Below are 72,089 nucleotides of genomic sequence, written 5' to 3' on the forward strand. Positions count from 1 at the left end.
CTGACATGCCTACCACCCCTTAGTCCGGTCATCCCCAGGTTGACCCGCAAAAGGGTCAAGCCGGGTCTGCCGGAGTGTTCCACAAGGGGGGAGCTATGTGACAGACCCTTCGGTCAGGACTGAAAGTGTTAACTTTATTTTCTAACCACAAGTGGCTGGCTCCAGCTACAATCTAATTAATGCTTAGCATTCTATTGTTTGATCACCTCCAGAGAGAAAGTGATAAGAAGAGTCAAGAGTGTTTTGTGGTTGAAGTGTTTAAGTAAAATAATCCTATTGTATCATGTAAAGGGCGCTTCTCCCTTTTATCTAATGTACAACATTCTTTCAACCCCCATCTGGGGGGGGGGGTCAAAAACCTGTATAAATCTGTATGCTGCCTTCAAATAAAGTTGTCATTCTGTTTTAAACCTGAAACTGGCTGGGTTGTGAATTGCTGATTGTCTATGCAGGACATTGTTCATCTGGGGTTAACCCTTGGTACACAGTTGGTACCGTAACAGTGTGTGTCCATTGTCTGCTCCTTTTTAGGACATTTTGACCTTACTACTAATTATTCACATCTTTCTTCAGACTTTGAAACTAATGAGTCCTTTCTGTAAGTCACCAATCCACCATTTAACCTTTAAATTATTGTTTAGTCAGTTCAGGGCCCTTCCTTTCAGCCACTGCATGCTGTTGTCATTATTTAGTTGGCATCTTCGTTGACAAAAAGATAATCAGAACTCCATATTTTGTTTTGTAAATCTCCTTTTCTTTCATGTAATTAGCAAGAGTCCATGAGCTAGTGACGTATGGGATATACATTCCTACCAGGAGGGGCAAAGTTTCCCAAACCTCAAAATGCCTACAAATACACCCCTCACCACACCCACAAATTAGTTTTACAAACTTTGCCTCCTATGGAGGTGGTGAAGTAAGTTTGTGCTAGATTCTACGTTGATATGCGCTCCGCATCAGGTTGGAGCCCGGTTTTCCTCTCAGCGTGCAGTGAATGTCAGAGGGATGTGAAGAGAGTATTGCCTATTTGAATTCAATGATCTTCTTCTACGGGGTCTATTTCATAGGTTCTCTGTTATCGGTCGTAGAGATTCATCTCTTACCTCCCTTTTCAGATCGACGATATACTCTTATATATATACCATTACCTCTGCTGATTTTCGTTTCAGTACTGGTTTGGCTTTCTACAACATGTAGATGAGTGTCCTGGGGTAAGTAAGTCTTATTTTCTGTGACACTCTAAGCTATGGTTGGGCACTTTTTTTATAAAGTTCTAAATATATGTATTCAAACATTTATTTGCCTTGACTCAGGATGTTCAACATTCCTTATTTTCAGACAGTCAGTTTCATATTTGGGATAATGCATTTGAATAAAACAAATTTTTTCTTACCTTAAAATTTGACTTTCCCTGTGGGCTGTTAGGCTCGCGGGGGCTGAAAATGCTTCATTTTATTGCGTCATTCTTGGCGCGGACTTTTTTGGCGTAAATTTTTTTTTCTGTTTCCGGCGTCATACGTGTCGCTGGAAGTTGCGTCATTTTTTACGTTCTTTTGCGCCAAAAATGTCAGCGTTCCGGATGTGGCGTCATTTTTGGCGCCAAAAGCATTTAGGCGCCAAATAATGTGGGCGTCTTATTTGGTGCTAAAAAAATATGGGCGTCACTTTTGTCTCCACATTATTTAAGTCTCATTTTTTATTGCTTCTGGTTGCTAGAAGCTTGTTCACTGGCATTTTTTCCCATTCCTGAAACTGTAATTTAAGGAATTTGATCAATTTTGCTTTATATGTTGTTTTTTCTATTACATATTGCAAGATGTCCCATGTTGAAGCTGAGTCAGAAGATACTTCTGGAAAATCGCTGCCTGGTGCTGGAGCTACCAAAGCTAAGTGTATCTGCTGTAAACTTTTGGTAGCTGTTCCTCCAGCTGTTGTTTGTATTGAATGTCATGACAAACTTGTTAATGCAGATAATATTTCCTTTAGTAAAGTTACATTACCTGTTGCTGTTCCATCAACATCTAATACTCAGAGTGTTCCTGATAACATAAGAGATTTTGTTTCTAAATCCATTAAGAAGGCTATGTCTGTTATTCCTCCTTCTAGTAAATGTAAAAAGTCTTTTAAAACTTCTCATTTTTCAGATGAATTTTTAAATGAACATCATCATTCTGATTCTGATAATGGCTCTTCTGGTTCAGAGGATTCTGTCTCAGAGGTTGATGCTGATAAATCTTCATATTTATTTAAAATGGAATTTATTCGTTCTTTACTTAAAGAATTCCTAATTGCATTAGAAATTGAGGATTCTGGTCCTCTTGATACTAAATCTAAACGTTTAGATAAGGTTTTTAAATCTCCTGTAGTTATTCCAGAAGTTTTTCCTGTTCCTGGTGCTATTTCTGAAGTAATTTCCAGGGAATGGAATAATTTGGGTAATTCATTTACTCCTTCTAAACGTTTTAAGCAATTATATCCTGTGCCATCTGACAGATTAGAATTTTGGGACAAAATCCCTAAGGTTGATGGGGCTGTCTCTACTCTTGCTAAGCGTACTACCATTCCTACGGCAGATGGTACTTCCTTTAAGGATCCTTTAGATAGGAAAATTGAATCCTTTCTAAGAAAAGCTTACTTGTGTTCAGGTAATCTTCTTAGACCTGCTATATCTTTGGCGGATGTTGCTGCAGCTTCAACTTTTTGGTTGGAAGCTTTAGCGCAACAAGTAACAGATCATAATTCTCATAGCATTATTATTCTTCTTCAACATGCTAATAATTATATTTGTGATGCCATCTTTGATATCATTAGAGTTGATGTCAGGTATATGGCTCTAGAAGAGCTTTATGGCTTAAAACTTGGAATGCTGATATGTCTTCTAAGTCTACTCTGCTTTCCCTTTCTTTCCAGGGTAATAAATTATTTGGTTCTCAGTTGGATTCTATTATCTCAACTGTTACTGGAGGGAAAGGAACTTTTTTACCACAGGATAAAAAATCTAAAGGTAAATTTAGGTCTAATAATCGTTTTCGTTCCTTTCGTCACAACAAGGAACAAAAGCCTGATCCTTCATCCTCAGGAGCGGTATCAGTTTGGAAACCATCTCCAGTCTGGAATAAATCCAAGCCTTTTAGAAAATCAAAGCCAGCTCCTAAGTCCACATGAAGGTGCGGCCCTCATTCCAGCTCAGCTGGTAGGGGGCAGATTACGTTTTTTCAAAGGAATTTGGATCAATTCCGTTCACAATCTTTGGATTCAGAATATTGTTTCAGAAGGGTACAGAATTGGCTTCAAGATAAGGCCTCCTGCAAAGAGATTTTTTCTTTCCCGTGTCCCAGTAAATCCAGCGAAGGCTCAAGCATTTCTGAAATGTGTTTCAGATCTAGAGTTGGCTGGAGTAATTATGCCAGTTCCAGTTCTGGAACAGGGGATGGGGTTTTATTCAAATCTCTTCATTGTACCAAAGAAGGAGAATTCCTTCAGACCAGTTCTGGATCTAAAAATATTGAATCGTTATGTAAGGATACCAACATTCAAAATGGTAACTGTAAGGACTATCCTGCCTTTTGTTCAGCAAGGGCATTATATGTCTACAATAGATTTACAGGATGCATATCTGCATATTCCGATTCATCCAGATCACTATCAGTTTCTGAGATTCTCGTTCCTAGACAAGCATTACCAGTTTGTGGCTCTGCCATTTGGCCTAGCAACAGCTCCAAGAATTTTTACAAAGTTTCTCGGAGCCCTTCTGTCTGTAATCAGAGAACAGGGTATTGTGGTATTTCCTTATTTGGACGATATCTTGGTACTTGCTCAGTCTTCACATTTAGCAGAATCTCATACGAATCGACTTGTGTTGTTTCTTCAAGATCATGGTTGGAGGATCAATTTACTAAAAAGTTCATTGATTCCTCAGACAAGGGTAATTTTTTTGGGTTTCCAGATAGATTCAGTGTCCATGACTCTATCTTTGACAGACAAGAGACGTCTAAAATTGATATCAGCTTGTCGAAACCTTCAGTCACAATCATTCCCTTCGGTAGCCTTATGCATGGAAATTCTAGGTCTTATGACTGCTGCATCGGACGCGATCCCCTTTGCTCGTTTTCACATGCGACCTCTTCAGCTCTGTATGCTGAACCAGTGGTGCAGGGATTACACAAAGATATCTCAATTAATATCTTTAAAACCGATTGTACGACACTCTCTGACGTGGTGGACAGATCACCATCGTTTAGTTCAGGGGGCTTCTTTTGTTCTTCCGACCTGGACTGTAATCTCAACAGATGCAAGTCTTACAGGTTGGGGAGCTGTGTGGGGGTCTCTGACGGCACAAGGGATTTGGGAATCTCAGGAGGTGAGATTACCGATCAATATTTTGGAACTGCAATTTGCAATTTACAGAGCTCTTCAGTCTTGGCCTCTTCTAAAGAGAGAATCGTTCATTTGTTTTCAGACAGACAATGTCACATCTGTGGCATACATCAATCATCAAGGAGGGACTCACAGCCCTCTGGCTATGAAAGAAGTATCTCAAATTCTGGTTTGGGCGGAATCCAGCTCCTGTCTAATTTCTGCGGTTCATATCCCAGGTATAGACAATTGGGAAGCGGATTATCTCAGTCGCCAAACGTTGCATCCGGGCGAATGGTCTCTTCACCCAGAGGTATTTCTTCAGATTGTCCAAATGTGGGGACTTCCAGAAATAGATCTGATGGCCTCTCATCTAAACAAGAAACTTCCCAGGTATCTGTCCAGATCCAGGGATCCTCAGGCGGAAGCAGTGGATGCATTGTCACTTCCTTGGAAGTATCATCCTGCTTATATCTTTCCGCCTCTAGTTCTTCTTCCAAGAGTGATCTCCAAGATTCTGAAGGAATGCTCGTTTGTTCTGCTGGTAGCTCCAGCATGGCCTCACAGGTTTTGGTATGCGGATCTTGTCCGGATGGCCTCTTGCCAACTGTGGACTCTTCCGTTAAGACCAGACCTTCTGTCGCAAGGTCCTTTTTTCCATCAGGATCTCAAATCCTTAAATTTAAAGGTATGGAGATTGAACGCTTGATTCTTAGTCAAAGAGGTTTCTCTGACTCTGTGATTAATACTATGTTACAGACTCGTAAATCTGTATCTAGGGAGATATATTATAGAGTCTGGAAGACTTATATTTCTTGGTGTCTTTCTCATCATTTTTCCTGGCATTCTTTTAGAATTCCGAGAATTTTACAGTTTCTTCAGGATGATTTGGATAAAGGTTTGTCTGCAAGTTCCTTGAAAGGACAAATCTCTGCTCTTTCTGTTCTATTTCACAGAAAGATTGCTAATCTTCCTGATATTCATTGTTTTGTACAAGCTTTGGTTTGTATAAAACCTGTTATTAAGTCAATTTCTCCTTCTTGGAGTTTGAATTTGGTTCTGGGGGCTCTTCAAGCTCCTCCGTTTGAACCTATGCATTCATTGGACATTAAATTACTTTCTTGGAAAGTTTTGTTCCTTTTGGCCATCTCTTCTGCCAGAAGAGTTTCTGAATTATCTGCTCTTTCTTGTGAGTCTCCTTTTCTGATTTTTCACCAGGATAAGGCAGTGTTGCAAACTTCTTTTGAATTTTTACTTAAGGTTGTGAATTCCAACAACATTAGTAGAGAAATTGTGGTTCCTTCATTATGTCCTAATCCTAAGAATTCTAAGGAGAAATCATTGCATTCTTTGGATGTAGTTAGAGCTTTGAAATATTATGTTGAAGCCACTAAGAATTTCCGAAAGACTTCTAGTCTATTTGTTATCTTTTCCGGTTCTAGGAAAGGTCAGAAGGCCTCTGCCATTTCTTTGGCATTTTGGTTGAAATCTTTAATTCATCATGCTTATGTCGAGTCGGGTAAAACTCCGCCTCAAAGGATTACAGCTCATTCTACTAGGTCAGTTTCTACTTCCTGGGCGTTTAGGAATGAAGCTTCGGTTGATCAGATTTGCAAAGCAGCAACTTGGTCTTCTTTGCATACTTTTACTAAATTCTACCATTTTGATGTGTTTTCTTCTTCTGAAGCTGTTTTTGGTAGAAAAGTACTTCAGGCAGCTGTTTCAGTTTGAATCTTCTGCTTATGTTTTCAGTTTTTTTAATTATAAAATTTAAACTTTATTTTGGGTGTGGATTATTTTTTCAGCGGAATTGGCTGTCTTTATTTTATCCCTCCCTCTCTAGTGACTCTTGTGTGGAAAGATCCACATCTTGGGTAGTCATTATCCCATATGTCACTAGCTCATGGACTCTTGCTAATTACATGAAAGAAAACATAATTTATGTTAGAACTTACCTGATAAATTCAGTTCTTTCATATTAGCAAGAGTCCATGAGGCCCACCCTTTTTTGTGGTGGTTATGATTTTTTTGTATAAAGCACAATTATTCGAATTCCTTATTTTTATGCTTTCGCACTTTTTTCTTATCACCCCACTTCTTGGCTATTCGTTAAACTGATTTGTGGGTGTGGTGAGGGGTGTATTTGTAGGCATTTTGAGGTTTGGGAAACTTTGCCCCTCCTGGTAGGAATGTATATCCCATACGTCACTAGCTCATGGACTCTTGCTAATATGAAAGAAATGAATTTATCAGGTAAGTTCTTACATAAATTATGTTTTTTGACAAAACTGTAGTCTACTTCATCACTTGTCAGGTCAATGTAAACAAGTGCTGAGTGTCTGTTTGGGTGTCTGTGTCTGCGTGTGTTTGTGTGTTTCTTTGCGTGTCTGTTAGAGTGTCTATATGTGAATCCTTATGTGTGAGTGTGTGTTTCAGTGTATGAGTGTGTCTGTGTGTTTCTCTTGTAAGGTGTATCCAGTCCACGGATCATCCATTACTTGTGGGATATTCTCATTCCCAACAGGAAGTTGCAAGAGGACACCCACAGCAGAGCTGTTATATAGCTCCTCCCCTAACTGCCATATCCAGTCATTCTCTTGCAACTCTCAACACGCATGGAGGTAGTAATAGAGAGTGGTGAAATATAGTTAGTCAATCAAAAGTTAGTTATTTTAAATGGTACCGGAGTTGTACTATTTTATCTCAGGAAGTAAATAGAAGAAGAATCTGCCTGAGTTTTCTATGATCTTAGCAGGTTGTAACTAAGATCCATTGCTGTTCTCACATATGTCTGAGGAGAGAGGTAACTTCAGCGGGAGAATGGCGTGCAGGTTACTCTGCTATGAGGTATGTGCAGTTACAATTTTTTCTAGAAATGGAAAATGCTAGAAAATGCTGCTGATACCGGATTAATGTAAATTAAGCCTGAATACAGTGATTTAATAGGGACTGGTATCATGCTTACTCTCAGGGGTTAATACCCTTATAAAATTGCAATATAAAATGTTTGCTGGCATGTTTAATTGTTTTTATATATGCTTTGGTGATAAAACTTTATTGGGGCCTAGTTTTTTCCACATGGCTGGCTTAAATTTTGCCTAGAAACAGTTTCCTGAGGCTTTCCACTGTTGTAGTATAAAAGTTACAGTTGGTACAGTTAAAATTACAAACTGTGACATCCAGCTTCCCTCAGGAGTCCCCTGTATGCTATAGGACATCTCTAAAGGGCTCAAAGGCTTTCACAAAGTCGTTTATTGGGGAAGGTAGGGCCACAGCAGGCTGTGGCAGTTTGTTGTGTCTGTTAAAAAATGTCTATATCGTTTTTTTTATCCGTTTTTTTTAATTAAGGGGTTAATCATCCATTTGCAAGTGGGTGCAATGCTCTGTTAACTTATTACATACACTGTAAAAATTTCATTTGATTTACTGCCTTTTTTCACTGTTTTTCAAATTTTGACAAAATTTGTTTCTCTTAAAGGCACAGTACCGTTTCTTATATTTGCTTGTTAACTTGATTTAAAGTGTTTTCCAAGCTTGCTAGTCTCATTGCTAGTCTGTACAAACATGTCTGACATAGAGGAAACTCCTTGTTCATTATATTTAAAAGCCATGGTGGAACCCCCTCTTAGAATGTCTACCAAATGTACTGATTTCACTTTAAGCAATAAAGATCATATTCTGTCTTTAAAAAATTTATCACCAGAGGAATCTGACGAGGGGGAAGTTATGCCGACTAACTCTCCCCACGTGTCAGATCCTTTGACTCCCGCTCAAGGGACTCACGCTCAAATGGCGCCAAGTACATCTAGGGCGCCCATAGCGATTACTTTACAAGACATGGCGGCAGTCATGGATAATACACTGTCAGCGGTATTAGCCAGACTACCTGAATTTAGAGGTAAGCGAGATAGCTCTGGGGTTAGACGAAATGCAGAGCATACTGACGCTTTAAGAACCATGTCTGATACTGCCTCACAATATGCAGAAGCTGAGGAAGGAGAACTTCTTTCTGTGGGTGATGTTTCTGACTCAGGAAAGATGATGCAACCTGATTCTGATATTTCTACATTTAAATTTAAGCTTGAACACCTCTGCGTGTTTCTCAGGGAGGTTTTAGCTGCTCTGAATGACTGTGATGCAATTGCAGTGCCAGAGAAATTGTGTAGACTGGATAAATACTATGCAGTGCCGGTGTGTACTGATGTTTTTCCAATACCTAAAAGGTTTACAGAAATTATTACTAAGGAATGGGATAGACCAGGTGTGACGTTCTCTTCCCCTCCTATTTTTAGAAAAATGTTTCCAATAGACGCCACCACACGGGACTTATGACAGACAGTTCCTAAGGTGGAGGGAGCAGTTTCTACTTTAGCAAAGCGAACTACTATCCCTGTCGAGGACAGTTGTGCTTTTTTAGATCCAATGGATAAAAAATTAGAAGGTTACCTTAAGAAAATGTTTATTCAATAAGGTTTTATCCTACATCCCCTTGCATGCATTGCTCCTGTCACTGCTGCTGCGGCGTTCTGGTTTGAGTCTCTGGAAGAGGCTTTACAGGTAGCGACTCCATTGGATGACATACTTGGCAAGCTTAGAGCACTTAAGCTAGCCAATTCCTTTGTTTTCTGATGCCATTGTTCATTTGACTAAACTAACGGCTAAGAATTCTGGTTTTGCTATACAGGCGCGCAGGGCGCTATGGCTTAAATCATGGTCAGCTGACGTGACTTCAAAATCTAAGCTGCTTAACATTCCCTTCAAGGGGCAGACCCTATTCGGGAATAAAGAAGTGAAACAAAGTACAGAGGCGCCAATGGTGCAGATCAATGGTGGTATAAGGCACAATAACACCCCAATATGCACAGGATACTCACATGTAGTGAAGGCAATCAATCTTGCCCATAGAGACAGGCTGGATTTCACAGCAGTCCAGCTAGCTGTTCCAAGGTGTGGTAACAGATGGGTGGGTATTAGAGTATTGGTACTCTATAGTAGCATAGCAGCAAGAAGTGGTAGTTAAAACACTTAGAGTGGATATGGTAAAAAGTAAATTTATTTAAAAAATATAAAAAATATATATATAACAATACCACTCATCTCAGTGTTAAAACATATATCTTAAACATAAAGATTACATGCGACGCGTTTCTCAGATATACTGTTTCCTCAGGCATTGGAAGGAGACACTCCTTCCAATAAATATTCTGGAAGAGCGATATTCAATGCTCTTCAGGCTTGGCCTCAGTTAGCAACTCTGAGGTACATCAGATTTCAGTCGGACAACATCACGACTGTTGCTTACATCAACCATCAAGGGGGAACAAGAAGTTCCCTAGCGATGTTAGAAGTCTCAAAGATAATTCGCTGGGCAGAGACTCACTCTTGCCACCTATCAGCTATCCATATCCCAGGTGTAGAGAACTGGGAGGCGGATTTTTTAAGTCGTCAGACTTTTCATCCGGGAGTGTGGGAACTCCATCCGGAGGTGTTTGCACAATTGATTCATCGTTGGGGCAAACCAGAACTGGATCTCATGGCGTCTCGCAAGAACGCCAAGCTTCCTTGTTACGGATCCAGGTCCAGGGATCCCAAGGCGACGCTAATAGATGCTCTAGCAGCACCCTGGTCTTTCAACCTGGCTTATGTGTTTCCACCGTTTCCTCTGCTCCCTCGACTGATTGCCAAGGCCAAGCAGGAGAGAGCATCAGTGATTTTGATAGCGCCTGCGTGGCCACGCAGGACCTGGTATGCAGATCTGGTGGACATGTCATCCTTTCCACCTTGGACTCTGCCTCTGAGACAGGACCTTCTACTTTAGGATCCTTTCAACCATCCAAATCTAATTTCTCTGAGGCTGACTGCCTGTAGATTGAATGCTTGATTTTATCAAAGCGTGGCTTCTCCGAGTCAGTCATTGATACCTTAATACAGACACGAAAGCCTGTCACCAGGAAAATTTACCATAAAATATGGCGTACATATCTTTATTGGTGTGAATCCAAGGGTTAGGATTCCCAGGATATTATCTTTTCTCCAAGATGGTTTGGAAAAAGGATTGTCAGCTAGTTCCTTAAAAGGACAGATTTCTGCTCTGTCTATTCTTTTGCACAAGCGTCTGGCAGATGTTCCATACATTCAGGCATTTTGTCAGGCTTTGGTTAGAATCAAGCCTGTGTTTAAACCTGTTGCTCCCCCATGGAGCTTAAATTTGGTTCTTAAGGTTCTTCAAGAAGTTCCGTTTGAACCTCTTCATTCCATAGATATCAAACTTTTATCTTGGAAAGTTCTGTTTTTGGTAGCTATTTCCTCGGCTCGTAGAGTCTCCGAGTTATTTGCTTTACAATGTGATTCTCCTTATCTGATCTTCCATATGGATAAGGTAGTCCTGCGTACCAAACCTGGGTTTTTACCTAAGGTGGTATCTAACAAGAATATCAATCAAGAGATTGTTGTTCCATCCTTGTGTCCTAATCCTTCTTCAAAGAAGGAACGTCTATTACACAATCTGGACATGGTTCGTGCTTTAAAGTTTTACTTACAAGCTACTAAAGATTTTTGTCAAACATCTGCTTTGTTTGTTATCTACTCTGGACAGAAGAGAGGTCAAAAGGCTTTGGCAACCTCTCTTTCTTTTTGGCTAAGAAGCATAATCCGCTTAGCCTATGAGACTGCTGGCCAGCAGCCTCCTGAAAGGATTACAGCTCATTCTACTAGAGCTGTGGCTTCCACTTGGGCCTTTAAAAATGAGGCTTCTGTTGAACAGATTTGTAAGGCGGCGAATTGGTCTTCGCTTCATACTTTTTAAAAATTCTACAAATTTGATAAATTTGCTTCTTCGGAGGCTATTTTTGGGAGAAAGGTTTTACAGGCAGTGGTACCTTCCGTTTAAGTACCTGCCTTGTCCCTCCCTTCATCCGTGTACTTTAGCTTTGGTATTGGTATCCCACAAGTAATGGATGATCCGTGGACTGGATACACCTTACAAGAGAAAACACAATTTATGCTTACCTGATAAATTTATTTCTCTTGTGGTGTATCCAGTCCACGGCCCGCCCTGTCATTTTAAGGCAGGTAATTTTTTCATTTAAACTACAGTCACCACTGCACCCTATGGTTTCTCCTTTCTCAGCGTGTTTTCGGTCGAATGACTGGATATGGCAGTTAGGGGAGGAGCTATATAACAGCTCTGCTGTGGGTGTCCTCTTGCAACTTCCTGTTGGGAATGAGAATATCCCACAAGTAATGGATGATCCGTGGACTGGATACACCACAAGAGAAATAAATTTATCAGGTAAGCATAAATTGGGTTTTCTATGTTTGTGTGTTACTACCTTTACAACCTTTCCAAGTTTGACTACACTTAAGAATAAAGTGCATATTCGTTTTAGTCACTTAGTCAAAAATTGCACATGTCAAAGTGTGTGTGTATGGGGGGGCCCTGGTCAATGGTTAAGTCAGGGCCCCAAAATTTCTAGTGTCGGCCCTGCCTCAGGGTCTCTACATTATCACCTGTATCCTCATAAATATCTTCCCTTATTGTAGGTTTGTTAGGTTTAATATACATGCAGATTCATCCACCCCTTTTATTACTTCTGTCCCTCCTAAATAAAGTATAACCCTCTAAGTTAACTGCCCAGTCTTGTGAATCATCCCACTGAGTTTCAGTACTGTTCCAATCAGCCAATAGAATGCAAGCTTAATCCTATTGGCTGATTGTATCAGCCAATAGGATTTGTTCTACCTTAATTCCGATTGGTTGATAGAATTCTATCAGCCATTCGGAATTGAAGGGACGCCATCTTGGATGACGTCATTTAAAGGAACCTTCATTCCAGAAGAGCCGTCAGATGAAGAGGATGCTCTGCGTCGGTTGTCTTGAAGATGGACCCGCTTGGCGCCGGATGGTTGAAGATAGAACATGCCGTCTGGATGAAGACTTCTGCCCGTCTGGAGGACCACTTCGCCCAGCTTGGATGAAGACTTCTCCCGGCTTCGTTGAGGACTTCGGCCCCCGGTTGGATGAAGACTTCTCCCGGTTAGGTGATCTTCAAGGGGTTAGTGTTAGGTTTTTTTTAAGGGGGTATTGGGTGGGTTTTAGAGTAGGGTTGGTTGTGTGGGTGGTGGGTTTTAATGTTGTGGGGGGGATTTTTTTTTTTTTTTTACAGGCAAAAGATCTGATTACTTTGGGGCAATGCCCCGCAAAAGGCCCTATTAAGGGCTATTTGTAATTTAGTGTAGGGTAGGGCTTTTTTATTTTGGGGGGGGCTTTTTTAGTTTGTTAGGGGGATTAGATTAGGTGTAATTAGTTTAAAAATCTTGTAATTTGTTTATTATTTTCTGTAATTTAGTGCTTGTTTGTTTTTGTACTTTAGCTAATTTTATTTATTTCTATTTAATTTAATATTTAAGTCATTTAATTATAGTGTAGTGTTAGGTGTTATTGTAACTTATGTTAGGTTTTATTTTACAGGTACTTTTGTATGTATTTTAGCTAGGTAGTTATTAAATAGTTAATAACTATTTAATAACTATTCTACCTAGTTAAAATAAATACAAACTTGCCTGTAAAATAAAAATAAACCCTAAGATAGCTACAATGTAACTATTAGTTATATTTTAGCTATCTTAGGGTTTATTTTATAGGTATTTAGTTTTAAATAGGAATAATTTAGTTAATTATAGTAATTTTTTTTAGATTTATTTAAATGATATTTAAGTTAGGGGGGGTTATGGTTATACTTAGATTTAGTGGTTAATAACTTTAGTATAGTGGCGGCGACGTTGAGGGTGGCAGATTAGGGGTTAATAAATGTAGGTAGGTGTCGGTGATGTTAGGGACGTCAGATTAGGGGTTAATATTATTAACTAATGTTTGCGAGGCCGGAGTGCGGCGTTTTAGGGGTTAATATATTTATTATAGTGGCGGCGATGTCCGATTCGACAGATTAGGGGCTAATTTTTTTTAAGTGTTTGCGATGCGGGAGGGCCTCGGTTTAGGGGTTAATAGGTAGTTTATGGGTGTTAGTGTACTTTTTACACACACAGGAAAATAGGAGGGGAAAGAAAAGGAATGTTAAAAGTTAAAAGTTAAAAGCAAGGGACAGTCTACACCAGAGTTTTTATTGTTTTAAAAGATAGATAATCCCTTTATTACCCCTTCCCCAGTTTTGCATAACAAACACAGTTATATTAATATACTTTTAACCTCTGTGATTATCTTGTATCTAAGCCTCTGCAAACTGCCCCTTTATTTCAGTTCGTTTGACAGACTTACAGTTTAGCCAATCAGTGCCTGCTCCCAGATAACTTCACGTGCACGAGCACAGTGTTATCTATATGAAACACATGAACTAATACCCTCTAGTGGTGAAAAACTGTTAAAATGCATTCTGAAAAGAGGTGGCCTTCAAGGTCTAAGAAATTAGCATATGAACCTCCTAGGTTAAGCTTTCAACAAAGAATACAAAGGGAACAAAGCAAAATTGGTGATAAAAGTAAATTGGAAAATGTCCCTTTAAATAAAAACAGTTACGTTTTAAACTGCACGCTATTACACAGCAAACAATTTAAAAACTCCCTTGTTTCATTCTTAACTTAAACAGAAAAACTTACTTTAAAAGAGAAAATAAATGCAACAGACCCTCACAGAGCCTCTTTACAGTAGTTAAACACTTATGTATATACATGCAATAATGCAATAATAAAAAGCTGTAACACATTAGAACATTTTGTTGTTCACTTTTCTGTCCCTTTCATAGCATACAAGCCTCCAATAAGCCCTATTCTTACACACAGTATACATATGTGTTATATATAAGTAGCTAAGAAAGGCAGCAGTTAGAACTCACTGCAGTGAGTCTTATTCTGCTTACCCATGTGCTTCAGAAAATCCCCATTCTGTTTGAGATTTGTTATTGACACAATTCTGTGTGACCTTTTAAGATAAGACACCAATTATGTTGCTAAAGCAGCAAACATTAAAGATGGACAGATGCTCAATAAATAGATTAGTGAATCTCCTGATTAAGCAACTTCACATTACAGAGCCGGCTGCAACACAGAATTAAAGGCCACTTTGTTTTGTCAGATCATACAGTCATTTCGTCTTATGAGAATGTTGTTTCATGGTGTCAAATACCAGTTCTCCCTTTAGATTCAGGCTGTCTAGCGGCTGTCTAATTTATAGGCAGAACAGCTATGTGTTCACTTATTAATATTTGTATCTGAGCAATGAATGTACTGTATTTATCAGGCTTTTCATTGGAAAAACACCATAACAGCTACACTATTTCCCCCCTTTTTAAAAAACAACACAGAATAACTTTATCATTTCAACCTATGTCATCCATGTAACGTATCCCCCTGCAGCCACTGATTCTAGAAATTATTGTGATGACTCAAAGACTGTATGTGTATTTGTGTGAGCTCACGTTTGTGTGATGTATACTGTATGTATAGCAATATAAATCTTTGTTTAAATACATACATAAAATTTGTTCAGAGGCCTTTCAAGTGGGGAAAAGTGGGTCAAGTATGTTCAATAACTTTTTTTGTGTATGTCAGGTTTACACTCTCGCGCAAACTTTTACTTTCAACTTGTAACATGAGCGCAACCCGGCGTATGCAAACAGCCTCCGGCTAGTGGAGTTAACGTGTGAGCGGGAGCTCCACTTGTAATCTAGCCATCTATTAGAATTATAGGGTGGGTGTTTTTTTTTCTTTTGCATGATGTACCGAGTCCACGGATTCATCCTAACTTGTGGGATATTGTCCTTTCTGACAGGAAGTAGCAAAGAGAGCACCACAGCAGAACTGTCTATATAGCTCCCCCTTAACTCCACTCCCCAGTCATTCTTTTTGCTGTCTCTAAGCAGGAAGAGTAAAGAGAAGAGGTGTTAAACTGTTAGTTTTATTTTATCTTCAATCAAGTGTTTGTTATTTTTAAATGGTACCGGTGTTGTACTATTTACTCTCAGGCAGGACATAGATGAAGATTTCTGCCTGGAGGATGATGATCTTAGCATTTGTAACTAAGGTCCACTGCTGTTCCCACAGAAGCTGAGGAGTACAGGAAAACTTCAGTGTGAGGAACAGTTTCTTGCTATACAGCAATGAGGTATGTTCAGTCATATTTTCTGCAGAGACTGTGTTAACTCAGAAAGGATGACAGTGTCCCCATTAGGGGAATGGTAAGCAGTAATCCTAGTGTTATCAGAGGTTTTTACTAGCTTGCATAAAGGGTTAATTTTTTGTGGGCACTCAGTTTGTTATGTGAATTTGGGACAAACGTTTTTGTGTCTGGGAGTAACGTTTTCTGTTTTATGGGACATTTGCTTGAGGGTTCTTTGGGGTTGTTTATAACCCACATGGCTTTCAGGCAGGCTTTGTTAGTTTTGTGTAGGCCCCAGTAACATCGAGTGAGGTGGACAGGGCCTACATTTACAAGCAGCAAGCAACTTCTCCTGAGGTCATGAGAGTCTTCTGAGGGACTAATTGAAGCTTTAAACCCCATATTATCACTTCCTAAGGGCAGGTAGGGCCACAGCATAGCTGTGGCAAGGTGCTTTAGGGGGTTTTAACCTGTTTTAGACATATTTCAATCCGTTTTTTTCATTTGGGGGTTTATTGCTTATTAACTTGTGGTGCAATCCTTCTAAAGCTTAGTAGGTACACTGTTAAAATTTCAGAAAAATTGAAGCAATTTTAACCTGTTTTGCAGTTTGTGTATGCCTTTTTTTTCTCTTAAAGGCACAGTACCGTTTTTGCAAATTGTGTTTTTTTCATTAAATAAAGTGTTTTCCAAGCTTGCTTGCTTTATTACTAGTCTGTTAAACATGTCTGACACTGAGGAAACTCATTGTTCAATTTGTTTAGAAGCCATTGTGGAACCCCCTCTTAGAATGTATCCCACTTGTACTGAAATGTCTATAAATTGCAAACAGCATATTTTGACTTATAAAAGTTTAGCATTAGATGATTCTCAGACAGAAGGAAATCAGGTTTTGCCATTTAGTTCTCCCCAAGTGTCACAACCAGTAACACCCGCACAAGCGACGCCAAGTACTTCTAGTGCGTCTAATTCTTTCACCTTGCAAGATATGGCTTCAGTTATGACTACTACCCTCACAGAGGTTTTATCTAAGCTGCCTGGGTTGCAAGGGAAGCGCAGTAGCTCTGGGTTAAGAACAAATGCTGAGCCTTCTGACGCTTTAGTAGCCGTATCCGATATTCCCTCACAATGTTCTGAAGTAGGGATGAGGGATTTGCTGTCTGAGGGAGAGATTTCTGATTCAGGAAAGATGTTCTCTCAGACAGATTCAGATATGACGGCATTTAAATTTAAGCTAGAGCACCTCCGCTTATTGCTCAGGGAGGTTTTAGCTACTCTGGATGATTGTGACCCTATTGTAGTTCCAGAGAAATTGTGTAAAATGGACAAATATTTAGAGGTTTCTGTTTACACTGATGTGTTTCCGGTCCCTAAGAGGATTTCGGACATTGTTACTAAGGAGTCGGATAAACCAGGTATTCCGTTCTCTCCCCCTCCTGTTTTTAAGAAAATGTTTCCCATTTCTGACACCATAAAGGACTCATGGCAGACAGTCCCTAAGGTGGAGGGAGCTATTTCTACCCTGGCTAAGCGTACAACTATACCTATTGAAGACAGTTGTGCTTTCATTGATCCTATGGATAAAAAATTAGAGGATCTCCTAAAGAAATTTTTTGTTCATCAAGGTTTTCTTCTTCAACCTATAGCATGCATTGTTCCTGTAACCACTGCAGCTGCCTTTTGGTTTGAGGCTCTAGAAGAGGCTCTTCAGATAGAGACTCCACTAGATGATATTTTGGACAGAATTAAGGCTCTTAAGTTGGCTAATTCTTTTATTACAGATGCTGCTTTTCATCTTGCTAAATTAGCGGCTAAGAATTCAGGTTTTGCCATTTTAGTGCATAGAGCGTTATGGCTTAAGTCCTGGTCAGCTGATGTGTCATCTAAATCTAAGCTTTTGTCCATACCTTTCAAAGGTAAGACCCTATTCGGGCCTGCATTGAAAGAGATCATTTCAGACATTACTGGAGGGAAGGGTCATACCCTCCCTCAGGATAAGTCAAATAAGACAAGGACCAAACAAAATAATTTTCGTTCCTGTCGAAACTTCAAGAGTGGTCCCTCTACCTCTTCCCCTGCTGCAAAGCAAGAGGGGAACTTTGCTCAATCCAAGCCAACCTGGAGACCTAATCAGGCTTGGAACAAGGGTAAACAGGCCAAAAAGCCTGCTGCTGCCAGCATGAAGGGGTAGCCTCCGATCCGGGACCGGAGCTAGTAGGGGGCAGACTCTCTCTCTTTGCTCAGGCCTGGGCAAGAGATGTTCAGGATTCTTGGGCAGTAGAAATTGTAACCCAGGGATACCTTCTAGATTTCAAGGATTCCCCTCCAAGGGGGAGGTTCCATCTTTCTCAATTGTCTGTAAACCCGACAAAAAGAGAGGCGTTCTTACGCTGTGTAGAAGACCTTTTTACCATGGGAGTGATCTGCCCAGTTCCAAAAGCAGAACAGAGGCAGGGGTTCTACTCCAATCTGTTTATAGTTCCCAAAAAGGAGGGGACCTTCAGACCAATTCTGGATATCAAGATCCTAAACCAATTCCTAAGAGTTCCATCTTTCACGATGGGGACCATTCGGACTATCTTACCATTGATCCAGGAGGGTCAATATATGACCACCGTGGACTTAAAGGATGCGTATCTGCACATTCTTATCCACAAAGATCATCACCAGTTCCTCAGGTTCGCCTTTCTGGACAAGCATTATCAGTTTGTGGCTCTTCCTTTCGGGTTGGCCACGGCGCCGCAAATCTTCACAAAGGTGCTAGGGTCCCTTCTGGCAGTTCTAAGGCCACGGGGCATAGAAGTGGCGCCTTATCTAGATGACATTCTAATTCAAGCATCGTCCTTCCATCTAGCCAAGTCTCACACGGACTTAGTGTTGGCCTTTCTAAGGTCTCACGGGTGGAAAGTGAACGTAAAAAAGAGTTCTCTTTCCCCCCTCACAAGAGTTTCATTTCTAGGGACTCGTGGACATGAAAATATTTCTGACGGAGGTCAGGAAATCAAAGATTTTGTCCACCTGCCAAGCTCTTCATTCAATTCCTCGGCCATCAGTGGCTCAGTGTATGGAGGTAATTGGACTAATGGTAGCGGCAATGGACATAGTTTGCTCGCTTGCATCTCAGACCACTGCAACTATGCATGCTCAATCAGTGGAATGGGGATTATGTGGATTTATCTCCTCAGATAAATCTGGATCAAGAGACCAGAGACTCTCTTCTTTGGTGGTTGTCACAGGATCATCTGTCCCAGGGAATGTTTCCCCGCAGGCCAGAATGGGTTATAGTGACGACAAACGCCAGTCTTCTGGGCTGGGGTGCAGTCTGGAATTCCCTGAAAGCTCAGGGTTTGTGGACTCGGGAGGAGGCTCTCCTACCGATAAATATTCTGGAATAAGAGCGATATTCAATGCTCTCCAGGCATGGCCTCAGCTGGCTTCGGCCAGATTCATCAGGTTTCAGTCGGACAACATCATGACTGGGGCTTATATCAATCATCAGGGCGGAACAAAGAGTTCCTTAGCGATGATAGAGATCTCAAGGATAATCCAATGGGCAGAGGCTCACTCTTGCCATTTGTCAGCGATCTATATCCCAGGTTTAGAGAACTGGGAGGCAGATTTTCTAAGTCATCAGACTTTTCATCCGGGGGAGTGGAAACTCCATCCGGAGGTGTTTGCTCAGCTGGTTCGGCTATGGGGCACACCAGAGTTGGATCTGATGGCATCTCATCAGAATGCCAAACTTCCTCGTTACGGCTACAGGTCAAGGGATCGATCCTCAGGCTGTACTGATAGATGCTCTAGCAGTACCCTGTTCGTTCAACCTGGCTTATGTGTTTCCACCTTTCCCTCTCCTTCCACGTCTGATTGCCAGAATCAAACAGGAGAGAGCATCTGTGATTTTGATAGTGCCTGCGTGGCCACGCAGGACTTGGTATGCAGACCTGGTGGACATGTCATCCCTTCCACCATGGTCTCTGCCATTGAGACAGGACCTTCTGATTCAAGGTCCATTCAAGCATCCAAATCTAATTTCTCTGCAACTGACTGCTTGGAGATTGAACGCTTGATTCTATCAAAGCGGGGTTTCTCTGAGTCAGTCATAAATACCTTGATTCAGGCTTGAAAGCCTGTTACCAGGAAAATTTATCATAAGATATGGCGTAAATATCTTTTTTGGTGCGAATCCAAAGGCTTCTCCTGGAGTAAAATCAGGATTCCTAGGATTTTGTCTTTTCTCCAAGAGGGATTGGAGAAAGGATTATAAGCTAGTTCCCTAAAGGGACAGATATCTGCTCTGTCTATTTTGTTGCACAAGCGTCTGGCAGATGTTCCAGACGTTCGGGCTTTTTGTCAGGCTTTAGTTAGAATTAAGCCTGTGTTTAACCTATTGCTACGCCATGGAGTCTAAATTTAGTTCTTAGAGTTCTTCAGGGGGTTCCGTTTGAACCCTTGCATTCCATAGATATTAAGCTTTTATCTTGGAAAGTTTTGTTCCTAGTTGCTATCTCTTCAGCTTGAAGAGTTTCTGAACTATCTGCATTACAATGTGATTCTCCTTATCTTGTGTTCCATGCTGATAAGGTGGTTTTGCGTACCAAGCCTGGGTTCCTACCTAAGGTTGTTACTAACAGGAATATCAATCAAGAAATTGTTGTTCCTTCTCTGTGTCCTAATCCTTCTTGTAAGATGGAACGTCTGTTGCACAACTTGGACGTGGTTCATGCTTTGAAATTTTATTTGCAGGCAACCAAAGATTTTCGTCAAACATCTTCTATGTTTGTTGTCTATTCTGGAAAGCGTAGGGGTCAAAAGGCCACGGCGACTTCTCTTTCCTTTTGGCCGAAAAGCATCATCCGTTTGGCTTATGAGACTGCTGGACAGCAGCCTCCTGAAAGGATTACAGCTCATTCTACTAGAGCGGTAGCTTCCACGTGGGCTTTTAAAAATGATGCTTCTGTTGATTTGTAAGGCTGCGACTTGGTCGTCGCTTCATACCTTTTAAAATTTTTATAAATTTGATACTTTTGCTTCTTCGGAGGCTATTTTTGGGAGAAAGGTTTTGCAAGCAGTGGTGTCTTCCGTTTAGGTTCCTGTCTTGTCCCTCCCTTCATCCGTGTCCTAAAGCTTTGGTATTGGTATCCCACAAGTTAGGATGAATCCGTGGACTCGGTACATCATGCAAAAGAAAACAAAATTTATCCTTACCTGATAAATTTCTTTCTTTTGCGATGTACTGAGTCCACGGCCCGCCCTGTCTATTCAAGACAGCTAGTATTTTTTTATGTAAACTTCAGTCACCTCTGCACCTTATAGTTTCTCCTTTTCTTCCTTGGCCTTCCGTCGAATGACTGGGGGGTGGAGTTAAGGGGGGAGCTATATAGACAGCTCTGCTGTGGTGCTCTCTTTGCTACTTCCTGTCAGGAAGGACAATATCCCACAAGTTAGGATGAATCCGTGGACTCGGTACATCGCAAAAGAAATAAATTTATCAGGTAAGCATAAATTTAGTTTTTTTAAGAAAAGTAATGATAATTGATACATAAATAATGGAGTGCATTATGTACAATTTGTGAAAAAGGTATATAACCCACTAAATATTACCTATGTATACTGCATTTAGTCTCATTTTAGATTTTTTTTTTAGAAGTTTTGTTTATATTTTTAAGGGCTTTTTATGGTATAAAATATAAAATATTAACAGCGCCAGTTCAGTAGTAAAAAAATAAATGGAAGCAGTAGCCTAAATATTTACCCCAAATTAATGTCCAAACATAATTTTTATAACACAGTACAGATATATAAAGAGTATGGCCTTAAAGGGACATGATACTTAAAGGTTGAAGCACTTGAAAGTAAGGCAGCATATCTGTAAACAGTTGGCTAGAAAATAGCACATGAACGTAGGAAATTAGCACACTATATTTAATGAACTATATGCAACACTCTCACTATAAAAGCCCAGAAACAAACATGAAATATGGTAAAACCCTGAATATATACACATTCAATGACTACCTTCTGTTAGTGGTTCCCAGTCTCAAAATAATTTTCTCTAATATTTGCTGCTAAAGTCCCATCACAGTCACAAGTATTAACTCCATGAACTGGTTAATGACAAATAAATACTGTCCCTCCACTAACCGGCATCAAAGAGCAACAGATAATGGGGCAGAGCCAGCAGCCGCAGAGAGAGGAGGCGTCTTCACACTGCTCTTGCCAGAAAAAACCTTTCTAAGCACTTTAAAACACCATTAAGGGCTAAAAAACATTCAATCGCTCACCCACAGATCTACTAACAACAGGTGGGGTGAGGATTGTGCCTGCGGAGTCCGACTCGCAGGTCGACTTTCATCTGGAGCCGCTAACCACCGCCAGCTAAAGCCGAGGCCTATAGCCGCCTCCTGATCCTGCCTCCAATACCTTGCTTGAGGAGGGCCAGCAGAGAATACGCTTCTATAGGCAGACAGCTATACAGATCTGGGAGACGAAGAAGCCCGCACTGCATGAACCGGGCCATATAGGCTGCCATTCAACTCCTTCTGCCGTGACGACGCCATACAAGCATAGGGCGCAACGGAATCCAGGCCTCTCCTGAAAACCCTTCACGGGCCACGCTACCGAAGGTATCATAGGGGGCAATTAGGGGATAATAAGGAAGTGGTCTTTACCATCTCATACGGCTAACAAGCTGAATGCTTATACACCGGCATAAACGCTCCCCACACCCTTTATTCCCACTACATGTGGAGGTTTTTATACGGCCATAGACTTTAGCAGCATACCTGGTACACCATTAGCTCTCATAACCCCTGCTATCCTAACACCCATTGCTATTAAGACAGTCTGGTACTAGTACTGGGCCCTAAACACATTTAACCTTTGCCAGCAATACTTAGTCACCAGTACAGAGAGCCAGCACAGCCTTCCTAGTGTTGCACAACACTTAGTACTGCATCCACTTATAAGGAGAACTCCCAAACAGTCCTCTATACCTAACAATACAGGATCCCTACTTGGCTCCGAATTGCGGCCTAGTTGAGTTAAAGGCCTGTGGCCTACATTTGAACACGCCACATGTATTGATTAGCAGTGCTTTTCTCACACTGTCTACTTTATTACATGTGGGACTTTGTCTGCAAGCTAGTTTAGGGGTACAGAACCTCTGCCCACTCACAAATATCAAAGAACTGCAAATATACGATCATAGCTCTAGGCCTTTACCGGACTCTGGGACTCTGATACTTGCAACCTGAATCCCAGGGAATACTACTAGGAAGCCTGCCTTGGGAAATCTTTTTGATCAGATTTGAGAGTGGATCTGTGGTACTGGCCCCCTATCCATCCTTTTCCTATATATTGCGTCCACATGAGATGAGCCCCACTACCCTACCCTTATATCGTCCTAAATGGATATATCCCTGGAGGGGGGCACAGGTACCTTAATTCTGACTCCAAGGTCTGTTATATAACACGTCCCTAGCTAGCTTGCTTAATACACATGTGAAGATAAGACACCATCTTTACCTCCCTTGCTTCAATATTCAATACTATAGGAGGTGCCACATAAAGATCAAACCAATATAGTTATACGCTCCTTCTTTCAGAGAGTGAAAGACATACCTACTCTATAAAGCTTTATAATGTCACATAACCATAAAAGGAAGTCAAAGCCACCTAGCTCTCAAAAAAAGTCAGTCCTTGAACACTATCACTTTACTCCCTCTACCCGGCAAGATGCTTCAGAGGATGAGATCTCAGATTCTTACTCCATACCAGACAAAACTCTGAGAAACTCATTATCTTGCACATCTGCCAGCTTGGAAGCTCATCCTGCACTAGTAGAAACCATCAAAACTTTGCTGGCGGGCCACTATGACTCTATAACAAAAATATTTGAAAAATCTACCACAGAATTTAAAGGAGACATTGCCTCTATAGGAGATAGAATGGACGCATTGGAAAAAAGCAGGAGGATCTAATTGTTGACCATACTAAATATGTATACAGAATCTCTTGCAACCCAAATATCTGACCTTGAACTGAAACTAGCAGACCTAGAGGATAGGTTGAGAAGAAACAATGTCAGGATCAGAGGAGGCATACCAGAAACAGTTCTACCCCAAGATATAGAGCCCTTTCTGAAGGAACATTTTAAGGTGATTGTCGAGGAAGCCTCAGATAATGATGTCATGATGCATAGAGCCCACAGAATTGCAAGACCTAGATCCATAGCAATGGATAAACCTAAGGATGTGGTTGCGAGATTGCATTACTTTACTTTCAAAAATAAACTGATCAGCACCTCCCTCAGGGGAAAAAGTTTGTCTGAAAAGTTTTGAGAACATTCAGATTTTTCCAGATCTATCTACGCATACACTTTTCCTAAGGAGAATATATGCAAACTGCACTAAGATCCTACGCTCTCAAGGAATCAAGTATCAATGGGGTTTCCCAGTGAAATTACTTATCGTTAAAGATGGCCAACTCTATACCGCGTCGACTCCCCAACAAGTGCAATCACTGTTCCAGAAGTGGAAGCTGATGGACTCAAATATTGACACTCAGGATCACACAAAACCACATGCACCATCCCTATGAGTTAATGCTCCACAGTGGCAACCTCTACCCCACAGAGCACCACAGCACAGAAGGGGTCCATTTGTGAGCAAACAGAAACCTCCCTGAGACCACCCAGAACCAGTGACTTATTGCCTCCTTTACATCTTTTTTTTTTGCACTCTCCTCTCAGGTGTATCCTTTACAAGTTTGACAGTGTTTGTAAGTTAGAGACAGTTTCAGGTTTGATTGCTACATTCGAGCAGTTATGTATGTTGATCTTGTTGTTGCACTACTGTTTGTTATTCTTATATTTTCTTATATTTTTTTACCTAATAGGTTTCTATTATCATGAAAGATGACCAAGTTACGTACAAGATCCACCAAGTAGCACCCCCATACCCTCTCTAAATTGAACCCTCCTGGATATGTTAAAGTTCCCCTATACGGGTATCTGATTACCCACAGTAGCAGGACTCCCCACTTCTGAATTGATAGTGATTGGGTAAATCATGTCCTATAGGAAGTACTTTGGATTCCTTATCTTTTTTAGACCCTGTAGGTCTTGTTATATCCTTCCTAGCCAGGGAGGTAAACACTTATGGCTAGTAGGATAGCTAGTACCCCCTCTCTCCCCTCCATAGATTAGGTATATGTATACTTACATTTGTGCCACAATAAGACCCCAAGACAAGGGGCTACAGCTTGACCTTGGGCAGTGCTCTTATGCGCTTGCCATGACCATGTTACTTCTAAATCTTGTACTACCAATGTTTACATTTGCAATCTCAGAAATGTCATTTTGATGCATACTCAAGATTAACCCTTAGCCCTCTTACCCTTTCCTCCTCCCCATCCCCTTTTCATTCCCTCCCTCGCCTGCCCTTCCCCCTCCTTTTTTTTCTCCTCTCAACAGGTTCTTCACATTGCAAAATTACACAACCGAGAATTTCCCAACATTTAAATGTCGTCAATAAGATTATCTACCCTTAATGTTAAGGGTTTGAACTCCCCTACCAAGAGAAGCCTCCTACTTAAACACCTCCAGAAGGCCAAAGTTGGAATAGCTTTCCTCCAGGAGACTCACTGGACGGATTCCCCCCAACATATCCTTAAATTTAACCTTTATACTACATGTGTACATACCTCATACCTGAAAAAAAGAGAAGGGTTGCGATTCTACTCCAGAGAGACATAGCATACACCTCAATCTTTATTGATATTGACCCAGAAGGTAGATATGTCATTATGGTATGTGAACTAAATAATGTAGTATGCACTCTCGGGAATATACAGTATATGCCCCAAATGACAAGCAATGGTCCATTTTCCAGGATATGCTCCAGCACATTGCACAGATTAGGAGAGGCCCACTTATTTTGAGTGGAGATTTTAATATCACATGGGACCCCCACATAGACAAAATTCACCCCAGTAAAACTAAACCCGACCCAAAAATTGTAGTGGAATCCAGGAGATTCCAAAACATAATGATGCAACACAATTTATTTGACTCCTGGAGGAGTCTTAATCCCAATGACCGAGACTATACGTTTTTTTTCAAAGCCCATAATTCCTATTCCCGAATAGATACCGTCTTTTATGACTCATGGTCTCTAGAAAAAATCACCTGAGCATATATTTCTGTATGTCCATGTCAGACCATGATATGGTAACGATCAACCTATCACCTTCTCCTCAGAACAGTGGTTCTAGATCATGGAGACTTGCTGATTACTTAATCAAAACCATTGGTCAATATGGACTGCTACAGACCTACAGGAAAATTTTGCACTTAATGATACAGGACAGATAGATGATGACATAGTATAGGCCTCAATGAAGCCCTACATAAGAGGGACTTTGTTAAAGAGAGCAGCACAACTAAGACGGGATAGAGGGGCGACTTTAGCACAATTATTTGGAGAACTAAGAACGCTGGAAAGAAAAAACAAAGATAATCCTGATACTACTTTAGCGGTCCGTATAGGGGAATTAAGAATGGAAATAACTGGTAAAGAAACACAGAGAACCCAAGAGAATGTACTAAGGTTCAAACAACTATTTTATCATCAAGGAAATCGAGCCGATAGATTATTAGCGAACAAATTAGGAGCTAGACTCAAATCATCCTGAATCCAAAAACTGAAAGCTGCAGGTAGAGTAGTTTTCTCTTCAAAAGAGATTGGGGAGGCATTTAAAACCTATTATAATAACCTATACAATATAGGAGACCAAGTAGATACAGAGATGCTAGATCAACCAGTAATTTTTAAAATCTCTAAAAATTCCCAAACTAGATAATGATAAAATTGATCACCTATCTGAGCCCATTACCATTCAAGAAATGAAAACAGTGATTAAACAACTGAAACTCCATATGTCCCCAGGTCCAGATGGATTTTAGATACAAATCTTGAAAAACAGAAAACAAGATCCTCTGAATAAAAAAAAAATTATAGCAAAAAATATTTCTTTCATGTAATTAGCAAGAGTCCATGAGCTAGTGACGTATGGGATATACATTCCTACCAGGAGGGGCAAAGTTTCCCAAACCTCAAAATGCCTATAAATACACCCCTCACCACAACCACAATTCAGTTTTTACAAACTTTGCCTCCTATGGAGGTGGTGAAGTAAGTTTGTGCTAGATTCTACGTTGATATGCGCTCCGCAGCAAGTTGGAGCCCGGTTTTCCTCTCAGCGTGCAGTGAATGTCAGAGGGATGTGAGGAGAGTATTGCCTATTTGAATGCAGTGATCTCCTTCTACGGGGTCTATTTCATAGGTTCTCTGTTATCGGTCGTAGAGATTCATCTCTTACCTCCCTTTTCAGATCGACGATATACTCTTATTTATATACCATTACCTCTGCTGATTCTCGTTTCAGTACTCTAAGCTATGGTTGGGCACTTTGTTTATAAAGTTCTAAATATATGTATTCAAACATTTATTTGCCTTGACTCAGAATGTTCAACATTCCTTATTTTCAGACAGTCAGTTTCATATTTGGGATAATGCATTTGAATTAATCATTTTTTCTTACCTTCAAAAAATTTGACTCTTTTTTCCCTGCGGGGGCTGAAAATGCTTCATTTTATTGCGTCATTCTTGGCGCGGATTTTTTTGGCGCAAAAAATCTATTCCGTTTCCGGCGTCATACGTGTTGCCGGAAGTTGCGTCATTTTTTGACGTTATTTTGCGCCAAAAATGTCGGAGTTCCGGAAGTGGCGTCATTTTTGGCGCCAAAAGCATTTAGGCGCCAAATAATGTGGGCGTCTTATTTGGCGCTAAAAAAATATGGGCGTCGCTTTTGTCTCCACATTATTTAAGTCTCATTTTTCATTGCTTCTGGTTGCTAGAAGTTTGTTCTTTGGCATTTTTTCCCATTCCTGAAACTGTCATTTAAGGAATTTGATCAATTTTGCTTTATATGTTGTTTTTTCTCTTACATATTGCAAGATGTCTCACGTTGCATCTGAGTCAGAAGATACTTCAGGAAAATCGCTGTCTAGTGCTGGACCTACCAAAGCTAAGTGTATCTGCTGTAAACTTTTGGTAGCTATTCCTCCGGCTGTTGTTTGTATTAATTGTCATGACAAACTTGTTAATGCAGATAATATTTCCTTTAGTAAAGTACCATTGCCTGTTGCAGTTCCTTCAACATCTAAGGTGCAGAATGTTCCTGATAACATAAGAGATTTTGTTTCTGAATCCATCAAGAAGGCTATGTCTGTTATTTCTCCTTCTAGTAAACATAAAAAATCTTTTAAAACTTCTCTCCCTACAGATGAATTTTTAAATGAACATCATCATTCTGATTCTGATGATTCTTCTGGTTCAGAGGATTCTGTCTCAGAGATTGATGCTGATAAATCTTCATATTTATTTAAAATGGAATTTATTCGTTCTTTACTTAAAGAAGTACTAATTGCTTTAGAAATAGAGGATTCTGGTCCTCTTGATACTAATTCTAAACGTTTAGATAAGGTATTTAAATCTCCTGTGGTTATTCCAGAAGTTTTTCCTGTTCCTAATGCTATTTCTGAAGTAATTTCCAAAGAATGGGATAAATTGGGTAATTCATTTACTCCTTCTAAACGTTTTAAGCAATTATATCCTGTGCTGTCTGACAGATTAGAATTTTGGGACAAAATCCCTAGAGTTGATGGGGCTATTTCTACCCTTGCTAAACGTACTACTATTCCTACGTCAGATGGTACTTCGTTTAAGGATCCTTTAGATAGGAAAATTGATTCCTTTCTAAGAAAAGCTTATCTGTGTTCAGGTAATCTTCTTAGACCTGCTATATCATTGGCTGATGTTGCTGCAGCTTCAACTTTTTGGTTGGAAACTTTAGCGCAACAAGTAACAGATCATGATTCTCATAATATTATTATTCTTCTTCAGCATGCTAATAATTTTATCTGTGATGCCATTTTTGATATTATTAGAGTTGATGTCAGGTTTATGTCTCTAGCTATTTTAGCTAGAAGAGCTTTATGGCTTAAGACTTGGAATGCTGATATGGCTTCTAAATCAACTCTACTTTCCATTTCTTTCCAGGGTAACAAATTATTTGGTTCTCAGTTGGATTCTATTATCTCAACTGTTACTGGTGGGAAAGGAACTTTTTTACCACAGGATAAAAAATCTAAGGGTAAAAACAGGGCTAATAATCGTTTTCGTTCCTTTCGTTTCAACAAAGAACAAAAGCCTGATCCTTCATCCTCAGGAGCAGTTTCAGTTTGGAAACCATCTCCAGTTTCAGTTTGGAAACCATCCAAGCCTGCTAGAAAGGCAAAGCCTGCTTCTAAGTCCACATGAAGGTGCGGCCCTCATTCCAGCTCAGCTGGTAGGGGGCAGGTTACGTTTTTTCAAAGAAATTTGGTTCAATTCTGTTCACAATCTTTGGATTCAGAACATTGTTTCAGAAGGGTACAGAATTGGTTTCAAGATGAGACCTCCTGCAAAGAGATTTTTTCTTTCCCGTGTCCCAGTAAAGCCAGTGAAAGCTCAAGCATTTCTGAATTGTGTTTCAGATCTAGAGTTGACTGGAGTAATTATGCCAGTTCCAGTTCCGGAACAGGGGATGGGGTTTTATTCAAATCTCTTCATTGTACCAAAGAAGGAGAATTCCTTCAGACCAGTTCTGGATCTAAAATATTGAATCGTTATGTAAGGATACCAACATTCAAAATGGTAACTGTAAGGACTATCTTGCCTTTTGTTCAGCAAGGGCATTATATGTCCACAATAGATTTACAGGATGCATATCTGCATATTCCGATTCATCCAGATCATTATCAGTTCCTGAGATTCTCTTTTCTGGACAAGCATTACCAGTTTGTGGCTCTGCCGTTTGGCCTAGCTACAGCTCCAAGAATTTTTACAAAGGTTCTCGGTGCCCTTCTGTCTGTAATCAGAGAACAGGGTATTGTGGTATTTCCTTATTTGGACGATATCTTGGTACTTGCTCAGTCTTTACATTTAGCAGAATCTCATACGAATCGACTTGTGTTGTTTCTTCAAGATCATGGTTGGAGGATCAATTTACCAAAAAGTTCATTGATTCCTCAGACAAGGGTGACCTTTCTGGGTTTCCAGATAGATTCAGTGTCCATGACTCTGTCTTTAACAGACAAGAGACGTCTAAAATTGATTTCAGCTTGTCGAAACCTTCAGTCACAATTATTCCCTTCGGTAGCCTTATGCATGGAAATTCTAGGTCTTATGACTGCTGCATCGGACGCAATCCCCTTTGCTCGTTTTCACATGCGACCTCTTCAGCTCTGTATGCTGAATCAATGGTGCAAGGATTACACAAAGATATCTCAAATAATATCTTTAAAACCGATTGTACGACACTCTCTAACGTGGTGGACAAATCACCATCGTTTAATTCAGGGGGCTTCTTTTGTGCTTCCGACCTGGACTGTAATTTCAACAGATGCAAGTCTCACGGGTTGGGGAGCTGTGTGGGGATCTCTGACGGCACAAGGAGTTTGGGAATCTCAGGAGGTGAGATTACCGATCAATATTTTGGAACTCCGTGCAATTTTCAGAGCTCTTCAGTTTTGGCCTCTTCTGAAGAGAGAATCGTTCATTTGTTTTCAGACAGACAATGTCACAACTGTGGCATACATCAATCATCAAGGAGGGACTCACAGTCCTCTGGCTATGAAAGAAGTATCTCGAATTCTGGTTTGGGCGTAATCCAGCTCCTGTCTAATCTCTGCGGTTCATATCCCAGGTATAGACAATTGGGAAGCGGATTATCTCAGTCGCCAAACGTTGCATCCGGGCGAATGGTCTCTTCACCCAGAGGTATTTCTTCAGATTGTTCAAATGTGGGAACTTCCAGAAATAGATCTGATGGCGTCTCATCTAAACAAGAAACTTCCCAGGTATCTGTCCAGATCCCGGGATCCTCAGGCGGAGGCAGTGGATGCATTATCACTTCCTTGGAAGTATCATCCTGCCTATATCTTTCCGCCTCTAGTTCTTCTTCCAAGAGTATTCTCCAAGATTCTGAAGGAATGCTCGTTTGTTCTGCTGGTAGCTCCAGCATGGCCTCACAGGTTTTGGTATGCGGATCTGGTCCAGATGGCCTCTTGCCAACCGTGGACTCTTCCGTTAAGACCAGACCTTCTGTCGCAAGGTCCTTTTTTCCATCAGGATCTGAAATCCTTAAATTTAAAGGTATGGAGATTGAACGCTTGATTCTTGGTCAAAGAGGTTTCTCTGACTCTGTGATTAATACTATGTTACAGGCGCGTAAATCTGTATCTAGAGAGATATATTATAGAGTCTGGAAGACTTATATTTCTTGGTGTCTTTCTCATCATTTTTCTTGGCATTCTTTTAGAATACCGAGAATTTTACAGTTTCTTCAGGATGGTTTAGATAAGGGTTTGTCCGCAAGTTCCTTGAAAGGTCAAATCTCTGCTCTTTCTGTTCTTTTTCACAGAAAGATTGCTATTCTTCCTGATATTCATTGTTTTGTACAAGCTTTGGTTCGTATAAAACCTGTCATTAAGTCAATTTCTCCTCCTTGGAGTTTGAATTTGGTTCTGGGGGCTCTTCAAGCTCCTCCGTTTGAACCTATGCATTCATTGGACATTAAATTACTTTCTTGGAAAGTTTTGTTCCTTTTGGCAATCTCTTCTGCCAGAAGAGTTTCTGAATTATCTGCTCTTTCTTGTGAGTCTCCTTTTCTGATTTTTCATCAGGATAAGGCGGTGTTGCGAACTTCTTTTGATTTTTTACCTAACATTAGTAGAGAAAATGTGGTTCCTTCATTATGTCCTAATCCTAAGAATTCTAAGGAGAAATCGTTGCATTCTTTGGATGTTGTTAGAGCTTTGAAATATTATGTTTAAGCTACTAAGTCTTTCCGTAAGACTTCTAGTCTATTTGTTATCTTTTCCGGTTCTAGAAAAGGCCAGAAAGCTTCTGCCATTTCTTTGGCATCTTGGTTGAAATCTTTAATTCATCTTGCCTATGTTGAGTCGGGTAAAACTCCGCCTCAGAGGATTACAGCTCATTCTACTAGGTCAGTTTCTACTTCCTGGGCGTTTAGGAATGAAGCTTCGATTGATCAGATTTGCAAAGCAGCGACTTGGTCCTCTTTGCATACTTTTACTAAATTCTACCATTTTGATGTATTTTCTTCTTCTGAAGCAGTTTTTGGTAGAAAAGTACTTCAGGCAGCGGTTTCAGTTTGAATCTTCTGCTTATGTTTTTCATTAAACTTTATTTTGGGTGTGGATTATTTTCAGCAGGAATTGGCTGTCTTTATTTTATCCCTCCCTCTCTAGTGACTCTTGTGTGGAAAGATCCACATCTTGGGTAATCATTATCCCATACGTCACTAGCTCATGGACTCTTGCTAATTACATGAAAGAAAACATAATTTATGTAAGAACTTACCTGATAAATTCATTTCTTTCATATTAGCAAGAGTCCATGAGGCCCGCCCTTTTTTTGTGGTGGTTATGATTTTTGTATAAAGCACAATTATTCCAATTCCTTATTTTATATGCTTTTGCACTTTTTTATCACCCCACTTCTTGGCTATTCGTTAAACTGAATTGTGGGTGTGGTGAGGGGTGTATTTATAGGCATTTTGAGGTTTGGGAAACTTTGCCCCTCCTGGTAGGAATGTATATCCCATACGTCCCTAGCTCATGGACTCTTGCTAATATGAAAGAAATGAATTTATCAGGTAAGTTCTTACATAAATTATGTTTTTTAAAAAAGTTTTAAAATGTAATTGACCAAACATGGCAGTATACCCGTCATGCCCAGATACAAATGGAGTTCAGCTTAGATTGACAGTGATTATCCACTGTGGACTGTGTCGTTATGGCAAAATTGAGATTTATTATCATGAGCATTTTTAACCCCAACTGTGTTTGACTTTAACCCCAACTGTGTTTGTGATTGTAAAATATGACTAAACTTTTAGAAAAACTGTTTATATAAAACAAAGATATACAAAATATACTTATGACCTAAAAGCTTTTTCTTCCCTATTCTTCAAATTCAGAAAAATAACATATAAATAATAAGAATAAAGTTTAAACATAGTCATCATAAAAAACATATATGCATAATAAATACATAGTAAAATACAGGGAAATGAGGCTCTTTTCATAAAAATTTGTTATTTTGATATTATTATTATTTGTTATTTTGATATAGAAAAATTGTCATGTTGTCTGTATATGTGCTCGTATAACAGATCTTTCTATTTAATGTATCGATTTATATAAAGGTTCTGTTTAAATAAATTGTCAAATGAAAGATCTCAAATCCTTTCCCACATTTTCATTATTCTTCAGTTGCACCAAACACAATTACATTCTCATGCTTCTTGCCCTATGCTGCTGGTGAGACCAGAGAGGGCGGTTACTGAATTTCACCACTTGACTGCTGTTTACCACCCCACAAACTAAATTACTGATTTCAAACATCTTTTGTGTCCTCAGATAATTTGGGAAGAGGGGCTCTTGAAGACTCTTAAAACTGTATAAAAATATTATGATTTGAACAAAGTACATGGTTAAGTGTAATGTAAAATACACAGTATAGTGGGTATTGCTCCTTTATTTTGGCCTGGGACATGATCACAATCAACCCAGGTAATATAAGCCACTACAAAACATTTTTAAAAGCAAGTCTATGTTTGCAGGCACATCAGAGAACTCCGGACCCATACACAATAAACACTGTCACCCATGGTATATAGGAACTGGTGATATTTCAGTATATTAGTACAATCTCTGATCCCCTAGATTAACTGCTCCCTTAGTAATCCTACAACTCTTAAACATAACTGATTTGGCTCTCTGCACTTATATTAGCCCCAACCATGTTTGACAATAAAGAGCTCTTTAACACAGTTCTCTGTAGATAGTATAGAGTTAACAATACATTACACAGATTTTCTGTTGTCTTGCAATAAATTAACAGAAAGGGTTAACATCCACCACATGCCTTATTTTTCAGGAGCCACAGCTAGCCACTATGGTACAGTAAGCAAATGTTCCATTGATTTGCACTTCATTATGTTACAAACAGGAAACTGCTTTACTGTCCAAGCATGCATCTTCTCAGTGTCAGGTGGAGTGCTATTTCTCTTGTTAGGTGTATCCAGTCCACGGATCATCCATTACTTGTGGGATATTCTCCTTCCCAACAGGAAGTTGCAAGAGGATCACCCACAGCAGAGCTGCTATATAGCTCCTCCCCTAACTGCCATATCCAGTCATTCTCTTGCAAGCTCTCAACATAGCTGGAGGTAGTAAGAGGAAAGTGGTAAAATATAGTTAGTTTTTTCTTCAATCAAAAGTTTATTGTTTTTAAATGGTACCGGAGTGTACTATTTTATCTCAGGCAGCATTTAGAAGAAGAATCTGCCTGCGTTTTTCTATGATCTTAGCAGAAGTAACTAAGATCCACTGCTATTCTCACATATGTCTGAGGAGTGAGGTAACTTCAGAGGGAGAATGGCGTGCAGGGTATCCTGCAATAAGGTATGTGCAGTTAAATTTTTCTAGGGATGGAATTTTCTAGAAAATGCTGCTGATACCGGATTAATGTAAGTTAAAGCCTAAATACAGTGATTTAATAGTATCAGGCTTGCTATCAGAGGTATATACTCTGATTAATGTGCAATATAAAACGTTTGCTGGCATGTTTAATCGTTTTTATATATGCTTTGGTGATAAAACTTATTGGGGCCTAGTTTTTTTCCACATGGCTGGCTTTATTTTTGCCTACAAACAGTTTCCTGAGGCTTTCCACTGTTATAGTATAAAAGTTACAGTTGGTGCAGTTAAAATTACAAACTGTGACATTCAGCTTCCCTCAGCAGTCCCCTGCATGCTATAGGACATCTCTGAAGGGCTCAAAAGGCTTCAAAAGTAGGAGCTGTGGCAGTTGTTATGACTGTTTAAAAAACATATTTTTCATTTTGTTAATCTGTTTTTTGTATTAAGGGGTTAATCATCCATTTGCAAGTGGGTGCAATGCTCTGCTAACTTGTTACATACACTGTAAAAATTTCGTTAGTTTAACTGCCTTTTTTCACTGTTATTTCAAATTTTGGCAAAATTTGTTTCTCTTAAAGGCACAGTAACGTTTTTTTTATATTGCTTGTTAACTTGATTTAAAGTGTTTTCCAAGCTTGCTAGTCTCATTGCTAGTCTGTATAAACATGTCTGACATAGAGGAAACTCCTTGTTCATTATGTTTTAAAGCCATGGTGGAACCCCATAGGAGAATGTGTACTAAATGTATTGATTTCACTTTAAACAATAAAGATCAGCTGTTATCTTTAAAAGAATTATCACCAGAGGATTCTGACGAGGGGGAAGTTATGCCGGCTAACTCTCCCCACGTGTCTTCGACTCCCGCTCAAGGGACTCACGCTAAAATGGTGCCAAGTACATCAAAGACGCCCATAGCGATTACTTTGCAGGACATGGCGGCAATCATGGATAATACCCTGTCAGCAGTATTAGCCAGACTGCCTGAATTCAGAGGAAAGCGCGATAGCTCTGGGGTTAGACGTAATACAGAGCACGCAGATGTTTTAAGGCCCATGTCTGATACTACGTCACAATATGCAGAAGCTGAGGAAGAGCTTCAGTCTGTGGGTGACGTCTCTGACTCGGGGAAACCTGATTCAGATATGTCTACTTTTAAATTTAAGCTTGAGAACCTCCGGGTGTTGCTTGGAGAGGTTTTAGCTGCTCTGAATGACTGTGACACAATTGCAGTGCCAGAGAAATTGTGTAGACTGGATAAATACTACGCTGTGCCGGTGTGTACTGACGTTTTTCCAATACCTAAAAGGTTTACAGAAATTATTACTAAGGAGTGGGACAGACCCGGTGTGCCGTTTCCCCCCCCCCTCCTATTTTTAGAAAAATGTTTCCAATAGATGCCACCACACGGGACTTATGGCAGACGGTCCCTAAGGTGGAGGGAGCAGTTTCTACTTTAGCAAAGCGTACCACTATCCCCGTCGAGGACAGTTGTGCTTTTTCAGATCCAATGGATAAAAAATTAGAAGGTTACCTTAAGAAAATGTTTATTCAACAAGGTTTTATCCTGCAGCCCCTTGCATGCATTGCTCCTGTCACTGCTGCTGCGGCGTTCTGGTTTGAGTCTTTGGAAGAGGCCTTTCAGACAGCTACTCCATTGACTGAAATACTTGACAAGCTTAGAACACTTAAGCTAGCTAATTCTTTTGTTTCTGATGCCATTGTTCATTTGACTAAACTAACGACTAAGAATTCTGGATTCGCCATCCAGGCGCATAGGGCGCTATGGCTTAAATCTTGGTCAGCTGACGTGACTTCAAAGTCTAAATTACTTAACATTCCCTTCAAGGGGCAGACCCTATTCGGGCCTGGTTTGAAGGAAATTATTTCTGACATTACTGGAGGTAAGGGTCATACCCTTCCTCAGGACAGGGCCAAATCAAGGGCCAAACAGTCTAATTTTCGTGCCTTTCGAAACTTCAAGGCAGGTGCAGCATCAACTTCCTCTGCTACAAAACAAGAGGGAACTTTTGCGCAATCCAAGCCGGCCTGGAAATCTAACCAGGCCTGGAGCAAAGGCAAGCAGGCCAGAAAGCCTGCTGCTGCCTCTAAGACAGCATGAAGGAACGGCCCCCTATCCGGCAACGGATCTAGTAGGGGGCAGACTTTCTCTCTTCGTCCCAGGTGTGGGCAAGAGATGTTCAGGATCCCTGGGCGTTGGAGATCATATCTCAGGGATATCTTCTGGACTTCAAAGCTTCCCCCCCCACAAGGGAGATTTCACCTTTCGAGATTATCTGTAAACCAGATAAAGAAAGAAGCATTCTTACACTGTGTGCAAGACCTCTTAATAATGGGAGTGATCCATCCAGTTCCACAGATGGAACAAGGACAGGGATTTTATTCAAATCTGTTTGTGGTTCCCAAAAAAGAGGGAACCTTCAGACCAATTTTGGATCTAAAGATCTTAAACAAATTCCTCAGAGTTCCATCGTTCAAAATGGAAACTATTCGGACAATCCTACCTATGATCCAGGAGGGTCAGTACATGACCACAGTGGATTTGAAGGATGCTTACCTTCACATACCAATTCACAAAGATCATCATCGGTTCCTAAGGTTTGCCTTTCTAGACAGGCATTACCAGTTTGTGGCTCTTCCCTTCGGGTTAGCTACAGCCCCAAGAATTTTTACGAAGGTTCTGGGGTCTCTTCTGGCGGTCCTAAGACCACGGGGCATAGCAGTGGCCCCTTATCTAGATGACATCCTGATACAGGCGTCAAACTTCCAAATTGCCAAATCTTATACGGACGTAGTGTTGGCATTTCTGAGGTCGCATGGGTGGAAAGTGAACGAGGGAAAGAGTTCTTTATCACCCCTCACAAGGGTTTCCTTCCTAGGAACTCTGATAGATTCTGTAGAAATGAAAATTTACCTGACGGAGTCCAGGTTATCAAAGCTTCTAAATTCCTGCCGTGTTCTTTACTACATTCCGCGCCCTTCGGTGGCTCAGTGCATGGAAGTGATCGGCTTAATGGTAGCGGTGATGGACATAGTGCCATTTGCACGCCTAAATCTCAGACCACTGCAATTATGTATGCTCAGTCAGTGGAATGGGGATTACACAGATTTGTCCCCTCTGCTAAATCTGGATCAAGAGACCAGAGATTCTCTTCTCTGGTGGCTATCTCGGGTCCATCTGTCCAAAGGTATGACCTTTCGCAGGCCAGATTGGACAATTGTAACAACAGATGCCAGCCTTCTAGGTTGGGGTGCAGTCTGGAATTCCCTGAAGGCTCAGGGATTGTGGACTCAGGAGGAGAAACTCCTCCCAATAAATATTCTGGAGTTAAGAGCAATATTCAATGCTCTTCTAGCTTGGCCTCAGTTAGCAACCCTGAGGTTCATCAGATTTCAGTTGGACAACATCACGACTGTGGCTTACATCAACCATCAAGGGGGGACCAGGAGCTCCCTAGCGATGTTAGAAGTCTCCAAGATAATTTGCTGGGCAGAGACTCACTCTTGCCATCTATCAGCGATCCATATCCCAGGTGTAGAGAACTGGGAGGCGGATTTTCTAAGTCGTCAGACTTTTCATCCGGGGGAGTGGGAACTCCATCCAGAGGTGTTTGCTCAATTGGTTCATCGTTGGGGCACACCAGAATTGGATCTCATGGCATCTCGCCAGAACGCCAAGCTTCCTTGTTACGGATCCAGTTCCAGGGACCCAGAAGCGACGCTGATAGATGCTCTAGCAGCACCGTGGTTCTTCAACCTGGCTTATGTGTTTCCACCGTTTCCTCTGCTCCCTCGACTGATTGCTAAAATCAAACAGGAGAAAGCATTGGTGATCTTGATCGCGCCTGCGTGGCCATGCAGGACCTGGTATGCAGACCTGGTGGACATGTCATCCTTTCCACCTTGGCCTCTGCCTCTGAGACAAGACCTTCTACTACAAGGTCCTTTCAATCATCCAAATCTAATTTTTCTGAGACTGACTGCCTGGAGATTGAACGCTTGATTTTATCAAGGCGTGGCTTCTCCGAGTCAGTCATTGATACCTTAATACAGGCACGAAAGCCTGTAACCAGGAAAATCTACCATAAGATATGGCGCAAATATCTTCATTGGTGTGAATCCAAGAATTACTCATGGAGTAAGGTTAGGATTCCTAGGATATTGTCCTTTCTCCAAGAGGGTTTGGATAAAGGATTATCAGCTAGTTCTTTAAAGGGACAGATTTCTGCTCTGTCTATCCTTTTGCACAATCGTCTGGCAGAGGTTCCAGACGTCCAGGCATTTTGTCAGGCTTTGGTTAGAATTAAGCCTGTGTTTAAACCTGTTGCTCCACCATGGAGCTTAAACTTGGTTCTTAAGGTTCTTCAAGGAGTTCCGTTTTAACCCCTTCATTCCATTGATATCAAACTTTTATCTTGGAAAGTTCTGTTTTTGATGGCTATTTTCTCGGCTCGTAGAGTCTCTGAGTTATCAGCTTTACAATGTGATTCTCCTTATCTGATTTTCCATACAGATAAAGTAGTTCTGCGTACAAAACCTGGGTTTTTACCTAAGGTAGTTTCCAACAAGAATATCAATCAAGAGATTGTTATTCCATCATTGTGTCCTAATCCTTCTTCAAAGAAGGAACATCTTTTACATAATTTGGACGTAGTCCGTGCTTTAAAGTTTTACTTACAAGCGACTAAAGATTTTCGTCAAACATCTTCCCTGTTTGTTGTTTACTCTGGACAGAGGAGAGGTCAAAAGGCTTCGGCAACCTCTCTTTCTTTTTGGCTTCAGAGCGTAATACGCTTAGCCTATGAGACTGCTGGACAGCAGCCCCCTGAAAGAATTACAGCTCATTCTACTAGAGCTGTGGCTTCCACCTGGGCCTTTAAAAAAGAGGCTTCTGTTGAACAGATTTTCAAAGCGGCGACTTGGTCTTCGCTTCATACCTTTTCAAAATTTTACAAATTTGATACTTTTGCTTCTTCGGAGGCTATTTTTGGGAGAAAGGTTCTACAGGCAGTGGTCCCTTCCGTTTAATTACCTGCCTTGTCCCTCCCTTCATCCGTGTACTTTAGCTTTGGTATTGGTATCCCACAAGTAATGGATGATCCGTGGACTGGATACACCTAACAAGAGAAAACATAATTTATGCTTACCTGATAAATTTATTTCTCCTGTAGTGTATCCAGTCCATGGCCCGCCCTGTCCTTTTAAGGCAGGTCTAAATTTTAAACTACAGTCACCACTGCACCCTATGGTTTCTCCTTTCTCGGCTAGTTTTGGTCGAATGACTGGATATGGCAGTTAGGGGAGGAGCTATATAGCAGCTCTGCTGTGGGTGATCCTCTTGCAACTTCCTGTTGGGAAGGAGAATATCCCACAAGTAATGGATGATCCGTGGACTGGATACACCACAAGAGAAATAAATTTATCAGGTAAGCATAAATTATGTTTTTTTTAGAATAAAACAAGCTGCAATTAATTTTTGCGAGGCCCAGCTCATCAAAAGCCCTTACTAGAGCACTGTATGTAAACACAGTGTTCAAACAAATGTAAGGAGTAAGTGAGCAATGAGACTAAACTTAGCAGCTAAACTCTCACTAGTACTTTAATCAGCTCCTACAAACCAAACAACAATTAAGTACTAGAAAGTAACTGTAAGTTTATAAATTAAAATATCAAAGACATACCTTTATAAAAGTTGTCTCACTATCCAGACGAATATAAACTTGCAGAAGTTACTTAAATGCAGATCTCCTGATAGAAGAGGAATTACAGGGTTGAGGTAATCTAAGTAAAACAGTCAAGGCATCACAGGGAAAAGCAGCACAAAATAATTTAACAAAACAAGCTAATGTCATTGTTACAGAAGCATTAGTTATTTTGTTGTGAAGAGCTTATTTCCCAGCAGCAATGCCTGAACCAGCAAGCCAGCGCCTAAGAAGGGCTCCAAGAAAACCGTAACAAGTATCATTTCATAAAGAGTTAACTCTTTTTTTTCAGCTTTTAGAAACTATTGTCTAATCACCTCTGGAGCCAGACTGCTAATTGATAAGATGAACTTGTAAACTTGTTATCTTAAGTACTGTAATCCTATTGTGGCCTGTCAAAGGACAGTGCTCTCTATCTAAATGTGTGATGGGGGATTTTGTGCTTCCCCCCCTCTCCCCCTGGGAGTGCCCTGTGTGCATGTAACCTTAATAAAAAGCAGGCTGGGCATCCCAGTCCTGAGTTCTTGTTTGACCCTCAATCCCAGCGTTGACTCGTTTTTGTGGGCAGAAGGGTATCCTAGCGGTACTGCAGCTAAGGGAGATTATTCTATATTTGCGAGACTCATATAGAATACTATGGAAAGCAGCTTCTCCCCTCTTTAGCAATAGGGATCCAGGCTACTAAGCGGTCCATCTCTCAGCGAGACTAAGGGTAACCGTAACATTTGGCGGCAGCGGCGGGATTTTCCTGGATTTCCTAGGAGAGGTACAGAACGGATGGAGAGCGCTTACGAAAAATTGAAGCGTACAACCCAAAAGGATTTACTTGAAAGCAGAGGGGGGTACGCCAGCAACCGGCCGAGGAGAGAGCTGATCGCAGAATTGACCGAACTGGATCAGAGCTTCACAATGGCGGAAACACCGACCACGATTAGTGACGAAAAAACCAGGATTGTTCGGGAAAGGCTCTCATTATACGGGCCGAACCCCTCCATGGAATTGGTACAGCAGTTGATGGCAGAGGCGGACGAGGATATACGAGAGACTCGAGCCCACGAACTCAACCTAGCGAATGCACACCGCAATGCTGAAGCCCCGCAGGTAATCATCCCTGTCGAAAATGCTGGGAGGCCCAAAATACCCTATGCGGCATTTCGACCCTTCCTAGAGAGCGAGACAGGGATTGATGAATATTTGGCGGACTTCGAAAGGCAATGTGCCCTGCACCAGATTCCCAACAGAGAGTGGCCCACGATATTGTCTGGGAAACTATCCGGGCGAGCCCTGGAAGCCTTTCGTACTCTGGGTGCTGAGGAAGTGACACAGTATGAGCTAGTTAAGGAGACACTGTTGCGACGGTACGCTGTAACTCCGGACACGTATCGCCGACAGTTTCGGGGCACGGAAAAGAAGCCTAACGATACCCATATGGAATGGGCGCACCGAATGCGGAGAGCGGCAAATCACTGGCTGAGCGGAAGTAAAGCGGTGACTGGGGAGGAAATTTTACAATTGTTTCTCTTAGAACATTTTTATAATGGCATGGAACAGCAAGGGAAGGAATGGCTGCGAGACAGGCGGCCTTCTACCTTAGAAGAAGCAGCCAAATTGGCCGATGAACATTATGACTCCCGTCTTCACGAACCCATGAACTACCGAGCTCCAGCACGGGTCGAACCCAGAGAGGTTTACCGTGCACCCCCTCATACTGAATTCCGAGCCCCGGTGCCCACAAGGCCCGTCCGACACTCAGGACCACCCAATAACAGCTCTGAGCGTCCCAGACCGACTTGCCACCGATGCAAGCAACCAGGGCATTTCATGGCTAGCTGCCCCCTTAATACGCACCAGACACCCAGGAATTACAATTACCCCTCTGGGTCCTATCGTTCGGCCCGGGCCCTCTGTGTTAACCAAGAGGCCCCTATGGAGGGATATGTGGGGCCGCTTCACGAGGCAGACCCTGTATATGCTGCCTCAGATAACCGCCAGCACCATCGGCAGAGGGTATGGCTCGAGGGGCGATCTACCGAGGGATTGCGAGACACAGGGGCTACTATCACGCTGGTACAGAGTCATTTGGTGCCAGAGCACAAGCGATCCGGACAGACTGTGGCCGTTAGAGTGGCGGGGGGGGATGTGTACAAAATTCCAACAGCTAAAGTGCATCTTGATTGGGGAGCGGGAAAGGGGGCTGTGAACGTGGGCCTAATGGATAATTTACCTGCCGAAGTACTACTGGGCAACGATTTGGGCCCCATGACTTCTGCCTATGCTCCAGTATGCAACAACGAGGCGGACCCAGTGACTACACGGGCCCAAGCCCGGACGGAGCGAGAGCTCTCACCAGTGCGGGAGACACAGGTAAGACCTACCCCGACCTTGCCTGACAGGTTAGGCCCCATACCCTGGGACACCCCAGATGCTTTCGAGGCAGAGTCTAAGACTGACCCGACCTTACAAAAGTACCGGGAACGAGCAGAGACCGGAGGGGGCGGGGCAGATAACGAAACATTCTTATGGGAAAAAGGGAAACTATACCGCTGGACAGAGAAAAGGGGACAGCGTAGGCGACAGCTGGTAGTGCCCCACAAATACCGTCAAGAAATCCTCAAAATAGGCCACGACATCCCCTTAGCAGGCCACCTAGCCGTTACCCGTACCCTACACCGCATTACTCACACGTTCTTTTGGCCAGGGGTGCACGCTGACGTTAGAACTTACTGTAACACCTGCGATGTGTGTCAACGAGTAGGAAGGCGAGGCGATCACCCTAAAGCCCAGCTAGTAAATATGCCCATTGTAGAGGAACCCTTCAGCCGGGTTGCTATTGACCTAGTGGGACCACTGGCTACCCCTAGTCCCTCCGGTAAGCGATACATTCTTACCGTAGTGGACTACGCTACCAGGTACCCAGAGGCTGTCGCCCTATCCAACATACAAGCGGATACGGTAGCGAATGCACTAGTACAGGTGTTCTCCCGGGTAGGATTTCCAAAAGAAATCCTATCCGACCGAGGCACCCAATTTACGGCTGAATTGACCCAACAACTCTGGCAGGTTTGCAAAATTAAGTCCCTCCTGAGCTCCCCATACCACCCCCAGACGAACGGGCTGTGTGAGAGGTTCAATGGGACCCTCAAGCAAATGCTCAAGACGTTCACTCAGGAATACCGAGACTGGGAACGCTTCCTGCCGCACCTCCTATTTGCTTATCGGGAGGTGCCCCAGGAAACGGGTAACCGTAACAGTCATATACCCAGTCAGTTAAATAAAAATGGTTAAACAGAAGCATAGTCAGGGGAAGCAAAATGTAAACCAGTATGTCCAAATGGTAATTGCAGAGTAGAGGAATTAACTCAGTACACAAGCAACCACATGCTGAAAACAGACACTACTGCAATTAGGGCCTAATTGATCTCCTAGGCCTCCTTAAAGGTACAGTATACTTTACTGCAGCAGGAACAGCTATCACTCTCCTAGGCAAGTGTCTGCTATTGCACCTTATCTGCTAAAGCCAATCAGATAGAGATTTGTTGAATAGTTGGGCTTGTGAAGTCAGCAGTGTGCATTTTCAGTTCTCAGAATTGGAAAACCCATAATTTTTATTATTAAAGTTCATTTTTAAAGTACATAAAAATAGTTAAACCACTAAGGGAGTTTTTACATTATTTGCTGCAGAGGGATTGCTAAATTTTAAACTTTATATTTAACCTGTGTGGGTAAAATCTTACTCTGTAAAGTTTGCTATAATCTGTTTCCTTATTAAAGTAAATTTCTCTAAGTATAGATTTTGACAACTAAGGAGTTAGAGCAACTAAGCGGTTAAAGTAACCAAGAGTGAATATAAATCTTTTAGTTAAATCTTTTAAGTAAGAATCTGTGAGAATCTCATTCATTGTACAGCTTGTCATATGTTTGCATCACTTGAGCACCCCCTTCAGGGATCATATCTCTGTGGCAAGTATGAGCATATTGTTTCTTTAGAAGATCCTATTAGAGTTCTGGAGGAAAGAATTGCAACACTGCATGATATTCAGACACCTGAAAGGGATACGGATATGACTGAGCAGGTCTTTCATGGTTCTAGTATTGGGATGTGGGTCTAATCCCGCAGTCTCGTGCATATTGGCACTAATGACAGAGTCAGCGGGAGATGGAGTGTGCTAGAAAATGATTTCAGGGAGTTAGCTTAAAGCGAGGACCTCCAAGGTAGTATCTGAGAAATTACCAGTGCTATGTGCTAACCCAATAAAGCAGAAGGAGCTAAGGGCAGTTTATTCCTGTTTAAAAACATGGTGTAAAAATGAGTGATTTTACTTTTTATAGAACTGAGCTGACTTTTCACTTGGGTACAATGTGTACAGTAAGGATGGACTGCACCTGAATGACATGGGTGCAGGTGTCAGGGTTTAGCCTCAGTTTAGTTTTGTTGCCAATATTAGTTCAAATCACCACCTCACCTGTGCTTGGTAATTTTGTTTGCCGTGCTCTGAATTGCACACCTGCTCATTCCTGGCGTGTCTGCCTCTACTAGCAACTTGCTGAGCCATTCATTGCTTCCTGAGAAACTGTCTAGGAATCTACTATCATTGTCTTGGTTAAGTACTGGACTTCTCACTAACCTTCTTACCGGAAAACAGCTTCCTGTCCTATGCTTGTGGAACCAGATCAGCAGCTATCATTTGCCGATAGTAACAGACTTCCTTACAGTTGATTCAGCTGTTCTGTTCCTTTGCTTAAGTTCCGGAGGGGGTAACTCCTCCTTCTCATTTCAGATCTCTGAGAACTATTCTAACAGCCGACTGGATCGTTCATCTCACTGTGACTGCAGTTTCTAGCCTGTTAGTTCCTACACTGCTTGGAGCCAGAACAACATCAGCGGTCTGGTCTGCCTTGATAACCACCTCTTCACAGCTTTGCTGGTTCCTGCTGGTCAGATTTAGTTGCAGCACCTTCCTGTGTGAACCATGGACGCATTCTACACTTAGGAGTAGATTGCTCTTCTTTTTAGAGGTACCTCTCTCTGCTTATGTTATCTATTTTTTCCACTTTTTTATGTTAAACGTGTCAAACAGCTGTTCATATCCTCTAACGGCTCTGCCTGATATTAGTCAGTATGTTATTGGGCAAGCTGTGTTGGGTAGATTAACTGCTTATGAGTGTAATACTACCCAGTTTTCCTATAAGCTACAAAGTTATAACTTGTATCATGTTGTAATGAATTACATATGAAGTGTTTGTATACTGTACAACTGATTATTTCCCCCTGTAACAGATCCATTGGGAGACACAGGACTGCCACTTAACTTCAGGTGTGTTGGAGGAGAGGATGGTACCACGTTTAAAGATTTTTTTTAAACTAGGGAAAGGGTGTTCAGTCCAAACATAATAGAACATACAGATTAGTCTGTGAATATGACACACCTAGAATATCTCAATGAATGTGTGACAGAAGATTACACATAGGAAATGTCACATTAGAAAGTTTGGAGGAAAGTGCACCAAGTAGCAGTAGAAAGCACATGAAAATTAGCACATGAAAATGAAATGTATGACAGGAAATGCAAGGAGGGACAGTAATAAAGAGTAATAAAAGGGGAGGAGGAGTTTGCATGTACTGTATATTAAACCTGACCATAAACCTACAATAAGAGAAGATATTTATGATGATACAGGTGATAATGTAGAGACACTGAGCCAGATTACAATTTGCGAGCTATTTAGCGGGTCAGCGAGTGTATTTCAAGTTGAAAATAAAATATTTGTGCACAAGCGAAAGCCATAGCGTGCTAACATCAGGACTTGAGATATTGCCACCATGCTAACTTCTTCTCCCTTTAGACTTAAATGGAGAGTGCAAACTGGAAAAAAATAACACTTATCAATCAATCAATTGTATTGGGTACTTGTAAAGCACGGCTTATCACCCGTAAGGTGGACCTCGCCGGGGATTGAACCTCCAACCCTTGGGTTGCTACATATATTTTACATTCCAATGTTCTTAACATATAAGAAAATGTTCTGTATAGTTATTTCTATATATATCTAATGTATTTTTTATAAAATATATATTTACACCTATGAATATATATAGGTATAGTTATTTACAAATATGTAAAGAAATATCTATTTAAAAATACATGGAACATTATCCCCTATGTGAAGGACATTGGAATGTTAAATATTTACAGTGCATACACAATAAAATACAATGGGCCAAGACAACAATCATTAAAGTTACCAACAACCTACTTACAGCAAAATCAAAAGGCCACTTCTCTCTGCTTATCCTTGATCTGTCCGCAGCCTTTGATACTTTTGACCAATTTCTTTTCCTCCAAACCCTCCAATCCTTCGGCATTTGTAACACAGCCCTCTCGTGGTTCTCTTCCTACCTGTCAAACCGTGTAGCCTTCTCTGGGGCCTCCTCTGCCCCGTCACCACTTTCTGTTGGGGTCCCGCAAGGCTCTGCCCTTGGTCCCCTTCTCTTCTCAATCTACACGTCATTACTAGGTGATGTTACATTAAAAATGTATGTATATATATATATATATATATATATATATATATATATACATACATACATACATATGTATAGGGTTGGGTGAATGTACTGAAAGTGTAATTCATTTGGTAGAACAAATAGTCCTTTTGACATTCGTTTTGGACAATCTAATGTTGATAAGAATGAAAATCGGTAATCAAATGTTATTTACGGTTTCGAATGTTACTTTCATTTTCGAATGTTCATAATTAGAATATCCACATTCGACATTTTTAATGTAACATGCGATTTAACAAATACTATTGAGAAGTTCAATAGTTCATGTGGTAGGGAATTTAGTACATTTTTACATAATAGATAAAATATGTCAATTCAAATGTTTCTATTTCAAACATTGCATAATTCGAATATTACATTTAAAGGGACAGTCTACACCAGAATTTTTATTGTTTTAAAAGATAGATAATCCCTTTATTACCCATTTCCCAGTTTTGCATAACCAACACAGTTATAATAATATACTTTTAACCTCTGTGATTATCTTGTATCTAAGCCTGTGCAAACTGCCCCTTTTTTCAGTTCTTTTGACAGACTTGCAGTCTAGCCAATCAGTGTCTGCTCCCAGATAACTTCTCGTGCACGAGCACAGTGTTATCTATATGAAATACGTGAACTAACACCCTCTAGTGGAGAAAAGCTGTTAAAATGCAATCTGAAAGAGGTGGGCTTCAAGGTCTAAGAAATTAGCATATGAACCTCCTAGGTTAAGCTTTCAACTAAGAATACCAAGAGAACAAAGCAAAATTGGTGATAAAATTAAATTGGAAAATTGTTTAAAATTACATGCTCTATCTGAATCATAAAAGTTTATTTTGGCCTAGACTGTCCCTTTAAAGAGAACATTGAAAATACTATTACAAATATATAGATTAGAATTTTTCAAATTCGAATGTTGCATAATTTGAATCGAATTATTAGAAAAATTGGAATTGAATATTACATTTAAAGAAAGCATTTGAAATACTATTACATTAACTGAATGTTAGAATGTTGTACAAACATTCAAAATTCAAAATGAACAAACAAATGTGTTAAAATTTGTTTAATCTTTTGAATGTTGCAATACATTCACCCATCCCTAGTATTTATGTGTTTATATGTGTATCCACTTGTAATCTGTCCCTAAACTAGCAATACAGCTAAGGGAGATAGATTTTTGAATGTTTTCAAAGACAACTTTATATGTCACAATTAATAGATGTGCCAACTAGGAATAAAGCTATATTGGATTTAGTGCTATCAAACAATACAGATAGTGAGGATAAAAGGAGCTAAGATGGGAGGGCACTAGAGCAAGGAAAAGTACCACACTTAATCTCTAATGAAAATGAATTTTAATAAAACTTAAAATATAAACAAATATGGGACAGGATATACTCGCCAGCAATAAAATTAGGGACGTCTCCCTATTACAAATAAATGAGTGATTATAAAAATAAGTTTACTAAATACATTACTGGAATACCACCATATCTAAAATACAATATCTAAAATTGCCAAGAATCGACCATTTAATAATGACAATGATATTCCAAGATTAAAAAGGTTAACGATCAAATGGATAAATATAAAAGCAGTTTATATCACACTGTGACTGTATATAAATCCGTTAATGTTCATTAGCCGACAGTGATTGTGATCCAAAAACAGTGCTGATTTGGCAACCTTGTTGCAATTGAGAAGTAAAATTGCCAATTATTTTTTGCCACTTTTTAGGGAACAATAATCCACCTTATCTATGAAGTAGATTTTGATACTCGTAAGGTGTAGGAAGAGTAAGTCTTTATAAAATAGTCAGTGTGTTTGTGAAAAAAATGCTCCAGGGCGTCTTACCGTAACCTTCTGTACAGCCAGAAACAAGCCGCTCAGGATGTGTTGATGGCAGTTGCCACACAGTGAGATATGCAGAGATCAGAGCTCTAAGGTGTATTACCTTACGATTTCCTCAGCTGGTGTCAAGCCATTCAGTTTACAACAATAGCGGTTCCTCCCAGTGAGTATGTGCAGTTCAGGGCTTGATAGGCTATATCACTGACTGTGTCAATGGTTGCCGAAAATGGCACCTCACCTCGAACCTGCCGGTATCAGCGTCACAGCAGACCAGACCGAAGTCTTGTGCAGCAGCAGGAATAGATGTAGATGGATCCCGCACTTAGCGTATTTCACGCGCGGGTTTGGAAACTAGGTACCTAGTAATTTGTTGCTCTAAGCAGGACAAGCAACTCTCCTTCTTCTACGCGTTTCAGGTCCGACAGACCTCGCTGAATGCGGAAAGCAATACGCTCTCCGTATTCAGCATTGCACCAGCAGCTCTTGTGAACTGCTGGTGCAACGCCGCCCCCTGCAGATTAATGGCCAATTGGCCACCAGCAGGGGGTGTCAATCAACCCGATCGTACTCGATCGGGTTGAATTGTGGCGATCTCTGTCCGCCTGCTCAGAGCAGACGGACAGGGTTATGGAGCAGCTGTCTTTAGACCGCTGCTTCATAACTGCTGTTTCTGTCGAGCCTGCAGGCTCGCCAGAAACACGGGCCCTCAAGCTCCATTGAAGGGATTATAAGGGATTATGTTAATGAGTTTATTTGTGTAAACAAGATTATGAGTTCAAATAAGCATGGTTTTACGAGAAATGGATAACGTCTTACTAATCTAATTAGATTCTATGAGCACGTAAGTAAAAATATAGGTAAATGGGAATCAGTTAATGTGATATACTTGGATTTTGAATATGATTTTGATAAAGTGCACACATGAGAGATTATTGTACATAATCATACTCAGATTGGACAAAGTTAATCAGTGGAGTCCTCCAGGGATCAGTACTGTGACCTGTTCTTTTTAATATTTTTATTAATGACTTGGAGCAAGGATTAAATAGCAACATCTCTATTTTTGCAGATAATACAAAATTGTGTAAGATCATTAGGTCAGTGTAGGATGAAATTGCTTTACAAGGGGATTTACAAACATTTGAATAACTGTCTGGTAAATGGAAAATGAAAATGAGATTTAATACTGGAAATGTAAGGATCTATATTTTGGAAGTAAAAATATGCAAGCCACCTATTATTTAAATGGGACTAGACTTAGCAAAACAAAGGAGGCAAAGGATTTTGGTGTACATATGGATAGCAAGTTAAAATGGGTACACAATGCAGGGCAGTGACTTCTAAGGCTAATAAAACATTAGCATGTATTACAAAAGGAATTGATGCAAGGGATGTTCTGTCACTATATAAGTCCCTGGTAAGACCTCACCTTGAGTATGGAGTGCAGTTCTGGGAATCCATCTTAAAAATAAGACATTGTAGAGTTAGAAAAAGAGCCACAAAACTAAAAAGGGGAATGGAGACTTTAAGTATGAGGAGAGGTTAGCTAAACTGGGGCTGTTTTCTCTACAAATAAAGGCGCTTGAGAGGTGATATGATTAATTTATATAAATATATTCAGGGCCCATATTAAGAGATGGCAGAAGCTCTATTCCAAGGAAATTCCAAGAAGTCAGAATTTAAGGCTAGAGGAAAGAAGATTTAATCTCCAGCAACGTAAATGTTTTTTCATTGTAAGAGCAATCAAATTGTGGAACTCATTGCCTAAGGAGGTAGTGAATGCTAATACCTTAGATTTATTTAAAAATGTCTTAGATAGATTTACTTGATACAAAAAGAATTCAGGAATATGATTGCTTGTGTTAAATCAGTTACCTTTAAATTGGATTAAGTTAAGATCAATTGGAGCTTTTAGTGTAAATCAGGTAGGATCTGTATTAGGTTGAACTCGATAGACTTCTGTCTTCTTTCAATCTCATCTACTATGTTACTTTGTAAATTGATAATCAAGGTATATTGAATTTTTTTTTTTACTATGAATAGTTAAACATTTTATATTACAATCTTAATAAGTTTTTAGTTCCCTTTAATGAGGTTCATATTGGGCTAATTTAGGGTTGACAGTGGAGGTGAAAACAGTTATCCAAAAATGATAGGTACCAGCATTATCTCAATATTGGATCATTTATATTTGACCAGTCTGCATAGCTTTGCCTCCTGACTTGCAGACAATGTTATGACTTTACACAAGGTGATGGCAAGTGTAAAAAAAGGTTTTATCATAATATTGGAGAATTTATGTTGAAAAAAGGATTGTAACGTTGCTGCAAAATACTGTTTGCTTTTCCCATAGACAGCTAGAGGAAGCACAATTTCTTGTGAACTGTAAATATGGGAATATAGAAAAAAAAAACTGACAGAAGATGAGAACCACAGGCCCAACAAGTCTGTTCAGAATTTCCTAAAAGTTTTAACTTCTTTAGATCATAGGATAACCTTATGCTTATACCAGACATTCTTGAAGTCCCCCCTAAAGTGTTTGTCATCACCACCTTTAATGGAAGTTTATTCCATGAATCAACTACCCTTTCTGTGATTCTGTGAATCCGTTTCATTTTTTCAATAAACCTCCTCACTCTCTGCATAACCTTCAATTGCTACTCTCTTCCTACTCATAAATAAGACACACCGGGGCAATTCCAATGTTTCCGAAAATCATGTTAAATAAGGAAAAAAAAAAACGAAAAAAAACGTGATCTTCAATTTTTAATGAAAACAATCACAATCTTTCTGGGTCTTTCTGTACCTTTCTGTGATTATGTATGTATATAAAATTGACTCATGGAGCTGGTATTAGACATTGTTTGTACTCTGATTCACTTGTAGGACATCCCCTTATATAATCTAAGAGTATCCACAGTCATACATTCAGTGGTAGTTCTATGGTGGGGGTTCCGACCCTTAAGCTTGTAGGTTTCACCCCAATTTTGCCAAGAAGAAGGTAGAAAAAAGCCCATCTGCATTTCATTTAAAGTCTAGATCTACCAGCCCTTACTGAACACTTGCAACCACAGGTGGACTAACTACACCCATACAGCACCACCACTCCACCCATGCAGAACAACCACAAGTCCCATGCGTTGCTGACTTAGGCCTAGATTTAGAGTTTTGTCGGTAAGGACCCGCGTAGCTAACGCCGGCTTTTTTCTAGCCGCACCATAAAAATAACTCTGGTATTGAGAGTCCACATAAAGGCTGCGTTAGGCTCCAAAAAAGGAGCGCAGAGCATTTTTAACACAGCTTCAACTCTCGATACCAGAGTTGCTTACGCAAGCGGCCAGCCTCAAAAACGTGCTCGTGCACGATTCCCCCATAGGAAACAATGGGGCTGTTTGAGCTGAAAAAAAACCTAACACCTGCAAAAAAAGCCGCGTTCAGCTCTTAACGCAGCCCCATTGTTTGCTATGCGTAAACACTTCCTACGTCTGCACCTAACACTCTAACATGTACCCCGAGTCTAAACACCCCTAACCTTACACTTATTAACCCCTATTCTGCCGCCCCCGCTATCTCTGACCACTGCATATTATTATTAACCCCTAATCTGCCGCTCCGTAAACCGCCGCTACTTACATTATCCCTATGTACCCCTAATCTGCTGCCCCTAACACCGCCGACCCCTATATTATATTTATTAACCCCTAATCTGCCCCCCACAACGTCGCCTCTACCTGCCTACACTTATTAACCCCTAATCTGCCGAGCGGACCGCACCGCTACTATAATAAAGTTATTAACCCCTAATCCGCCTCACTAACCCTATAATAAATAGTATTAACCCCTAATCTGCCCTCCCTAACATCGCCGACACCTAACTTCAAACATTAACCCCTAATCTGCCGACTGGAGCTCACCGCTATTCTAATAAATGTATTAACCCCTAAAGCTAAGTCTAACCCTAACACTAACACCCCCCTAAGTTAAATATAATTTAAATCTAACTAAATTAATTAACTCTTATTAAATAAATTATTCCTATTTAAAGCTAAATACTTACCTGTAAAATAAATCCTAATATAGCTACAATATAAATTATAATTACATTGTAGCTATTTTAGGATTAATATTTATTTTACAGGCAACTTTGTAATTATTTTAACCAGGTACAATAGCTATTAAATAGTTAAGAACTATTTAATAGCTACCTAGTTAAAATAATTACAAAATTACCAGTAAAATAAATCCTAACCTAAGTTACAATTAAACCTAACACTATACTATCATTAAGTTAATTAAATAAAATACCTACAATTAAACCTAACACTACACTATCAATACATTAATTAAATACAATACCTACAAATAACTACAATGAAATAAACTAACTAAAGTACAAAAAATAAAAAAGAACTAAGTTACAAAAAATAAAAAAATATCTACAAACATAAGAAAAATATTACAACAATTTTAAACTAATTACACCTACTCTAAGCCCCCTAATAAAACAACAAAGCCCCCCAAAATAAAAAATGCCCTACCCTATTCTAATTTACTAAAGTTAAAAGCTCTTTTACCTTACCAGCCCTGAACAGGGCCCTTTGCGGGGCATGCCCCAAGAAGTTCAGCTCTTTTGCCTGTAAAAAAAACATACAATACCCCCCCCCCAACATTACAACCCACCACCCACATACCCCTAATCTAACCCAAACCCCCCTTAAATAAACCTAATACTAAGCCCCTGAAGATCTTCCTACCTTGTCTTCACCATACCAGGTTCACCGATCGGTCCTGAAGAGCTCCTCCGATGTCCTGATCCAAGCCCAAACGGGGGGCTGAAGATGTCCATGATCCGGTAGAAGTCTTCATCCAAGCGGGGCAGAAGAGGTCTTCCATCCGATTGAAGTCTTCATCCAGGCGGCATCTTCTATCGACATCCATCTGGAGCGGAGCAGCAGCATCCTGAAGACCTCTGACGCGGAACATCCATCCTGGCTGACGACTGAACGACGAATGACGGTTCCTTTAAATGACGTCATCCAAGATGGCGTCCCTCGAATTCCGATTGGCTGATAGGATTCTATCAGCCAATCGGAATTAAGGTAGGAATATTCTGATTGGCTGATGGAATCAGCCAATCAGAATCAAGTTCAATCCGATTGGCTGATCCAATCAGCCAATCAGATTGAGCTTGCATTCTATTGGCTGTTCCGATCAGCCAATAGAATACAAGCTAAATCTGATTGGCTGATTCCATCAGCCATTCAGAATATTCCTACCTTAATTCCGATTGGCTGATAGAATCCTATCAGCCAATCGGAATTCGAGGGACGCCATTTTGGATGATGTCATTTAAAGGAACCGTCATTCGTTGTTCAGTCGTCGGCCAGGATGGATGTTCCGCGTCGGAGGTCTTCAGGATGCTGCCGCTCCGCTCCAGATGGATGTCGATAGAAGATGCCGCCTGGATGAAAACTTCAATCGGATGGAAGACCTCTTCTGCCCCGCTTGGATGAAGACTTCTACCGGATCATGGACATCTTCAGCCCCCCCGCTTGGGCTTGGATCAGGACATCGGAGGAGCTCTTCAGGACCGATCGGTGAACCTGGTATGGTGAAGACAAGGTAGGAAGATCTTCAGGGGCTTAGTGTTAGTTTTATTTAAGGGGGGTTTGGGTTAGATTAGGGGTATGTGGGTGGTGGGTTGTAATGTTGGGGGGGTATTGTATGTTTTTTTTACAGGCAAAAGAGCTGAACTTCTTGGGGCATGCCCCGCAAAGGGCCCTGTTCAGGGCTGGTAAGGTAAAAGAGCTTTTAACTTTAGTAATTTAGAATAGGGTAGGGCATTTTTTATTTTGGGGGACTTTGTTGTTTTATTAGGGGGCTTAGAGTAGGTGTAATTAGTTTAAAACTGTTGTAATATTTTTCTTATGTTTGTAGATATTTTTTTATTTTTTGTAACTTAGTTCTTTTTTATTTTTTGTACTTTAGTTAGTTTATTTCATTGTAGTTATTTGTAGGTATTGTATTTAATTAATGTATTGATAGTGTAGTGTTAGGTTTAATTGTAGGTAATTGTAGGTATTTTATTTAATTAATTTAATGATAGTATAGTGTTAGGTTTAATTGTAACTTAGGTTAGGATTTATTTTACTGGTAATTTTGTAATTATTTTAACTAGGTAGCTATTAAATAGTTCTTAACTATTTAATAGCTATTGTACCTGGTTAAAATAATTACAAAGTTGCCTGTAAAATAAATATTAATCCTAAAATAACTACAATGTAATTATAATTTATATTGTAGCTATATTAGGATTTATTTTACAGGTAAGTATTTAGCTTTAAATAGGAATAATTTATTTAATTAGAGTTAATTTCGTTAGATTAAAATTATATTTAACTTAGGGGGGTGTTAGTGTTAGGGTTAGACTTAGCTTTAGGGGTTAATACATTTATTAGAATAGCGGTGAGCTCCAGTCGGCAGATTAGGGGTTAATAATTGAAGTTAGGTGTCGGCGATGTTAGGGAGGGCAGATTAGGGGTTAATACTATTTATTATAGGGTTAGTGAGGCGGATTAGGGGTTAATAACTTTATTATAGTAGCGCTCAGGTCCGCTCGGCAGATTAGGTGTTAATAAGTGTAGGCAGGTGGAGGCGACGTTGTGGGGGGCAGATTAGGGGTTAATAAATATAATATAGGGTTCGGCGGTGTTAGGGGCAGCAGATTAGGGGTACATAAGGATAACGTAGGTGGCGGCGCTTTGCGGTCGGCAGATTAGGGGTTAATAAGTGTAGGTAGGTGGCGGCGACGTTGTGGGGGGCAGGTTAGGGGTTACTAAATATAATATAGGGGTCGGCGGTGTTAGGGGCAGCAGATTAGGGGTACATAAGGATAACGTAGTTGGCGGTCGGCAGATTAGGGGTTACAAAAATTTAATCGAGTGGCGGCGATGTGGGGGGACCTCGGTTTAGGGGTACATAGGTAGTTTATGGGTGTTAGTGTACTTTAGAGTACAGTAGTTAAGAGCTTTATGAACCGGCGTTAGCCCAGAAAGCTCTTAACTACTGACTTTTTTCCTGCGGCTGGAGTTTTGTCGTTAGAGTTCTAACGCTCACTTCTAAATACCGGAGTTAGAAAAATCCCATTGAAAAGATAGGATATGCAATTTACGTAAGGGGATCTGCGGTATGGAAAAGTCGCGGCTGAAAAGTGAGCGTTAGACCCTTTTTTGAGTGACTCCAAATACCAGAGTTAGCCTAAAACCAGCGTTAGGAGCGTCTAACGCTGGTTTTCACGGCTAACGCCAAACTCCAAATCTAGGCCTTAGGCAGGGTAAGCATACACTATTCTCCATTACCAGGTTGTTGGAGCTGCCTCTGCATGCAGCCAATGCATCTGGTGTCCATGTACTGGCCTAACGCTTCATTCTTCCAGGAATAATAGTCTACCATAGAGCGGTTCCGCTGCTTACCTTGTCTACGTTATTTCTATTTTTAACACATTCTCATTATTTTATCCAATCCGGCAAATTGTGTCCAAATGACAATATCTGAAACTCAACCTTTGCCCAAATTTTTTTTTATTTGGAATCATTATATTATTTGAAATGAAATAAAAATGCTATATATTTTTTTCCTCTGGAGAAGAGTTACAAAGAGTCAAAGCATAATTACTACCGACTGCTGCATACATTTAGAGATTGCAGGTTTTATTATTGAGCATTTTTTCACATAAATTTGTCAGCTGTATTCCATCATAAATCTTAGTAGTCTGTTGTTTATTGATTGGAGAAGCCAATATATTATTAGCTGATCAGGCAAATAATCATTTAGTTTTGTAAACTATAAGTGTCTGCCAAGTCTAACAGCGAATCAATTACAATTATGTGTGTGCTGTAATGAGAGGGGAGACATTTAAATGAATGTGCTACAGGATCTATGGCACTGCTTGAAATAGTATTATAGATAAGCTGTTAAATGAAGCTGAAATATCACAAGTGCATATATTTTTTTACATGTTAGAAAACATATCTAACTAACTAACACCTATACTGAGAGTGAAATCATCTTTATAGTGTTTGTCTAAAAGCAACATACAATTTTATGAATATTTATTTCAATTCAGTTATCTATTTATAGGTTGTTCAGGGAACCACATAGAATTTAAGTGCATTGTTGGTGTTCCATACAACAGGTGTCTCCAATTTTGTGCTTTAGCAGCAAATCTCAACAGATTCCTATTTTTGAGCTCTTATTATTTTTTAACTCTCAAGTGATAGTCTAGGGAGCGCTAACATCTGCATGTTGGATAGTTCAGGTGTGCTACTTCCCTTGCATAATAGACCGTTATGAGAGAATGCAGGAAAACGCTGGATGTTGCTTGAGCACTAAACCAATGGTGCAAGTAGTAGAGCACTTTCTGTAGTTCTGTGCTCTGCTATTAACTTCAGGTCTTAAACTGCACCACATTTTACAGTAGTGTTTTAGATTCCGCTCAAGCTCAACACTTAACTCACCATTTGTAATACAAGAGAAATGAGGGATCTAACGGTGATCCCTGAGCTATCCATTAAAAGTAATGGGAGTGCTAAAAAAGTTTCAGCCATGCTTTGGATAAAATATCTAACCCCTTAATGACCACAACGTACCCTAGTCATGCGGCAAGGCCATGCTATTATGACCTCCCTCCATCAGGCATCCTGGAATAGCCGTTAAGGAGTTAACCATTCACTTGTAATACTGAGTTGTTATTTGCGCAAAATCACGCAATAGACAGAAGAGATAATCTGTCTTTTGTGTAAATGAAAGGAAAATACTCAAATCCTGGCCCGTTAGGAGTACTTGAAAGCTGGAATTAACAAATGCGGTTTAAGAAATTAAAGTATTCAAATTTACTGAGAAAATCAAGATGCTAAATATAATCTGTAAATTTATTAAATTCTTAAACACATGGCCGCTTTAAGAACAATAAACAACTATCATTTTTGTCTCATGTTCATTAGAAAGGCCAAAAAAGCAAATGATGTAACCTGAAAATGAAATAGCTGGTTTAGGCAATTTACAACATGTTGAAAACCTAACTTACAAATTAGCTTTTTGGCCTCTCTAGGGAGCCTGGGAAAAAAGTACAGTTTTTACACAAAAATAAGAGGTTTAGCTGTCCCTTTAAAAAAAAAGTAAATAAATACTGCAAAATATCAAGTTGCTGAGACAAATAAAGAAAATGAAAGCTATTTTGAACACTCATATCAAACTGACATAAAGCTGCACTAAAAATGAGGGATATTTAGAGGGTGCTACAAATGAGCTTAAGATATCTTAAATTATAAGGGATACTTAAATGAGAAAATAATGATTTGTCTGCATATAATGTATAACAGACCTTATATGCGATCAAATTTTCATGGAAAAAACTACACCTTTATCATTAAAAGTGTTTATTCATCATAATGTACAAATCGAATATAAATATATATAAGGGACGTTTCCCAGAAATAGTTAAAACAATCCTAAAAACGAATAACTGTGGTTAAGCACTATTGCATACCCAAAGCATAACAAACTGATATATTAAAAATGAACAGCCTCACCAGACAAACAAAACTTCTTGGGTGTTGTTTATACATAGAATTAATAAGCTTAGTACATTGATAGTAAAGAGCGATATAATATACCACCAGAGAAAGTCTCTATAAATGCCACTTGTAGATCTATGTATGTGTATATACGATAATGCACAGTTCACATCCAAATTCAATGTTGTATAACTTAGGCGTATATGTGCAATTAAAGAAAACGCCCACTTATTGGACCATAGCAGAAACATAGCAGAAACACCGTCTTTAACTTTAGAATTGCGAACATTTGATTGCATATAAGGTCTGTTAAACATTATATACAGACAAATCACTATTTTCTCCTTTAAGTATCCCTTATAATTTAAGATATCTTAAGCTCATTTGCAGCGCCCTCTAAATATCCCTCATTTTTTGTGTTATACATATGACACACTTAGAGGAAGTTGTGTGTTCTTTTAGTAGGGTGTAATATCAGTATATTTAGGCCAGCGCAATACTATACATTCAATTTTATAAAGCTGCACTACCAATGCTTCTCGTGAATGGTCTTAATTGTAAGTAAATACAAGAGTTTGATGACTAAAAATATTTGACTAATAAATATGAACAGGGTACAACTAACTGTTTGGGGGATGGATGTCCCAACGGTTGGTCTTAAATCACAGTATGTAAAATTACTTTGAGTAAATGCAAATTTCTTAAAAAAACTAAATGCTTATAATTCTATTTGACAGACACTTTTATAAATAACCATTTATATCACCGTAATCTCATTTATATTGACTACCATATTTAAAATGTTTACTTATTGTTCCCCTGGTCACTTCCTTCCCTTTATGTCACAAGTCTTGCTGGTGAAAATGGTTTATTGTTAACCAGCTAATTCCCCATTTATAGTATATTTCTATTCCTTAAAGCCTTAAGACATCTGCTAATTTTAAAGTCCAAAAAAACTATATCAATGCCTGTGCTAGAAAGAAATAACTCCAGGAGAACGTATTTTTCTACTCTGCCATTTTTGATATATTGCTACACTTCAATTCATATAAAATAAATGTTAGTTTAATTATCCTGATTTGTGACAGTGTTATTAACGTGTGCTGCTATACATGGCTACCTGCCATTTTAAGCAGAAAATGAATTTTTGCTTAGCTTGCAAAGACTGCAATAAAAATCAAAGATATATGTTTATTGGTGGAGTAAATTGCTGAGGCAGGCAACAAGAGGAGTGGGGTTCTTACTGTCAGCCAGTTGATATTGGCTTTTGAAGTATGTTTGTTGATTGCATGCTAATAGGATCATCTGTTTTTGTTGGCAGAATAAAGCTGGGGTTATTTTTACAATGTTGTGTATATTGTTGAAAACAGAGATCAATTTCTCTAGATGAGTTGATCATTTTTTCTTAAATATATTCTGCAATATTTTTTGTAAATAAGAGAACATAAATATTGTCTAAAATTACGTTTTACTTTAAAGGGACAATTTAGTGCAAAAAAATTGCATGTTCTAATTTGTTAGAGAATTTCATTTTTGCATTATAAGCAGGTGACAGGTTCATAATAAGCACTTTAATGTCAGCAGGATTACATTTACACTTTTTCTTTTGTTTTTTTTCCCTTAGCAAATATTCATAATCAGATTGCCGATAAAGGCCCTATACTTACACTATATGGCAAAAAGTATGTGGAACCTGACCATCACACCTATATGAGCTTGTTAAACATCCCATTCCAAAACCAAGGGCATTGATATGGAGTTACCTCCCACCTTGTGGCTATTACAGCCCCAACTCGTATGGGAAGGCTTTTCACAAGATTTTGGGGTATATCAGTGGGAATTTCTGCCCATTGATCAAGATCATTTGTTAGATCAGGGTCTGATGTTGGAACAGCGGTATGGTTCACAATCAGCATTCCAATTTATCCCAAAGATGTTTAGTGGGGTTGAGTTCAGGGCTCTGTGCAGGCCACTCGAGTTTCTCAACATCATACTCATCAAAACATGTCCTCATGAACCCTACTTTGTGTACATGGGCACAGTCATGAAACAAGAAATGGCCTTCCGCAAACTGCTGCCACAATGTTTGAAGCACCCAATTGTCTTTAATGTATTTGATCCTTCACTGGAGCCTAGCTCAAACCCTGAAAACAGCCCCAGACCATTATCCCTCTTCCACCAAACTTAACAGTGGGCACTATGCATTCTGCCACTTAGCATTCTATTTGCATCCACCACACTCAGATTTTTATCTAGAAAACCTGTTTGGCAAACTTGCTCTTAAAATGGCTGTACATAATACAACTCGCACAAAACTCGCATTTCTCTAATATGATATTTTTTAAAACGTAAGATTGTATTGTTTTGAGCTCTATATTGTTTGTTGGCATTCTAGATCCATGTTACAGTTTTGTTTTTGTTTTTTTAAAAAGCAAGTCCAAAATGTATGTTTTTAAATGATACTATTTTCCTTCTAAAACATCTTGTGTTAGGATCTGCTGCTAATAATAAAAAGCTTGACAGTTTATGAAATGAATGATATTCCTTAAATTATTTTTTATTATCATTAGAGTAGACTGCCTTAAAAAGTATAACAATAACTTTTACACTAATATCAATATAAAAAAAGCCATCCAACAAACATTCCAAATATGCCCAAAATGCCCCTGTTTAATGGCTATATTAGTCTTTATTGCATGTTGCTATTGTTTTGTTCAACAAAAGGTTCATTTCCCATATGTCACTTATTATTAACATGTCACACTGTACAAAGGTATCAATAAAAACACAATAGGCTTTCCTATCCAACAGAATTAATTATATACTTGGGAAGATAAATAATCACCCAAATAAAGGACTATAATAAAAGCCAGTTACACTTTCTAGTAACAATAGTCTGTAATACTAGATTAATTAATAGGAAGGTAAATAGGCGAGTAAGAAAAACTTCTTTGCCAAAAATAGCTGTTGAAAAAAATTGTTGTTGTTTTTATGTCTTAATCATACTAATTTCTCTTTTGTTTTATCATTTTATATCAAAGTTTAAGTTTTCCTTTTTCTCAATCAGGAATAAGTATTGATATATATATTTGCATACAAGCATGTAAGAGTATATATATGCATAGTCATAAAGAAAATTGTTTGTTTGATAAATGCTAGACGAATACATTTGTTATTTTGCCTCTTTAATTGTTCTGGATCTATGTAGTGAGTGGACCCAAATGACAAATATTTAATTTTGCCCTTGTTTATCTAAGTAACATACTATGCCTTTAATGAAAATTGTTCAGCCACATAAGGCAAACAAGGATTAAATACTAACATAAAGTACACACCCCTTTTGGCCATTGGTTCCACTCACCTATAAAAAGACCCAGAGCAGTAGAGGCCACTATCTCTGATAAAGCGCATGTATGCATGCACAAAACGCGTCAGATAGGAGCCTACCTTTTGTCCATTGAAGCCTGTATCCCAATAAACCTGTGGATAAACTAAGAGACCCAGCGTTCTTTCTTTCCTCATTTCATGTACATATTTTATAGTTCCACATGTGGCATGGGGGACATTAACCCCCTGATCATAACATAAATTTTTTTTAAATCTTTTTATTGAGGATATAACTTACAAATTCCAAAAAAAAGATTGCAAAACAGATCAATGTCATACACAACAATTCACATATACATTGTTATTGCATTACAATAAGTACAGTAAAATTACAGAGTATCAGTAAGAAATATAAGGATTAGGGTAAACTTTATAGTATGTTGTAGGTTAAATTTCTCAGTATATGACTAGATGTGGTTTCAAATAGGCACTGTAGTATCCTCATTTTTAATTTTATTTAGAGAAGGTCCAATAAACAAAGGTAACCCCTACATGCGGGTGTCAATGCTTATGAACATAGAATCCCCTTAAAAGAACTAATGACCCCTCTTGGACCTTTAACAATAGCATGTATTAATAGGGGGGTATAGTAGGGGTCACTTATGAACATTAAGTATGCAGGGCCACTTTTGGACCCTTGAGAAGTATATATAATAGTGTGCTGATAATTATGCAAACAAATTTGTGTGTATCATATAACTATAAAAAATGATAAACTTTACGTATAAAATAAGAACACAAGTGAGTAGCTTAGAGATATATTCAGATTAGTAACGGTATTTTAACCAGAGATAAGCAAATTCTCAGTGGAATTACATTAAGCACAATATCAGATATATTTTTAATGCTGCTATATATTGGCTATAATATATATGAAATTTCGTAAGAACCATAAATGTATATATACAGATATATGTGAGTGGTAAGTTGTGATTAGTTAGCGGTATTTGCAAGCTAAACCGCATATTAAGTTTCTGTGAACAATCAAAGAGTTCCAGAAAACTATAATTTGGTGGGGGGAGGAAGATAGGAGTCAGCCATACAGAATATGGGGCCCATTTATCCAGCTCCAGATGGAGCTTGAGGGCCCGTGTTTCTGGCGAGCCTGCAGGCTCGCCAGAAACACCAGTTATGAAGCAGCGGTCTAAAGATCGCTGCTCCATAACCTGTCCGCCTGCTCTGAGCAGGCGGACAGAGATCGCCGCAATTCAACCCGATCGAGAACGATTGGGTTGATTGACACCCGGGGCCCATGACTTTATATACAGCTAAACTTAGTAGTGTGGAGATTATAAAATTTAGCTTATATTAGGGTCTGGCAAGCTCCCAATAAGAGACATATGAGCAGTCCCAGGGCAAATATCTATATTAATATCTTACTGTTTAAAGTATAGTTACAAAGCCTGGGACAGCAGCTTGGGCTAAATTTAGAGAGTATTATGAGCTCTATAGTCTGCCACAAAATATCGTCTATCCATGCAAAACTCTAAGTAAACAAAACAGACCGCATAAACATTTCTTATTTAGGACTAGCCTATACAGATCATACCAGCTGTGATGCCGGCACAGGCACTGTAAACCAATAATACTCTTAATAAATAAAATTAGAGAGTGTAGAAGCACAAAGCGCATTGTCAAAAAAATCTAGTCTGCTTTTATCATACACAGCGCAACCTATAAGGTGGATGACTAAAATGTGAGAGGTTAACTAATGTGGCATTTAACTGTACAGGACATTCTTCAATATTATAATGTATCAAGTCCATAAACCATAATTGAGAAATGGAAGATAATAGAACCAGAGTCCTCATTAAACCTGTTGCTTCAATATTAACAAATGCCACTAGTGATGAGCCTTATTAGGGATTAACCGCATGGGCTTACCCCACTCCTATTCTATTCAGAATGCTTGACAAAAGTCCAGAGGACAAATTTCTTTTGTGGCGCTGTAGTGTGCTCCAAAGGGATAAGGTCAGCAAGTGTTTCCTCTTAGTAATATTAGTCAACAGGACTCCATACAATAGGTGCTAATCTTAAAGGGACACTCAGGTTAAATTAAATTTTCATGATTCAGATACAGCATGTAATTTTAAACAAATTTACAATTTACTTCCATTAAAAAAAATGTGCAGTCTTTTATAATTACAATTTTTGAGTCACTAGATCCTACTGAGCATGTGCAAGAATTCACAGACTATACATATATGCATTTGTGATTGGCTGATTGCTATCACATGGTACAAGGGGAGTGGAAATATGCACAACTTTGAAATTTGTTATAAAAAAATCTACTACCGATTTGAAGTTCAGACTAAGTGCTATTGCATTGTCTTGTTATCTTGCATTTGTTGATTATGCAAATCTAATGTGTTGACTGGTCCTTTAATATAATAATAGGGATGTTTTACAAGTGAGAATGCAAACAAATTCTCTGTTTAAAAGGAAGGAATGCCAGAGTGCTATAAATGGGTGGGGAGGAAACCGACTAATCCCAGGATTAAGAATATTTGTTTAGGACTTGTTAACACAGAGGTATAAATATATTCGATATGTCTGATGCAATAATCTACTATAAATCCACCACTATATGAGACATAAAAATCTGAGAGCATATGTCCAAAATTTTGATCAAGAAGTAGGGGTATATGGGTATAGTGTTAAAGAGGAATTGCAATTGATATGGGGGTAATCTCTAAATGGCTCAGTGGATTAAATCTGCCTCTATTGTGGTAGATAACGTTAAGGCCTGTGCTATTTCGGTATCCAAACTAATTGTAAGAAAAAGAAAGAGTATTATTCTCTTCTTTCTCACCTAGTTAATCAATGTCATCCGGGTATGGGCCCTATACCCAACAACAGGTAAACTACATCAGTAGGCAGGTATCTACCATTAAAGGGCCATAATACCCAAATGTTTAAACACTTGAAAGTGATGCAGCATAGCTGTAAAAAGCTGATTAGAAAATATCACCTGAACATCTCTATGTAAAAAAGAAAGATATTTTACCTCAAAAGTTCCTCAGTAGCCACCTCCCATTGTAAAGGATTTCTAAGCAGCATTTTAGTGTGTTTGTCCTGGGACATCTGAAGGGACTAGCATCGTGCACTCTCATATTATTTCACCAATCAGGTAAAGGAAGCTTACTATGAAATCTCATGAGAGTTAAGTCAAATCTCATGAGATCACAGTAAGAGTTCATGACCTCAGCACTGCTGATGCTGATTGGCTGCTGTTCATTTCTTCATTTTTTTAATTTTTTTTACCTGCAGCTGGGAGCAGCTGAGTATAACTTTTTACACAGAACTTACTCTGCTGAGCTGAGGAAATTGTGAGGTAAAATATCTTCCTTTTTTACATAGAGATGCTCAGGTGATATTTTCCTGTCAGCTTTTTACAGTTATACTGCATCAGTTTCAAGTGATTTAGCATATGAGTATTATGTCCCTTTAATATAGGTTCTGTAAGTCTGAGAGAATTAAATGTACTATGTTATGTGATATATACAATATACAACTTTTAAGAGGCTGCAAATAAATCCCCACTTTCTGAGCAATGATATGGTAAAATGATATAGGTTGTGGCAATAGATAGCTAACATGTTGATATTGACCTTTTGATGGAGTAGATTTTAGGAGAACATAGGCATACAAATATTATTCAAAGCACATGAATTGTCTGATCTCTGAGTGTTCGGGAAAATTAGTAAAAGGACAAGCACATACATCTGAAACTTCTAAACTGAAGGTAACTCCAACAATATCATTATAACTAACCTGATTAGTCTGAAGCCACATTTAATCTATGCAATATACTTACACTGTCCAGTATTCTGGTAAAAAAAAGGCAATAACTAAAGGAGAGTATCAATAAATAAATACTGAAAGCACAGTTGCCCACTTATAAAGATTATTGCCATGGCATCCCATTCAACATTTTGAATCATAACATAATTTTAACCCGGTGCTGGGTTTATACACCTGTTGTTACTAGTGATTGACTGACAACATGGAAGCTGTTAACACTACAACTATGTACTATTCTCTGGATAGAGCTTTCGACAGAGAACTGGAAAGCTCAGAATTTGAGAATATTTTTTTCCACTAGTAGGACACAGTCTGCCCTGGGTGATTTGTTTTTGAAGATGGAAACCCTGAAAATCAAAGAAGCAAGGTTTAAAGTTTATAAATGGACATTAGAAAGATATCACCATTTAAACATGATCCCAAGAAGGCTCAGGCTAAGCAAATATCCTACATTTGAAGTAACAGATGAGTTTGTTAAAGAGTGGAACGTTTTGGCAGAGTGTTCAATTAAATTACTTCTGCTGGTAATAAAGTACAAATCGTCTGAACTCTCCAAAACAAGAGATAAGATTTTAAATCTTCATCTATCACTTGATACTTTTACACAGGATCCTGACTATAAGGAAATGAACGATATTCTCAGGGTCGGCTCTAAGGGGGGGCATTGGGGGGCAATGCCCCCCAAATGGAATGCTGTGCCCCCCAGGGCAAAAGAAGTGATTTTTTTTTTTGCAGCCACTGGACACTGGAGATCCGCCACTGGAGGGCCCAGCTAATCTCTTTACTCTCCTCTATTTACAACCAGATAACAAATAAAGTTGCATTTCCCTGCTGGTGCTCTCACAGTTAACCTAGGGCTTGCAATGCCCCTCCTCCTGCTAGCCCACTTACTACAGAGCTGAAGTGAGATGATGACATCATCAGACCTCTGCAGGAAGTGCTGGGAGATGCTAACAGTCAGTTAGAGGGATGGCAGAAGTAATTTTGTGAAAACACAGCCGTATAACCAATGTGTGTGTGAGAGTAGTATCCCTTCCCTATTGTGCTTTATATCCTGGCAGCCACAGATAAAGAAGCAAACTGGGAATTCCTTGGTTTCCCCACTGCAGGTCACACAAAACAAGTGTGCATTGTGCCTGCTTTATCTGCAGTGATCAGTGTAAAATGTGTGTCAGATTATAGGTGCTCACATACACACACTTCAAATGTAGCTGTGGGACAATGAGTGAAATAGCCTTATGTTTATTATTTACATGTTTCAAAACATCTCCTATTTGTCCCCAATGTTGTTTTATTATATATACATATATATATATACACACACACATACATACATACATACATACACACAATACACACACTGTGTGTATATACATATATACCGAGTGTGTGTGTGTGTGTATATATATATATATATATATATATATACTGTGTGTATGTGTGTATATATTTATGTATATATATATATATATGTGTGTGTATATATATATATATATATTGTGCGTATATACATACTGTATATACTGTGTGTGTGCGGGTAAATATTATTAATAATATCTGTAAAAGTAATGTACTGCTTGGCACTCAAACTTATTGTCATGTAAAAGCTTATTTGATCATTAGTAGGGTAATTGGTAGAGCTACACATGCAAACAGTGTCCACTGGCTGTGTCATATGTGGGAGACATTCCTGAGATATGACAAATGTAACCCCTCCACTGCCATACATCTGGTAAATGTAACTGCTGCGCCACTGCCAGACATCTTATAAATGTAACCCCTATACTCCTTGAGATATGACACATGTAACCGCTGCACTTCCAGAAATATAAACAAATCTAACTCCTGCACAGCCAGAGATCTGATAAATGTAACCCCTGGAATGCCACAGTAGGTCTGCTCTTATTTTGACTCTCATACATGCTTTTTAAATGCGTGCCCCCTCGTGAAAAAAAAATGCCCCCCCCCATTTCATTCGTTCTGGAGCCGACCCTGGTTATTCTATAGACTACAGTAGAAAATACTAAAAAGGAAATTATTAAAGTAAAACATTCAAAACACTTGAGAGATCATGATGACTACACAAATAACCAAGTGATTATTTGGAAGAGAAAAGGAAGATTCCTCCAAAATAGACTGGGTAACAGGAGAACCAGGAGATGGAGGTCTAGGTCTCGATCTAGACAATGGGATAACAAAGACAAAGAAAAAGGAAAAAAATGAACAAACTCAGCAAGTTAAAAAGGTGTATTTGTCTGATACTGAAGCGGAATCTGGTGAGGAGGAACCAGCAACATAATAAAGACCACGAGAGAAAGTATGCAACAACATCTCAGGCGGACTCTGTGATATACTATAAACACACTGCTGATTGTAATCAGAGTTATAACAAACCATCTATTTTGAAACCCAGTAAACAGGGTAATCTTGGTAATGTAACAACTAATTAAAGACCTAATACACAGGCTGGAGTCAGACAAAAGAGCTATTAGAACAGATATACAGGGATAGAACACAGATCACAAGCACAAGGAAAGGATGGTCACAGTAATGGGGCTGTGGTAGATCCCGCCAAGAAATATTGTAATATCAGTAATAAAACAGATAAAAATAAAGAACCTAAAAAAGGAGGCAGTACTATGGAGGAACATGAAAGTCAGGATAGTATGGAGCAGGTTTTTTTTACCTTCCCCTAGAAAGACCAGAAGGGGGGCATTAGGAAGAGTGCAGCAAGGCAAAAATCGCTATCAACTAAGAACCAACAAACATTAGGGAGGGAATTTGTTTTCTTTGCGGATGATTTATGGCGTGAACCACACCCAAAATGTCACAACAAAAATCGGTTCTGCAAACGTTCGCATCATAGGTCCACCACCACTAAAATGGGGAGAGCTCAAGTAAAGACATACTCTTTAACCAACCTTTACCGATCCATTCGGCCGTCCAGATGGCTGCGCACCAAGATCCCTCAAAGTAAGCCATTAACCCATGACTCCCTGCCGCATCGATGAACAAGTGCAATTGTTGGCTGCTAACGGGCTTGGGCAACCAGATCCTCACGCATTAAATTTTTGCAAGAATAATAGCCATACTGTTAGGTCCTTTTTAATATCTTGGGAAACCCTCACCAGAGCCCTCGGTAACCTAAGTTCCCTAGTTGCTGCTTCCATCCTCCTATTGAATATCTTACCCATGGGGATCACCCTGGACACAAAGTTCAATAGGCCTAGCAAAGATTAAAAGTCCCTTAGAGTAGACCTGCCCACATACAGGATGGTCTGGATAGCTGACAAGGCAGATTAGACTTTTTGTGTCGGTAATCTGCATTCCCTGGCTACGGTGTCAATTTTTTATGCCTAAAAACACAATACGTGTGCATGGCCCTTCCTTCTTTTCTGCAGCTAGCAGAACTCCTAAGTGAGAGGATAGGTGCTGCATGGTTCCCAGAAGCCTAGAACAATCTTTGGATCCCGCCCTCCCAAAGAAAAGGAAATCATCTAAATAATGATCCACATGGACCAGCCCGAACTCATGAACTACTGCCCAATGCAGGAAAGAACTGAACAGTTCAAGTAATGCACATGATATTGCACAACCCATTGGCAAACAGTGGTCCATATAGTACCGGCCCTAAAACATGCACCCCATCAGGTAGAAGCTTTCTGGGTGAATGGGGAGGAGGCAAAAGGCCGATTCAAAGTCCACCTTCGCCATATTCGCTTCCGGACTAAGACTCTGAATGACCCCTAGGGCAGATTCAAATGAATGATACAAGACTGATGTGTCCCTTTCATCGGGAGTGTCATTTACTGACGCTCCCTCTGGATGAGACATATGTTGAATCAGCCTAAACTTCCCTGTGTCTTTCTTTGGCACTACTCCAAGTGGGGAGATCACTATATTGTCTACTTGTCTATTGGCTACTTCTTTCGCTAACTTGTCTTCAACAGCTTGGGGGTGTTGCATTGACGATATAAGGTTACAAACAGCAGGGGAAAGGAACATGGGACGCCTAACAGGGATGCGGAAACCAAATGATAACCCCGACCTAAGGAACTCTGCCACATTTCTATCAGGGTAGGCCCTGAGCAAGTTAAATATTTCCCCTAGGTTCAGGGGTGTATGGGCCCTTTCCAGCAGGCACCTGGGACAGTCTGCCCCTATGTGAGGCTTACCGTAATAGATGAAGATGTGCCAAAAAAGAAAATGTAGACCATTACTCAACCACTTTTCCTGGAAGCGCCAACATTCCCTACCTCTACTACTCATAAACTGTCTGTTTTGCATGCCTGTCTCTGCGAGCCTTATCGGAACTATGGCTACACTATCCGATAACTCCAGACCGGAAAAAAGGTCCATCTCCTTCATTCCAAAATTGAGTACCGGATTTGATTCTAATCTCCGCCTAAACTCGACGTCATATTGATGCCAGGCTGCCCCTTTGTCTCTGGTATGAATGTTACCTATAACTTCCATATATTTGAGGATACTAAGATTATGCTGAGGGATAGCCTCCAAGTAGCAGGAAGCTAGCATGCGGAAGCATCACATCCACTCCTCATATGTCTCAGGCCTTTTAACCTTTTAATCTCCTGTCCCATCTTCCACCATTTCTTTTAAGTGGTGCACAATCCTAGAGGGTTCAAATATTTTAACATACCTCCCTTCTTTAATCCTTCTAGCTATACGCGGCTTAAGGTGTGAGTGCAGCGAGTGCAGCGAGGTATGTGTCTGACGTGCTTGCTACGAGGGACCTATCAGAACTGGCTTGGCTACCTAACTGTGAGCTTGACCCTGCTATTCCCTGGCCCCCTACTGGTGTCCCTAAATTAACTGAGCCCACTGCGCTAGCCACTTTCACATCTGCTATCTTCCTGATGTATCTAAATATCTTGAGCTGTCCCTTATCTTTGAACCCAGTTGAACTGTCAGAGTCCCCCGTGAAATAACTATCATCATCCCTAATGTGTGATGCACGTAATGACTCACCAGCTCCAGCCGCCGCTCCGACTCCAGATGACGCAGGAATTTTCACTAACGGGGTAGGCCTTAGGGCCTGCTTTGTTGCATGGTCCACTGAAGCTGCTGCCATACCAGCCTGCACCTGGGTTGGAGTAGAAGTATCCCCCATGGATGATGCTGCTGATGACGCCATAGGTATCTGTGAAACAAAACTGCAAGTGGAGGTATCACTGGAATCGGTGATGATTCCCCTAACACCCTGATCTGGTCCCTCCAGACCACTAACACACTGATTATTATTTGACCCCCTCGCTAGTAGCCTTTTTCTCAGACTTGCCAAGATATTCATATATCTGCCCTTTCCACCTATGCCTTTTCCTGAAGGGGTTAATTCTAACATTTTTGCTCCCTTTTTTGTGCCTGCACTGTTGATACTCTTACTTTTCATAATTACTTTCATTGGGGCTTGCTTCCCTCTTCTACCGCAACCCTGCCCTTGTAACTTAGAACCCTTCCCCCAGGCAGTCACTGCCGACTCCGTATACCCCACTTACTATTATGGGGATCCGTGCTGCTGATTGCTGCCTAGCAGAGCTGCTGCTCACTGCCTCTGCTCCCTGCCAACTGAATCCAATGGCGCCGAGATGTGAGGATGACCTCGTGACTGGTTGGGGAGCAGCGTGCAAAATTGGAATTGCAATGGCACCGGGAGCGTCCGCAATTCTAACAAAAACCCCTGGACCTCCAGATCAGATCTGGAGAATGTAGCCTCCAACAGCCTCCCTTTGACCGGGAGTAAGAGGGGAGGAGGCGGATCCATCTGACACAGCCGTGTCATCAAGAAGCAGTTGGGACATGCAGCTCCCAAACAGACCTTGCTCAGTTGTAATGGTAGAAGGGGGGCATAAGGGGAGGAAATCCTGGAAGCCCCACTGGATGGTAGGAGGGAGGGGTAACACAGAGGCTGGGAAGGGATACCAGGGAAGGAAGAAAATACAGGGACAGAGATAGAGGCAGAAAAAAAGACAGGAGGGAGAGCAGGAGGGGAAGAAAAAACAGAAGGGGAAGATAGAGTGGAAGGAGGGAGAGATAAAGCATTGGCAGGGAGAAAAGATGAGCTAGAAACAGAAGAGGCCAAATGAGAATAAGTGGCCAAAGGAAAAAGGGATAGCAGAAGCGATAGAGGGAGAAGGAGGGATATCACCCATGGTAGTCTCTGCTGCTTTTTTCTTCTTTGCAGGTGCTGCTTGCTCTTCAACAAACCACCTTGGAGTCTTGAAAGTGTGATGAGACCTCTCCATTGTTCCAACCTACAAGAAAAGAACAGGTTAGTAACCCTACTTCCTGCCTGCAGACACTAATATAGGCTCTGCAACACCCACCTCTAGCTGCAAAATCAGCTAATACACTTAAACAAAAAACACCTAGCAGTTCAGACAAAAGTTAACCTTTAAGCTGCTGCGTGCTTAGTCATCTCTCCACTTTCCTTTTGTGAAGGTAAACGTCACACAGTTTCTCCGCCCGCATCTCATCCTTCATTTAGCTATGCGATGACCCGGCTTTATTCACTCTTTGCGTGCCCCACGAGCTGGACACCATGTGAGGCAGGCAATGATTAGATGAAGCTGGATTCATCATTGCTCAGCTAAAGGAAGTATGAGATGCGGGCGGAGAAACGGTGCAATGTTTACCTTCACAAAACGGTAAATATTTTTTAAATAAAGCGTATTCGAAAAATGTAATCAATGAAAGTCCCCCTGTATTGCAGCCTAATTGTATACACTAAAGTATACTGTATGTTAAATTAAGAAACTTTACATTCACTTTAATTAGCTGCAGGTGAGAAAACCTTAGCTTGTAGGGAAACCCTGAACTGAATTCCTCACCTACAATTTTCTGCCACATCCAAACTGGGGAATGGATTACCAGCCCAAAGTACACAAAAACATACAACATTCTTAATACCACCAACAGCATTGTATAATGTGTGGGGAAACATATATTCCATTGTACACAATCCCCTTAGCTCTGTCACTATATTTATATCTATATATATATATATATTATTATTATTATCGGTTATTTGTAGAGCGCCAACAGATTCTGCAGCGCTAATATATATATATATATATATATATATATATATATATATATATAAAAA

The sequence above is a fragment of the Bombina bombina genome, chromosome 4 (assembly GCF_027579735.1).
Source record: "Bombina bombina isolate aBomBom1 chromosome 4, aBomBom1.pri, whole genome shotgun sequence".
Taxonomy (NCBI): Eukaryota; Metazoa; Chordata; class Amphibia; order Anura; family Bombinatoridae; genus Bombina; species Bombina bombina.